The sequence below is a fragment of the Echiichthys vipera genome (assembly GCF_963691815.1).
Source record: "Echiichthys vipera genome assembly, chromosome: 12".
NCBI classification, from domain to species: Eukaryota; Metazoa; Chordata; class Actinopteri; order Perciformes; family Trachinidae; genus Echiichthys; species Echiichthys vipera.
Window position 1 is genome coordinate 22522952 of NC_139837.1, and position 72089 is coordinate 22595040.

The 72089-nt window shown below is 40.1% G+C and overlaps 3 protein-coding genes across 3 annotated transcripts; 1 reads left to right on the forward strand and 2 right to left on the reverse strand.

Annotated features, from left to right (window-relative positions):
• Positions 1 to 5985: 5985 nt before the first annotated feature.
• Positions 5986 to 11316, forward strand: ky (kyphoscoliosis peptidase). Its single transcript, XM_083923886.1, has 7 exons — positions 5986 to 6045; positions 6961 to 7562; positions 8064 to 8178; positions 8328 to 8445; positions 8792 to 8983; positions 9248 to 9438; positions 9563 to 11316. Exons 2-7 carry the CDS (start codon positions 6981 to 6983, stop codon positions 10888 to 10890), a joined length of 2526 nt encoding a protein of 841 aa, XP_083780012.1. The 5' UTR covers positions 5986 to 6045; positions 6961 to 6980; the 3' UTR covers positions 10891 to 11316.
• A 1650-nt stretch (positions 11317 to 12966) lies between these two features.
• On the reverse strand, positions 12967 to 39874 carry dnaaf9 (dynein axonemal assembly factor 9). The gene is made up of 37 exons (XM_083924380.1): positions 39761 to 39874; positions 38199 to 38278; positions 37900 to 38025; positions 37684 to 37808; positions 37192 to 37288; positions 36863 to 36969; positions 36696 to 36773; positions 36230 to 36331; positions 35978 to 36033; positions 35737 to 35872; positions 34573 to 34654; positions 34233 to 34269; positions 34055 to 34139; positions 33893 to 33969; positions 33752 to 33796; positions 33552 to 33597; positions 33326 to 33437; positions 32868 to 32938; positions 32586 to 32633; positions 32395 to 32485; positions 32109 to 32212; positions 31755 to 31898; positions 31302 to 31387; positions 30770 to 30871; positions 30003 to 30120; positions 29469 to 29557; positions 29188 to 29322; positions 28884 to 29009; positions 24150 to 24187; positions 22205 to 22340; positions 21776 to 21862; positions 20994 to 21100; positions 20617 to 20691; positions 19646 to 19833; positions 19450 to 19515; positions 18752 to 18845; positions 12967 to 18030 (listed from the first exon to the last, which is right to left on the reverse strand). Exons 1-37 carry the CDS (start codon positions 39814 to 39816, stop codon positions 17924 to 17926), a joined length of 3459 nt encoding a protein of 1152 aa, XP_083780506.1. The 5' UTR covers positions 39817 to 39874; the 3' UTR covers positions 12967 to 17923.
• A 5313-nt stretch (positions 39875 to 45187) lies between these two features.
• On the reverse strand, positions 45188 to 47123 carry cfd (complement factor D (adipsin)). The gene is made up of 5 exons (XM_083924505.1): positions 46992 to 47123; positions 46564 to 46720; positions 46092 to 46233; positions 45648 to 45938; positions 45188 to 45563 (listed from the first exon to the last, which is right to left on the reverse strand). The coding sequence occupies exons 1-5, from the start codon at positions 47053 to 47055 to the stop codon at positions 45384 to 45386; spliced, it is 834 nt and encodes a 277-aa protein (XP_083780631.1). The 5' UTR covers positions 47056 to 47123; the 3' UTR covers positions 45188 to 45383.
• Between the last annotated feature and the right edge of the window lie 24966 nt (positions 47124 to 72089).

Genomic DNA, 72089 nt, shown 5'->3' on the forward strand with positions numbered 1-72089 from the left:
GAGCAAGTCAAACTACAGAATGGAGACTTTTTCTCCAAGTCTTGTTTCCACTCTACCTCATTTTCCTCTTTAGTAAACTGGCCCTCCTCTGGTGCAATGTGTGTGTCCCCCTTAATTAAGGAGACTCTCTCTCCATCTGTCTTCATCTCTCCATCCCTCACACACACACACACACACACGCACGCACACACACAATACAGTTTAACTGTAACTATGTACAGTCAGTTTGTATATTATAGTAGTTTACATTATTACGTCATTTTGGACAGAGTTATGGTAAAAATGTCTAATAAACCATATACGTCACGACAGTTTGCCCGTTAGCATGAAACCCCGTTAGCAAGAACTTTAAAAATCGTCAAATGCATCTTACCTCCAGTAAACCGATTTACCGACACTCCCGTCCCCTCTCCATCGTCCTTAACAGTTTTCATGACGTCCCTTGTCACCGGATAACGTCGGAATAACTATTTGCTTTACTTGTTCGCAGGAAACGAGTAAAAACGCCGGTGTCTGTCTTGTCCCGTAGCTACATTAAAAAAAAAAAAAAAGTCAACGGTTAAGTCATCAACGGTCATCAGGTGTTGCTGACAGCACGCGCCCGCCGAGTGCCTGAACTAGCGACCCCGCCCACCGCTCGTTACAGGCACGAGACCGTGTTACAATGTTACAACAAGCCGGGTGGCTACAGCGTTTCATGCTCTAGGACATACATGACACCTGTCTCTATACAGCAGCAGTGACATGTGAGGGAAGCTTTGAAGGTCCGATCCGGGATTCAAATGTAACAAATGTAATGTTATTATAAATCCCTCTGTCTGACGTCTAATACGTGGAAACATGAGACCACAACAATCCCATCTTCCATGAATTAAAATTGTCTATATCATTTAAACATGGAATTCAATTTCAATGCAATTGTATTTATAGTGCCAGATCATAACAAAAGTTATCTCAAGACACTTTACAGAGTGAGTTTAGACACACCGACTTATTTATGGTTTACATAGACCCAACAGCTCCTCCATGAGCAGCACACTATCTATAAGAATAATAATAATAATAATAATAATAATAATATTCATGATAACATGAATTAAATGAGAATAAATGTTTTCTGATGATGTTTGTAAACACCTGGCTAAGACATACCATGGTTGATTGAGAAACACACAGAATATTTTCTTTTTTGTATTTAATCAGATAAGTTGTGAAGTTCAGTCGGTAATAATGATAATGATAAACGTATTAATATAACACTGGGCATTGCTGCTCTCAGCGTAACTCTCTCTGGACAAATAAAGGTAAACCTGTTCAAACTGTTTCCCCATGATTTTATGGGAATTGTTTTCAAAAGCAAAATGCATCAGTGTTTCATAAGACAAGAGGTTGTGTTTTTACTGTCCTGTTTATGATCTTGTAACCTGATCGACCTGACTGATTTGACTTGGAAGCTCTTGTGAGGGTCATGACCAAAGCTTTGAGCAACACTCAAAAACGATACAACCTGTGATACAGACTTTCATCTAAGTATGTGCCTGTAATTTATCTGGTTAAACTTGTTCATTTTAAAGCAAACTTTTTGACTTGGCTATTGTTGAAGTAGAGAAATTATTCCATATAGCATTCCCCTTTTTACCTGTTATCCAAATTGAGACAACTGATAGTGTACCCATCAGCTATAATGCTGGAAAACTGTGGCTACAGGCAACTACTACAGTTGAATAAAGAATTTGAACATATATGTAACATTTCTGCATTCAAATGTCCAAAAACAACTATACCTATGTTATATATATTTTTGTGTGCATTATCCAAAAGGTTTCCAACAATCCAGACCTAGACATATCTGTAATTTTTTTTCAAGGACATTGAGCGTGTCCTTTTCATCACCTCTCTTTTCCTTTAACTCCTCTAGTTGCTATATATTCTGGCATAACACACACATGGGAGAAGTGAGCTTTTGCATTAACTTTATGTCATTTTGCAACACGCTCAGGTTAATCCACAAGAGATCTAATATATTGATATGATCTTTCATCCGGTTAAGATGATAAGAAAAATGCTAAGACAAGTGGCTCATGCTAATGCTTGGCGGCTAAATCATACAGTTTTAAACGCTCAGGTTAGTTTTAGTATGTTTTGACCACAGACAACAGCGCAAGGCTGCCCCGCGATTAAATAGCTACAATTGTCGGCTACAGTAGCTGCAGTCGTCTCATCTCATGCTAATTAGCTAGCTAGCACACCCTGTTCCTTCTGCCTCATTTCCCGCGGATAGGAGATTTAACCAGGGTCTACAATCTGTCTCATAAGCTGCTGTCCACTCTTCTCACAGCAAAGAAGTCTCTCAGCAGCAGCGTAGCGTGTGTGTCAAAAGCCTTTCCCCCGGTGCTGAAAAATGACACTGACATGTGAAATATATTGTGATGTTGGGGTTTTAGACGGCTAATGTTAACTTGTTTACTAACATGACAACCAATGGCAGATTCATGCAGCGTAGTTGCAGCTATCTAGCTAAACTTAGCTCGCTTGCTCGCTAAACGGTCAGCTACAACCACAAACAGAATATGGTTCTATGGGACACACTATGGTTGTATCATTAGAATGACATGATATGAGTTAACGCTACTAACAAAAATGAACAAAACATCAATAGATTGTCTGTGAATAATATTTCTGCCTCAGAAATCCGATACATGTTCATCGTCAATGGTGTCTGACATTTATATATCATATATATACATATTGTACATTTAAGGCAAGTTATTTTTTTTTTTATCTTCTATGGGAAATATACCACAACTATTTCCAAAGAAGCCAAGATCAGTGTAGTACCACGGGCATTTGTATGAGCCCCTGCACTGTAGCTGCTGAAGTATAATCACTAGTGGTTATGTTTACCAATGGTGATTAAAACAATGCATTCAAATAACAATATATAACCCATCCATTATTACAGAGGCCAGCTGTCCACATCATGCTGCTTTTAAGCTGCATTCACCAGCTGTTGAGAGGGGGAGAACTGCTATCAGCTGAATGCTGGGAGTTCTTGGCTGTGGTAGGGAAGTTTGGAAACTCAGTGGTTTTAATTATTTTATGCCAAGAACCCCCAGGTACAGGGGATGCACTTCATACAGCACATCCCTATAAGAACACTTTTACAAAGAGACTCTCTCTGATCAAACTTTTATTTGTATCTGTAGGTGGGAGTCAGCCTTTTGATCATAGCAGTCACTCTGCACTCTATGATTTTTTTTCTTACAATTTGCTATAAAAACTAAAGTCCGAGACGGAACTCTTTCTGTTTTTAATGCACTCAGATTGTAGCTCCTGCTGCTGCACCTACACGCCACTGCCACAGTAATGATTTAATCAGCTTTTTTATCATCTAAAAATAGCACGAATCAGAGGTCTCTCAGTCCACGTGAGATTTTGAAAATCTCAATCATGCCTTCATCTCCAGCAGGGTGCAATGCACTCTTGTTCTTGCTCTTTCTCAAAAAGACAACTGCACCACATTTTGACTGCCGCTGCTACAATACGAGAACCAACACAGCTGAGGACATTACACAAGCTTCACGTTAGTTATAGATAGATCTTAAAGTGCCTCTGCTAGTTTATATATCACATAACAGCCCAAGGGCAAAATATCTTTTTGATATGTTTAGAGAATCTAAACAAAGTTGGCCCCTTAGATCTCAAGGAAACCGTTTTTTTTGCCTCAGGTCAGAAGCAAATATGATAACGATTGATTTGACTACTACACTGCTCACACCAAGATCAGCGCAACATACACCCCAACTTAAGCCCCTTTCAACTTTTCAATATTCAAATCCTCTTATTTTCCTATGGCTTTGATTTTACTGCATTTCTAATATACTTTGTACTTTTTTTTTTATTTGCCCATACAGTCCAGATTGTAGTTTAGATTAGCTCAAAACCAAATGCATTAGTCAGTGTGAAAGTTAATTCCTGATAAAAAAAACAAATCCTAATTCAAAGTCCACTTACTTGCTTTTTCTGGACTTTCAACAGCATCTTCTTCCTCTGCCCAGATGGAGTTTAAGCAGTTCACTGTTTTCATCAACCTTTGGTCTTTGGTGGGGTGGGGGAAAATTCTGTTCAAGTACATAGATAAGTAAGCTTTTAATTGTTCTAGGAGTGACACTATCATTGCTTTCAAAATAAGGATGTGTATTTAGTGACCACTGTACTGAGACCCCATAGTCTATTAACTTCAATGATATAAATGCATGTAAATTAAGGAACCACCTCGACAGGTTTGTCTGATGGTTAAATAGTGTGGATGGTTGCTTAAACCAGACATCTAAAGACATCCCCCAAAAGCGACTGTTAAACATATTTTCTCACCATAAGAAATTCACTAATGCCTGGAAGCAGATTAGCATTCCTCTCTTTTTCAGTTTCTTTTTCATTGCCCTAACCCATCAATGCTTCACATCTCCCCTCCATGTGTTTCACCTCTTTTCTGAGTTGGAGAGATCCCCCCCCCCCTTTGCTCCTCTGCTCTCCCTAATAAGCCAGTGCGAGGTTCCTTGGCTGACAGCTGTTCCAGATGGTATTATTACTCCGCGGTTTCACAGTCAGCTGGCTCGGGATCCACCACCAGCGGAGGTGACTGTCCCTCCACCGCACCCACGCATCAACATCGACACCAACACAAACACAAACACAAACATATGGTGGAGTTATGTAATACTGTATCTGTGGGATGATGTGATACGCTGATCACCCAACAAGTTGTACTTCTTCCTCTTCATTTTTTGGTGGTTCGATTTGACAAAAGCCATGTTCCAGGAGTGGTCTCCTTTCTGCAGTATTTATGTATGAACACATTCAGAGCACAGTGAGGAACATAGAAAATGATACTTAATTGTGCATTGATTAAAGTACATTTAGGACTGTGTCAGTGTTTCCCTGCATGTCTCTGTTTCTCATTTCACTTCCATTCCTACCTATATCTACATTGTATTCCTATATTATTCCTATATTTCTTGTTGGGTTTCTTGTTGGGTTGTGAAACACCTTTCTATGTGTTAAATATTTTTGGAAATTCTGTTCCATATTGGCATATCCTATTGCTGGGGTGAGGATCAACGTGAATCTTTAAAAAAAATATGATTTATGATCAATATTTTTACAACAAGCGTGCAAATGACTGTGTAATGTAAAAGCAACACATAATTATCACCCAACTCAGCAGTTCCGTCAGCTCTGCAGGGTTTTTTTCTGACTCATTGGTTTACTGGCCCGCAAATGTTTCTCAATGGTCTCACAGTGTAATTTTTTTGGACTGGAGGCAGCTGTTTTGAGATGTGAAAGTGCTGATAAACCAACTGTACTCCACCTGCTGCGGTTGGAACTGAAACAGTTTTAAGCGTGAACATGTTTTAAGGCATTGCATGTGATACTGATCTTTTCGATTAAATGGAACAGGGGTGACTGAGTGTGTGCTTGATGTTGATGTGGGCGTTATCGTATACCAGGACCCTTCATAAACCCTTTTGTCCCTTTCTTTCTTTTAACTTCTCGTCGAATCCGACCCCTCTGTTGCAACCCACACGTGCTCACGTGCCAACCTTCCCACCCGCCCATCAACGCCATACGTTCTGTACACATTGGCAATCCATATGGACACATGCCAACATGCCTACACACACACACATCCACAAATTCATACTGCGCTCTGATATGCTGCAGTGTATGTGCTGATCAGCCAATTCATGTAGAGAGCACAAGCACATCGGAAAACATACATCTGTAAGCCCCACGCACACATTGCGCACACTTACAAATACACACACGCAGACGTCACACTCCTCAGTTGGGGCTTACTCTATTGGCTGGTCTTAACTGCTTTGTAGTATTTTTAGGTCTGTTATTCTGGGGCCTGTCCTGGCAGGCCAGGACTGGGAGGGTATATAAGCCTCCCCCTGCAACTGGGGACCACTGAGAACACAGTGGAAACATCTCTGCCCGACACTCCAACAAACATCCAGCAGGCATTTAAATCCTCTCAGGGTGAGTAAACTTTTACGGGATGTAACGACATAAACCTACCTAGACTGGGATTTTACTTTTATGTGTTAATCTGACATAAATCTGCATTTTAAAGAGTTATCATGAAGTATTAGTGACATTAAAATGCCGTACGATTCTAGATAAGCACTTGTTTGGAAAAAAGATCAGGATTTGGTTTTATCATGGGGACTGGATTTGCTCCAAAAACACAAATGGTGATACCTTATGATATCCTTGGGGACCTTCACTGTAGACGTACACCAGGAAGGTCAGAGGTCAGGGTCAGCAGCAGCGCAGTGCTCACAGAGCTTATAGGAATTAGTGGCCTGCTGAAGGACACTTGAGCTGGGCAGACACTTGCCAACATCGTGCTTCAGCTTGGGTCATCCGGTTGAAGGGCGGTCAGTGCGTGCGCTGTGCCAACCTGCTGGCCCTTCGAAAGAATAAACCGATACATATTAACCAGATCACCAAGTTTCAGTCAAAGTATGCTCATCAATGTGTTCACACATGTTGCTCATTTTTAAGACATGTTGAATACAGCCATCAATCTGCAGGTTCATCACACACAGGAAGTTATAAGGTCATACTAATCTGGTGAAGGCTTTGACTTTTTTTGCACGGTTAGCTGTGACAATGACTAATGATTCCAACCTTTGCATTCATTTCTGGTCATGAATAGACATGATATAATTGCCAATTCATCACTGTCTAACACAGAATGTACTGTATGGAAAATACTTTCTGCTTCACTCAGTGCAGAATGTTCTATGGAACTTTCCAACAGCAACATGTGTTTGATTGTAAGTTACTGATTGAGGAACTGAAGCCATACCTGCTCACAGGATTAAGAATAATAGCATGAAAGAAAATGACTACTGTCTTTTAAATAGCATCTACCTTCTCTTTGGTTAGGACGCCATGCTTCCGGCATAATGTCAGCTAAAGTTGCAATTCAGAAGTTCTCCTTCCCCTTCTCCTGTGCTGCTCGCCTTTCTCAGCAAGATGAGGTGACCCAGAAAGGATGCGTACAGGTGAAGGCCCTGGAGCTTCATGACCTCCCGGAGAATCAAATCTTAAGCAAAGCGAGCCCTGTTGCTGTTATAGGGGCTCTGGTACATAATAATGAGAAACAGGCCCGGGAGAGCTCAAAGCCTCCTCCTCAGGGAGACAAGGCAGCTGCCCATGTCCTGGTCTGTGCTGAAGCTTCCCAAAGTGCTGTGGTCTCCAGGCAGAGCGTGTTTGAGAAACTAACAGTTGACAGTGAAGATCAGCGTCCTGCAGCAAAGAGACAGCTGTCGTCAGAGAGCGCAGCCAGGACCATCACCGTGGTGAAGAAGAGCGCGGTGAGGAAGGAGGCGGAGGAACACAGGCAGCTGAAACCAAAAGCACACCTGGGACAGAGGCTGTCACCGAGCCCTGTGGCCGTAGGGAAGAGGAGACGTCGAAAGGACCTCTTCACCAACACCGAGGTCTTCCACAGGGTCGATTCACATGTCATCAGGGCAGGAGCAGAGGTGACAACACATAAACAGGACATATATATATAGGTAGCACTAACATTTTTACTGTTGCCAGCCAAAGTGAAAATCTACCCGGCACTAGCAAAAACATAGTTTGTGAGCAAAGCTTATTCATACTTTAAAACCATTTGCAGCAAAAAACAAGACCTCAGCTGCCTAGCACGGAGAAGGGTCTTTGTGTTCGTGAGCTCTGCAGGAAAAGCATTAAGCAATGCCAGCAATAAATACATAACACATACCCTAGCTCTCAGGCAGCACTTGCATCCTTGAGCATGGATGAATAACCTGGTTTGTTCAATAATCTGAACACTGGGCGACATTGAAAGATGCTGGTAAATAGGATGATGCTGTGAGACGATGATGAGGAAAAAAACAACTGTGATAGTTGTTGACAGGTCTATGTTAAAGTATTAATTACTTTAAGGACTAAGTGCCTATGAAAGCAAATCGAATAGTGAAAATTTCATTGTGTGTGTGCGTGTGTGTTTGTTGCAGCTGAAGGAAAAGTGTGTGTATGATGTAAAGGCGATAGTACAGAGCATCACACAAGGAGCCAGAAATGAGCTGGAGAGGCTTCGTGCCATCTGGGTCTGGCTGTGCCACAACATCGGTGGGTATTTACTGATCTATATATACTTGCATAGAAATCCTAGTGTACAACCTACATTATGAATTCTGGGATAGGAGATGAATCTATTTTCAGGGCAGGTGTTTATATTTACTCCTTGTTTTGCAATAAAAGGAATGTTGTCTTAACAGAGTATGATGTGAGTGGCTACCTTGGCCGCTCAGAGAAGCTCAGTTCCCCAGAGGAAGTGATAGCAGCTGGTCGGGGGGTGTGCTGCGGCTACTCCGTCCTCTGTACAGAGATGTGCAGGTAAACACAACTAAAATCTTTCAATAAGTAAGACACTGAGGATGTCTTCAATGTCGATACTTTCATATGGCTCACTAAAATAAACTGAAACTAATGGCTGGCTGGAAGAAAACCCATTCAGAGTGCTTCTGAAAAGGTGTTATAATGCAACCACATTACAAAACATATCGCACAATATGATTCTGACGCCATCCGTATGTGAGTATAGACTCAAAAACATTCCTTCTCTATTCTTCCCTCCAGTCATTTAGTATTGATTGTGTTTCAAACCTAAAGCACATTCAATAACTTTAAGGTCACAGGATATAAAATAAGTGAATGTGCTCCATTTGTTTTTTGTTTACAGAGAGGTGGGCATTGAGTGCCAAGAAGTGCCGGGTCACAGTAAGGGCATCGGGTACCTTCAGGGCCAGAGCCTGGAGAATGTGAAATCTGATCACTTGTGGAACTCTGTACTTCTGGGAGGACAGTGGTTCCTATTGGACGCCTGTTGGGGAGCAGGACGAGTAGATATAGAACATGAAAGCTTCATCAAAAGGTTTGAGAAGGGAAGAGCGGATAATGATTCCACAACATTCACTATTCAGTGGTGATGTAGTTTTCTGTAAAATACAGCCAAACTGGTAATATAAAGCCTAATCTGTGTGATTAATATCTTTTAATTCCTACTGCAAACATTCAATAAAATCACTATAGCACTGCAATCATGACAAGTTTGCTCTTTGGTTTGTCATCATACATGAGAAACCAGCTGCGAGTCGAGTCTCAAACCAGTGTGCCGTCTCCATCTGTTGCCTCCCAGGTTCGACGATTTCTATTTCCTAACAGACCCAGAGGAGTTCATAGATTCACACTTCCCCGATGAGACGAAATGGCAGCTCCTGGACAAGCCCATCCCCCGGGAGGAGTTTGAGAGGAGGGTGTTCAAGACCTCAGCCTTCTTCACCATGGGACTCAGGCTGATTCAGCCTCATTACTGTCACATCGTCACAGGTCTGTCCTCACTTCTGTTGATTAGATTATATACATATCATTTAGTATCGTATTTTCCTGTATATAAAGAGAAATGGTCTTAAAACTTCTTTAACAATTCACTTCTAATGTTCTTCTTTCTAAGATGATGGCGAGGCAAACGTGTCCCTCAGCTTCTCCAGGCCAACAACTTTTACCTACGAGATCACACAGCATCGGGACCTTCTCCACTGTGGAGCTCCAGAGCACAAAGAGTCCAGCAACTCCTCCTTTGGCCTCCTAACAGTTTCCCATCGGAGCATGAAGCTGCAGCTCCTGCCACCTGCAAGTGGCGTGTATGACGTGAAGGTGTTTGCCAGACCTGAAACAGCCACCACACCTCTGATATGGGTCTGCTCCTTCACAGTCGAGTGTCCGATCCCCAGGGCCAGGGAGGAGATCCCAGAGAACCCCTTCTTGTCTTGGGGCCTGCAGCCTGTTGCAGGATCTCTGGGCGTCACAGGCAGCAGCCAGGGCAGCAAGGCTGCAGAGGTGGAAGAAGGCGTCTTTGAGTTGACGTTGAAGACATCCAGGCCTCTGATGGTGCTGTGTGAACTGGTCCACCCACAACTGGAAGCTGCTGTAGCCAAGCGCTGCCTAGCTACTCAGATTCAACCGGATGTTCTCACCTGCCATGTCCTATGCCCCTTGCGAGGCTTCTACCGGCTGTCAGTGTTTGTGCGAGACTATGAGAAAACAGAAGTCAAGTTCCAGAATGCTGCAAACTTCCTGTTGCACTGTAAAGGGAAGGTGGTTAGTCCGGTTGAGCTCTACCCTCCTAACCTGGGCTCGGTGTGCGGGCCCGGGACCCGCACATTAGAGGCGGGGCTGTCCAAATTCAGCCACACAACAGCGCTGGTGAGTACCCAGCAAGGCAAGTGTAACATCACCTTCCACAACCAGCAGGACCTTGAGCTTCACACTGTGCTCAGCAGAGAAGAGAACAAAACAGCAGCAATCCCGCTTTCACGGCACCTCTTCTGCACATACACAGACAGCAAGGTGACGGTGAGCATCAGCCTACCTGAGGCTGGGTTGTATCGGCTTGGCCTGTATGCTAAGATCACTCATGGCGGAGAATTCAACCCCATGTGTGACTTTGTTCTGAGGAACAGCTGTGATCATCCGGGGCCTCCTTTCCCCTGCGTCTACTCAGCCTGGAGGAAAGGCTGCGTGCTCTTTGAGCCTCGCGTGGGCCTGCTGGAGCCCCTCTCATGGGTGCGCTTCAGGGTGAGGGTCCCCGGGGCCCAGAGGGTGAGCGTGATGGGAGAGACACGAACTGATCTGAAACTGAATAAGAGCAGAGTCTGGGAGGGAGAGGTTTTCAGTGGAAACAGTCTCCAACAAATGAAACTGGCTGCCACAACAGGGGAGTCCAGTGACATGTCTGTTTTGATGACCTTTGACATCAAGCAGTTGGAGGGAGAAGTGTGAAAAAGGCTGGTGAAGAGCAGATGGATAGTTCTCTGAACAAAGACTGGGGTAGAAATGATTTGCCCATTATTCAAACTGTGAGCCATAATCTTTCAGGTTTAACTGCATCAACACAACACAGATAGTCATAAAAAGGTGTATGAATTTTTTATTTGAAATATGCTCCTGTGAATGTGTAAACTTTGTTGTAATGAAGTGATGCAAATGCAATACCAAACTTACCTGGCAACTCTTTGTGATTTTTTTTTGAAAGCTATTATTTGATCCAGGTAGTGTTCTGTACAAAAGCTGTGGTCAGCTGGGGTGCTCAGTGATATGCTGATCAAGAGTGCATTTGTGCTTTAATATTATATTTTGAGAAGTTAACCTGCATTATGAAATGATGGTTGTGAAAAAGTTTGCAATTAAAATATCACGTAAAAACAATATCTTCGACTTTTAGTTTCCACATTTACAGGCCTATCATTGATCTTTAAACCTCTTTAGCCCAAACAGTGGAACTGCTGTGTAGTACATTATTGGGACCCATCTTACAAATCTAATTAATAAATTATCACTATCTTGAAAACAAACAAACACTTATTTAACCAATGCAGTCTAATACAGTCATGCAATAAGCCCTCCTCATGAGAGTTTCAGTTTGAAGGACATAGATGGCAGAGCTGTAGAAGCAAAATGACATCATACAGAAAAGTTGTTTTTTTCTTCCCTCACTGATGTCAAAGTAAAGCAACACAATTCTACTGCACCAAGGACTGCAGCCTTTACTGCAGGACTGTTGTATTAAACTGCACTACTTTTAGCTGGGCGTACATGGTGAACTGGCAACTGTGTGGATGGTAGTTTAACAACATGAACTAATGCTGTTGCTGGCCCATGCAGCTAGAAACAGTGAAACCCAGGTGAGAGTGTATGCTGGGGTCAAGGCTGGTGACATCTTCCTTTGTAACCCATCAAAACATGCAACACACTGGCTCATTGGCTTCAGATGGAAAAAAAGATCCCACTTAATAAAAGGTTAACAAATCCAGCACTGTACAGTGCACTATTTTTTGCAGTGACCTGGCTCCACTCTGCAGGATTTGGCAGACGCCAGTGAGAGTGATGAGTGTTTACATGTGGCTGTCATAATAGCCCACAAATAGCCTCAGCTCACTGCCTTTGTAAAAATACAATAGAGGTGTGGGGAGGAGAAAAAGGGCGGTATGGTAAGAGTGTTCTTAAAGTGTGTTAAGTGTATCTGGGCAGGGGGTCTTGCCTTGGTCGCTGGGGAGAAACAGGCGGCAGAGGAGGTGGTAGGAGAGAGGCGAGGAAACGCTGATGTCAGAGGTGAGCCATGTGGAGGACTGTATCTGCCTGGCAACAAGGACACACACACACACGCGCGCACACACAATGAAGAAATTGAAGGCTAAAACTTTGTGTGCAAGATTCCTCACATTCTCTCAGCACTTCTTCAGCTGCCATTTCTCGCTCACACACACACACACACACACACACACACACACACACACACACACACACACACACACACACACACACACACACACACACACACACACACACACACACACACACACACACACACACACACACACACACACACACACACACACACACACACACACACACACACACACACACACACACACACACACACACACACACACACACACACACACACACACACACACACACACACACACACACACACACACACACACACACACACACACACACACACACACACACACACACACACTTCTGTTTAGTCTACCTCTCCCAGTCCCTAATAATAGAGAGCTCAGTTGGTGCTGATGCAGGGTTCGGACACACAGAGTGAATCCATGTTGTCTCACCGAGTGACAAATCCACTACTATGCTGAACTGGCTGCATGTGCAGCTGCTGACATCGGAGAGCGAAACAGTTATCCCACAATCAAAGTACAGTAACAGAACATATACCTTAGATGACTAAATATTATATTGAAGTGATAAAAGAACAACAATTGATCAACCATATAAATATTTAATGGATTACGTGGTGCAATAAAAACAACAATTAGATTATAAAAGCATCAGTCACAGGAAAAAAACAGAAGTTACAGTAGTTTTGTGCAAATGCAATTCAGTTCTGCTCACTTTCTGTAAACACCCTCTAAACAAAATGTGGAAGTCAGTTTGGCACTTTTCTTTTCTTTTGCTTCTCATTACTATACAGATCATAAGAAGTGATTTTTTTCCCCTTTTACTTTGGACGGCCTGTAATAGGGGAGAAGAAATGAGCCCTTTGCCTGCCTGCCCCCCCCCCCCCCCCCCCAGATCTCATTCTGCAGTTAGGACATCAAACACCCCACAACTTGAATCGTTACTGTTGCTTGACACGAATAACAACATCCTTCCTTTATACACGGCTGTGCAGCCAGCCGGTGTGCAGCTACAGACGGAAGATATTAACCACAATTTCACCCCATCTTCTTCTATCAAATTTGGGTTTTATAGGGCAAATATGTAATCTCAGGTATGGAAATAATAAGTACACCTGAGCAAATTCCTCTCGCTGTCTGTGAGAACTGTGGGGTGAAGAGCCTGTGATTCCCTTTTAACCTTGATAGGACAGAACAGCCTAAACAATTAGTATCAACAGCCCCCCGAGGCCTGAGAAATATTTGGACAGTTAAAAACCCATTTCCAAGCTGCCTTCTTCAATAAGCACAAAAAATACCTGAAAAATATCCACTTCTTCAAGAAGTGCATACATCCCACACTGTTGGCCCTTTTCAACACTGGAGGAAAAAAAGGAACAAAATCCTCTCACTGCGTTATCACATTGCAGTACAAGAAGAACCACAACCCCCCATTAATATAAAACCAATTAACACCAAACTTTGTTTTTGTCCTATAACTTCAGCTACAAATGTCTAGCCTCCACATACAGGATGAAGACACCAGGGTGCTCAGTTTGCCAGAGAGCTGCATAGCAGTCACACTGAGAGGCTTGGGGAGGGCTCTTTGGGCCCCCAATGTGCAATAAGTAGGGGTCACCCAACAAACTCAATCCTCTTTTATCCGTACTATCATACAAAACTTCTAGGTTTAGTATACCAACTAGGGCTGGGCGTAAAACATTTTATTTCCCCTTAATTTTGATTTATGGAACATTGACAGAAATGCAAATCTACATTTTCATCCAAGTAATGAATTTGATCTCATTCTGTTGAACTATGTTACACATATAATAAACCAAAATAATACGCCAAGAAATGTACCACTGTGAGCGTTAATACATTTGAAGTATCCAAACTGTACTGGTTCCAGCACTCGCTGTGGAACCCAGCCCCTATTCCTACAGATTTTTGGTTAATTTGCAAGAACACCTGAATCAGCCTGAGCCCTCCAGCGACCTCCCCTTGTGTGACTTCACCTACTTTACCCCCTGACTTAGTAAAAACACATTGCTTTAAAGAACAACTCTATGGATTCCTTTCACCAACACTGTTGAAGGACGGATCCTTGCCTGACAACACCCCCTCCCCCCGTGATAGGGAGAGTGAGCTCCGAATGCAGCTCTAATATCTGCTTTTCTTAGCCGTAGCCAAGGCACTGCTGGATCAGAGAAACCTGACAGCTCACAACCAATCAGATTCTCTTGAGAGTTTTTTTTCTACAAAAAATTGCATCTGCTTTTCCTTTTTGTAGCTTGTGTGAGAGGAGACGTTTAGCTTGCATCTAGAATGTTCAATTCTGTCTTACAAAAATACTATTTGTCATTTCGAGGTAATTCAAATTCTCAGCAGATATGTAAAATAAATGTGATTATTTTCTCTTTGTTGTACCAGCTTGGTGAAAGGCAATATTGTCAGAAAATATGTGGTATCATATTCACGTGACACCTCATCACATGCAAAATAGTGTAGACGTACTCGTAGTAATAATCGTGTACAAGTGTTAGTGGTAATTTGATTTAAATATCACGAACATCTTACATAACCCTCAACTCTTTAAGGACTACTTTTTGATCTCATGGCCAATTCTAGTTTGAGTGCCTCTGCTCTTTGACATGTGTAGCAGGTTTCAAAGTTGTGGATCCTACAGTCTCCCATACATCAGCCTCACAACTATTCCACTGTCAATCAAGATAACTCTGCAGTATTACGCAACTACAGAACGACAACAACTGCCGCTCAAATCAGACTGCTTTGGGAGCGCATCCCTGAACACTGAACAGGGGATCCAGCTTAAACAACAGTTATGTTGTCAACAAAGGATCTATGATACATATTATCATGCTCCACTTTTGTATTACCTCATAGTCACTTGTAAGAGGAGATAAAGCTTTTTTTTTTCAAGTAGCAACTCATTTTGCAACTCCTTCACTTGTTGTTTAGGCCCTTTTAGGTGTTGTGTGAGCTACAAGGACTCAAAGCCAGAATCAACAGACCGCAGAATACAAGCTATGAGAGACTGAGAATTTAGCAGCTCACTTGTTTGCCGGCTTTGTCCTTAAAGAGCTTTTGAGGGTACTGTAAGTACAATATATAAAAACACAAGGTACAATTGCACTTCTTTTATAGAGTAAAAGACAACGAGTGTCAGAGGAGTTAATGGAGTGAGTAACTTGGGGTGAGCGCCTCCTCTCCATGTGAACCCCTCTTTTGCTGGCTAGAACATTACCAGGGTAATACATGTTAGAGGCATACTTCATTGCTATGTTATGTGCTATTCTATGCATTGTATAATTCTTCTAGAAGACAGTGGCATATCTAGCATAAGATGGTATGGCTTTAGATCAAAGTGGACTCTACTGAGAGGACGGATGGGGCCAGCAGTGTCAGGTTCAGGTCAAATTCAGGAATATTTGAATCTGCACCGATACTCACAGGTCACCTGGGGGGAAATCACTTCAACAATGTTATCACTCTTTCTTTGTCTGCCAGCTGAAAACACAATTATTGAATTTTACTGGCTGCTGACAGACGGACATGTAAACCATGCCAGTTGGGAATGGCAATCCAGAAATACACTAAGGTCACCACTGAGCTATAAATATCTTAGATAAGAACCTAACTACAGTGAATAAGTGTTCACCTCCCTTGCAAGCACCCCCCTAAGGAATTACATTATGGAATTATTTAAATATGCTCTAAGAGAAAACACCCTTCCTCTCTTATCTGACATTGTAAAAAATCTCAGTGTAATCAAAGCTGAATACAGGCGATTAATTTGGGACAGCAGCCAAAGCCATATATCACACTGTGGTAGCAGTATGTGCACACTATGTGCATTTAAAAGTCCCTGTCAGTATCAATTCACAAGACAAAACCTAGCATCACTTGACTCAAAGATCATCAAATAGTCTACACTGCTGACCCCATAATGAATGAAAGCCATCAAATCTCCAGAGATTGTAGAAGAGTTCCTACACATTTTCAACCTCTAAATTTCACTCATTTACTACGCTTTTACTCTGAAACGCAAGTTTGGCAAGATATCCCAATTTATAATTCAAGTGGGTCATATACGAAGCAAATATGCAGCTGTAGAAATGACAGCACAGTTTTTACCCCCACATAAATTACTGACAGCTTTTCAAACACATTTTTTGTACAGCTGTAAAATTTAAAATCTGTGTAGGAACCCTGATGAGTGGAAGACATGCATAGAACATTAGTGTGACACACGAATGCAGAGCAAATAGGAGCATAACTACTTATTTAAACAGGACAGTGTGATTCTCTGCCACGTCACACAGCTGATAAAAAGCCTTTCACTTTTCACTAAAGGCTCTACTCATGTTTACCCCACCATAACCAAACAGTAAACTCAATCTAGGTTTTCCCAAAAAAATAATTTAATTTTCCCCTTGCCTTACCCAAAAGCAGTGACCCAAAAGATAAAAACAAAACATGGGAATGTATAACAAATGCAACAATAAATGACATTTTGACCAAAATGATGAAATGAGTGATCCACACGTGGCTGCAGCAAAGCTTATCTTATCTTTCTGTGTCTACCTGGTTTCTCACTGTTAACTAGCAGCATTGTAAAAATCAGAATACAGTGCTTTCTGTTGGACATGTAACGTTAGTGATTCAATTTGTTCCTTGACAGCCTCAGCTGTTTTATAATTACAACACTCTGCTGCAGGGACTGAAGTCTGCTTTATTGCACTTTCATTAAATTCACTTTAGGAGTCTTAAAATAAAGCACTGGGATGGCGTTTAGCTATGTGATTAATGGCATCATTCATCAGTTGTCAGCAGCCAACAGGCTGTCCAATGTTTACAGCTCTATGGCCAAGCGCTCCCTCTGCTGCAGCGTGGCACGCAGACAAGATAACAGGTGGGCTACGGATTGGGTAACAACAGAGGAGGAGCGATTCTTGAGAAACCCCACCAGGGAGCCCACAAGAATCACACGGCTATCCATGCCTGTCCAGAAATAGAGGCATTAATTTGCCAACTGTGATAAACAGAAACGCACAAGCCGTAGGAGTATGCGGTTGGAAATTCCCTTCAATTGTGAAAGTCTCATAGCTTGCAGGCTTAGTGGCGTAATCACATTGGTTTAAAGATGGAGTCTTGTGTTGCCTTATGTTTCAGATTTGACTGCAGTTGTGAGCAACTCTCATGTCATGTCTTAATTTGAATGAACATAGATGACCACATCAGTTTGTCTCTTTCATTTGATAAATATGAGACCTAACACACCAAAGTGCTAACTGTACAGCAAGGGGTGTTGCAGCAGGAAGTAAGGCCATGCCATGCCATCACTGGTTTTGATGGGTGATGTCATTGTTTAAAAACTCATCTGCACTCAACCTTTTTGTGCCACCAAGTTAGGAAACAAAGTGACATAGCACATAGATAATGAATGGAGTTCTAGCTGCAGCTTCTGCAGATGCATGTGGTGTTCACACATTGACCATTCTGGTTTCAGTACATATCCCCTGTGCCCTCCCTGTCCCTCCCACTGTGGTTCCCTTAGACTTAAATAAGACAGATGGAGTCAGTGGACATACAAACACATTGTATCAAGGATCAAACAGGTCAGGCTGTCCTTGCAGCTCCAGCTGACAGTTGAACAGCTCGACTTCTTTGTTGGCCTCGGCGAGGTACTCTTTAATGAACTCTTCCATGTCTACAGTAACAGCAATGAAAGGGAAACAGCAGCACAATCACCACAAACAACAGTAAATATAAATGCATGCAGCCATTCACAATGATTCATGATCGCTGTTCTCCTCTATATGTGTCAATTGTACACATTTTATGTTTCAATATAAACAGTTTGACTTTAATTACCTTAAAACTATTCCTACCTTTCTGGCATGTCGCACAGCACAAAATTTGAACATGAACAACTCCGCCTCCCTACAAAGTCCCACCCTCTTCCCGCTGCCTGACCTCTGACGCTCTCTCCTCCACCAACTCGCAAACAATGACAGCAGTAGGCAACTGGAAGGGACGCTATGACGATGACAGGCAGGAACCTCTGCAAATAATTTTATTCAGACTGAATAAAATGATTGGTCCGACGTTTATCACAAAATATATGAGAATTGAATATTGATGAGTTTCAACACCTGGTGGATTTCTTTTACATTTTAGTGCGGCATACGCTTATTAGGAGCATTTTAAGATTACAAAAGAAAGTGTAAAAATTCCAGAAAGGTAAGAATAGCTTTAACTGACTCATATGACTTTACACACAACAGGTGTGTTTTGTTAAACAGCTTATTTAAGTGTCTCTTTCTTTTTTTAAGCCTTTGAAATGTGATAAATCTCCAGTATTCTAAGCCTGAGTGACAAACATGTAGTTGAAGTTCTACAGTAGACAGTGACTGCTATGAAAAGGATACAGGGGTGGAAGTTCATTTTTTCTCCAAAGATGTCAACATATTGATAACCGTTGTAGAAGAAGCCTTGTGGTAGTGGGTCCAGGCGCCTGGTCACCTAAAAGAGAACATATAATATTAAGTCATGTCAGAACTATATACTGAAAAGATCCACATCTGTAACAGTTTGACCCAGTCCAAACTCTCTTAGAAGATAAGGAAAATCTAAAAAAAAAAAGACCAAAAAAAGCACCAGACCACCAAGACAACACTGGCAGATTAAATGTCATAGCTTGTATACTTCTTTTGCTCTTGCTGTGACATTTGTGACAGCCTGTGAGGGTTTCTCATAAAGAAATAGTTATGGTAACATTCATTGTTTATCACAAAGCATATATCCATGTATCCCTGGGGCCTAACAAATGTTCTGAATGCATTTCATTCCACATATTTACAAAGATACATTTTTTAGAATAATTTGAAACCTGCATTATTTCAATCCATGTTTAAATCCATTAGAATTGTTCCTCTTAAATACATTGTCCTCAAAAATAAATTTCTTATAGCAGTCAAAGATGAAACCAGCATTGCATGCATGTTAGTGATTCAATATAGGTACAAACAAAGTAGGTGCAAGCTCATAAAAACATTGCTCCTATTTAACAGCTCCACAGGTTTGCTTTAACGTTGTTCTGTCCACACGACATTCCACTGCCACTCACATGTATGCTCTTGATTTCTTGTGGTGAAAGGGTATATTTAGTCTTCTCCGGCTTCTTTGTCTGCCTCTGTAAACACCAAACAGAAACAACAGTTTATGTTCTTATTCTTATAGTGATGTTACCAATGATAATAAATCTATACATTAGTCTCAGTGTGTATTGCCATCAAAAACAGCAAAACTATTTCCATGTCTACCTGCTTGGCACACAGTCTGAGCCAGTCCTTTAGTCCATCATCAGTGAGGCCAACACCATCAAAGACCAGGAAGTATGGCGTGTTGGTTTCTTTTGGGCCCGGGGTCAGAGGGTCAATGTTGTGGTCTGGAACAATGCTCAGACACCCACTCACTGTGTTGTAGCTCACTTCCATCAGCTGGTCTGAGTCTGGAGGTGCCACAGATGAAAGAGCACACATATAAGTCACACATACTGTTCACACCTTGTGTAACACCTGCTACAGCAGCTTCATATGGTACCAGCATGCTGTTGGTGGGGTGTTAATGTTTTACCATCTAAACAACTTCTCTGTTGCCAAAATGGCTCAAAGAACTCACGTGTGTGGTATAAAAAACCTAGAAGAAAACATGTCAAATATGTCCCAACTTAATGTAAAATACTTATTGAATGTGCAACAGCTGAATACAAAAAGTAAAATAACTAAATATAAAGTGATGCAAATGATATACTACCCTTAAGACAATGACTGAGTTACACACAACACCAAGGGAATGTGAGTATTAGGATAAGGATGGTACAGTACAGTCTCCACATTCGTTCCATACTACTGCATCTTCCCAGCTTTCTACAAATATCTGCACTCTCTCCTCATGCAACAACTCTACACAGGTCTTCAGATGAGCTGAATTCTAAACACCAGACACCAGAGGAACAACCGAGCAACAACCGAGCAATATTCCTACCGTCAGGGGCTTCTTGTCTGCCTTGAGGGCAACCTTTTCTCTATTAATTCCCAAAACTGGGAAATGCAAATGCAGGTCAAATATTTACCAAGAAAAGAAGTCACATTTGTTTAATTATGCTTAACAAAAGCAAGTTCTCTGGAATATAAATACTGATCTGAAAAGTACAAAATCTAGCAAAAAGTGGCAATGTATTTTTACCATATTTTATATAAAGACAAAATTAAAATGTTGATGTTATTCCTACCAGAAAATCTGACTTTTCCCCAAACATTGTACACATTTCCTCGGAAGGGGCTTGGCCTTAATGATGACTTGAAAGCTAGAGAAAAAAGATGAGAATTTTAGCAGTCATTACTGTGATTACTGTGTTTTGCATTTAACAGTATTAATATAAACGATCAATTTCGTCAAAAGCAAAATTGGCAGCAAGAAGTCATAAGTGAATCCTTTGAGAATACAGACTGTGTCAACAGTGAAAAATTACTTTGAGACCTCGGTTATCTCCATATTTGGAGGGAAAGGCGGCTTATGTAATCATCATCAAACCCCGCCAGCTCATATCTGGAACTTCAGTCACATGTAAGACTCAATAAAGGGGGGGAGAGTTCTTTTCCATCTCACCTTTGCAGCGGGTGACAAATAGAGGCCTCTCTAGGGGCCGGTTGAAAGCTACGTGTTGCTGGGTAAGGATCAGAGACCCAGAACCGGAGAAGAAGCGCCCTTTGCTCCTGAAACACAGAACGCATGCACACATTACACAAATGGTGAGAAAGTTAAGTCTAGAGCTAGCCAAATGTGTGTGCTAAATTTTGTCTTGGCGTGGAAAGTTGTTTACTCTACCAGCTGCCCGCAGGAAAGCAGCCAGTGTTTGTGATTTGCTGTTAGAAATGTAGAAACTCTCATCAGCAGGTGAAAAAGATTATTATCTTGATGAAAGGGTGAGGACTTGTAAGGAGCATCTCAAACACACTCACATACAGGCAAATTAAAGCTTAACGATGAGTAAATGAAAAGGACAAGACTCTGGTCAGATATCCAGTGTATGATCATAGGGGAGGATTTAGCAGAGGTTCATATTAGTAAGCTGAACACTGAGGCATGAAGGCTGAATGGATCCGGGCCAAAAGGAAGGAGACCCCCTTTTTGTACATGGCAACTGCATGGCCAACAGCTTGTTACTGTGCTGCCAGGAGCTGGTGATAGAATACAAGATGCCCTGAGGGGCTTTGCAGCAATCAGCAGCCGATACCCCCACCACTGCAGCACAGTGATAATTAAAGGGAGGGAGGCGAGGCAGGACTGAGGAACGCTGAGGCAGGAATCAACAGTGAAAGGTTGAGAGTAGAGACAGGAGGACAAACAAGGGTCACAATCATTAGAGTTACATAGGGTGAGGGTCTTACCATCCAGGATAGAGGACATAACGTGCTCTTAGCATCTGTGGCTCATTGAAGCTGCAATCAGAAAGTATCTGATTCACATCTTCATTCCTAATTAATAGAACAAAAACAATACAGAATTATTACATAACACTTTATTTGAACAAAAACATTTAGAAATATGTGCAGATATGACACAAACAAAACACACCACTTGAAAATGTAGTTTTTCCATTATGGGCCTTAAATTTAAAAAAATAAAATATTGTTTAAGTACAAAAAGCACTGTTACATGTTCTTGACATGTAACTTTTCTAACTGAACACTGCTGAACAGATTCAGACATGGACTCAAAAAGTGGAGTAGAACGTAGCCAAGTGTGATATTTTAGGTAAAGATAAAAGCAGTTAAATGACTGTTTGCGGCATTGATCATGATTCTATGGGCGCCTACCTGGTGACAGCTCCTCTCTCTGCCAGTATGAAGGCTGCAGTGGGGTTGGCAGAGCGTACCAACTGCTGAACATGCTGCATGAGAGGCTGCTTCTGCTCTGCTGTCATCCCAGTGAACACCACTGTACTCACAATACCTGACATACAACGGGGCGCAAAAAAGGGAATATGAAATGCAGAAAAAAATGGCTCACTTTTCTTTATATTTGCGTTACAGTACATGCAAGCAGGATTTTTAAAGGGAAACTGACATTCTGATTCCTTCAAAACGATTGGTAAGTCATAAACGGCATAATAATTCTCTAAAAGCCAGAATTCCTCCCAACTGGACAAATTGGTTTTTTTGTGGTACTAGCCAAAAAAATGGGAAGGAGGATGATAGTTAACCCAAATACAATCTTAAGGTAGGCTATGGAATCCTGAACCTACCCATGGTTTTTGTAACATATCGTGTCAATGTTAAATTTGATCTAAAACCTTTAAGAACAATAGTGGTAATAAATAACTGTTTGAACCCCATCGCTGTGGGTTCATTATGGCAAATTCAGCCTCCAAATGCTAATTTACTTGGAACATACGATATTTTAATTTTTTTTATCTCCGCACAACACAATGACCTCCATTTTTTAATACCTTGACAAAAAGTTACAGTTTTGAATTTCTAAACAGTGGAATATGAAGGTCTGAGGGTGAATGGCATTACAACACATTTCACAAGTGAAAAAAAATAACAACAAAGCATTGTTGCACATACAAATATATTATTGATGCACTGGGTGTTTGTGTTGGATTTGCTACTTTACTCTATTGCGAGAATATTACTATTATGTCACACATGTACAACTTCTCTTGACTTCGACAAAAATCAAACATTTCCTGGCCTTTAAAGTGCATTTCCAGCGCAAAATCATCCCATGGCCTTTTTCGGCACTTACATACATCAAATAAATCATTGAGACAGTTTTTTTCATGTAACAACTATTAACGGAGAAATCCAGTAGAGTCGCTAACAGCCGGACATGGCTAACAGTGATTAGCTTGAGGCAGTACGGTGAAGGCATTAAACGTCTTTTTTAACCACTAATACTGTTCAAAATAACTCAAAACTGGTCGCCTCTTCCAATTTATTCTGGGGACATGGAAAAAAGTGTCCAGTACGGTGCGGTTGATGAGGGATGGGGAATCCTCCAGAGCAGTTAAACAGCGTGTATTCAATGATTCCAGGACATGATAAAAAATGTCACTCTGTTGGCAGCATAAACATTTTTCTTCGGTGCCCATGGGCTCACAGTACCCACAGGCACACTAAAGATGCCCACACACCGAGACTGCTAATGCTACTTCTACCTCTACCTGTAAACCCTTCCGGCAAAACACGCCCCCACCCCCTTGCGTGAAATTTCGGTGCCGCGGGAAATTTGCTGTCTGGGACTTTTCCAAACCTTTTACATCTTTAGTTAACTCATATTTCACCAAACTGTCTCAAACTACAAAGTGTACGTGTTTTGCTAGAATAAACCACCAATGGGCTCCTTCCTTTTGGATTGACTTTGGTAATCCACTTACACTTTACTATGAGAGGAGCTGGTACAGGGGCCAGTTGGTAAGTCTTTAAAACCCTCTTTTGATAAACACTGGGTTCACTAACTACGTTGTTGGTGCTTTGTTTTATGTGAAGGGATACTTTTCATGCTACTTCAGTGGTTTGCTGTTATTTTGAGCAGTATGAGTTGTTGAAAAAGCCGTTTTAATGTCAGTGTTAGCCACGTCCGGCTGTTAGCGACTCTCCCAGATTTCTTCATTAATAGTTGTTACACGAAAAAAACTACCTCGATGGCATATTTGATGTATGTAAGTGCTGAAAAAGACCATGACAGAAGTTTATCCTTAATATATTTTGTTGTTGGGTAACTGGAGGGCAGAAAAAAACGATAGACAGGACTTACCTTGGCTACATTGCTCCAACAGCTTAGGAAATGCAAATCTGCAGTGACAGAGAGGAGACCAAATTACTTAAAAGGGACTGTACTTGATATTCAGAGCATTAACATAGCAGCACACAACTATTTGCCATGTAAAGATATAGTGGACTAATGCCGTCCTTAGCAGAGATTAAAGTAACTGTCCCTCTGCATGTAATAAGAGTTTCTCTGTTGTTTGTTGTAATAGATGGACCACCTGCATGTGCATGTCAGTGCATGTGGCCGTGGAAAAACATTGTCATTTCACATATTGGAGTGAGAGCCGTGCAGAGGCAATCCCTGCCCACTTTTTTCAGTATTTCGAGTAGAGCACCTTTAAGTTAAATATACAGTTTGCTTGAGTCCAGGGTGAGGACTGACCACCAGGTATAAGTCATATGCAAATTTAGTTTGACTAAGATGTGGATAGATTATGATTAAAATAAGTTTTTTGTTCCTGAGTGACATACATGTAAGAGATGTGTTTTCATTGATTTAATAACCAGTCCTCTTTGTTTTAACCCATGTCTTGTTCAACAGTACCATCATTAACAATAACTCTATTTATGACAGATGGGTGCTTGCCAAAGTCGTGCGGTAATAAACAGGCTAATTCCATGTTATGGCTCTTGGCTAGCAATCCAGTTATCAATTGTGAGGCATTTTTCATAGGATGACATCATGACTATGACTGGCAACTGACCAATGTAAAAGCTTTCTGTAATCACATTTTAACTTAACATAATTTATCCTGAGTTTTCAAATCAATCTTATTTATACACCACTTTCCAAATAACTATTGTGAGTTCCCCTTCAGCCATCGCAGACCCTCCCCCTGCAGATCTTAGGGAGCCTGCGGGCTGAGGGATCAGCACTTTGAAAGGCATTTATCTTTCCTGTCCTGATGTAATGAACTGTCTACATTCATCACAAAGAATGGATCATGACTGACTGATGAGCTTCACTGAGGAGGGGGTGTTGCTCACACATGTGGACCTGGGGGATTAAGGGGCTATGCTGAAGGGGTTGACAGGCAGGTCAGGCCTAAGCTGGGCTAACCACTCCCAATTAGCGCCATAGTGGGGGGGTCCACAGATCTCCACACAATCTATGGCAACAGACAGTGATAGGGGGCTTGTTGAAGATGCCTCACATGGAAAAGTCGCTGCTAACCACATTGCTAACTAAACCTCTTATTACACATTTTTCCACTGCTGAGCCAAGTGGGGCTTGTCAGAGTTTGACTGGAGGTCAATCACAATGTTTATTGCAGAGGATACAAAACAAAATGCATTAATAAATTATTATTATTATTATTATCATTATTATTATTATTATCATCATCATCATTATTATTATTATTAAAGCTCAGCTTGCTAGACAATCACTTCATCTAAAGGACTATTGGAGTTTTCCAGGTCGATTTCTGAATGTTACTGTGCAAAATCAAATGATTCTACTTCAGATAGTTACCAGGGCATTTGATATAACACTTGTTGGATTCATTCATTTCAAATTATATTTCTGGTGAAAAAAAAATTCCAAGCATGTTGTAAAAACTAGACACTTGGCTAGTATCACTGGCCAGCGCAGCTTGGCTGTGCAGTGGAAAAACAGCCTATTACCCAGAGTGGTATGTCATATTGTGTGGAGCAGCTCAGTCAATCTTCAGCACTGAGAAGCTCTGTAAGCTACATCTAAAGCCTGTAACAAAAGGAGACTGAGATTAAATGTAGGACTGATCCTCTCTGTAAAAGGGACACAGCTTGAGTTTTAATAGCTAAAAGCCTCATATAACCGTGTCCTGGAAACCTCCAGTGCTTCAACAATTTATCAGCATTCGGCCCTGTCTGTCTTCATCTGGTCTGAGTGAAACCATCAACTTGAATCTCAGGTTCTGTCACATGTGTGTTTTAGTTTATTTCACCTCTTTAACTTTATAGGCCAAAATGCAAAAGCCATGCAACTACATTTGTGTACAGCGGGAGCAAACTAACTCTGCTAGGTTCAATTATAAGTTATAGTTGTTGAAATGTATGTTTTTGGAAAATGCTAAGTAAACAGACAGATAGCATAATAGCAGGTTGTGCTACAGGAGAGATTTGAGTAGGTTTTTTTGTTGTGAAACTAGGTCCCCAAATCAGTTGTCACTACTGTTAAGCTTGTGTCATTGCAACTGGCGTACACTTCGAAGGAGCAAGTTATAAACTTTTACAAGTCACGTTCCAAGTCTACAGGTAGTGAGTGTTTGCTTCTCATTGATGACATATTCTCAAGGATAGGTAAATACAAATGTTAGGTAAATACAAATGTAATACATACAGCTGTTTCAAAGTAAAAGCCTTCCAGTCATTGGTTATCTGATAAAAACATTGGCATAAAACAGTAGGCGCTGCATGAGGGCATTTACTGTGAAGCAGCTGCAAGATTGTGACATTTATGGAGTAAGACAGCTGTCAAAAAGATGTGTCCATGATTAAAAGATTCGTCCATGATTCTAACCATTCGTTTTCGTAAATAAAAAAGTTGTACACAAAATTCTGCTGTCATACACAAGTCTGAGAAATTGTTTGGGTTTGGATTATTTTTATGTGAGTAGGAATCTAAAAGCTGTGGGTACAACTCTAATTTCTACGACTACGAAGTCTCACCTGTAAACAAGAATTCAGTTTGTGGGTACGAGTAGAAAAGGTGTTGAAATGACGTCACATAAGTCACAGGCAGGTCATAGGATAATCGAACCCCGAATGATGCGCCGAAGGAGGATGGCTGACAACAGTGCACCCACTGACACCGCCGGTAACTCAGGGGAAGCATCATCACAGCTAAAGTCAATAACACATACAATATTTATTTATTTTTATTTAGTTATTTATTTCTTGAAATTGTACTGTTTTAAATAATATACAGTTTATGGAGGTAAAGACATACTGCTTTAGCTTACAGGCTAGCACCATGCCGGCCAGTGACGCTCAGTTAGTGCTTGCATTAGCTACTAGCAGTAGAAGTCGGCTTAAGTTAGCTAATTAGCACTGATGAAAATAAAAACAAAAACTAATTTGAGATATAATGTTGACCAAAATACGGCTTAACGATTTATAAATTGTGTCAATTGGCGTATAAATCTGTCCTTTGTATAAGTCGGTTTCAATTCCGCTTTGCTGACTCTGTTCTCGGTCACGTGCAGTTGTTTACAATGAAGCATAAACATTACCACATGTATATTTGTGTATTGTCATCTCTCATAAACAAGAGATTAGGTGTTACGGTGCGCGTTTGTGTCACGGTGCTGCAGACACGAGAGCCGGGACACCGGGTCTGAGGCTCCATTCTCCATGTAATTAGTCAATTATTTAACCAGCACTATTACTCTGAAGCGGTTGAATCAAGGTAAAAAAAAAAACATAAAGAAAATATCCTGCATAGTTCCGCCGTAGCCTCTTTGATTAGAGCTGCGTCCCCAGCAGTGGTCTAATAAACAGAAATAACAGACCAACATGGATAACACTCAATAAAGCCCTATAAGAGTTATTAGTATTCGCCTGCAGTCATTTGCTTGAGATCAGGCACTCCAGTGTGGTTTGCATGGGTCCAGACTGTAGTAATAGTAATAATAATAATGATTAATAATCCTATAATAATTGATATTTGTTGTATTAACTTGCATGTTAATGATTGGCATATACAGCTCTGGAAAACATAAGAGATCACTCCCAAAATGATCAGTTCTCTGGTTTTACTATTTATAGGTATGTGTTTGAGTAAAATTAAATACCGGCACATTTTTCAACATTTCTCCCAAAATTGAAAAAGATTGGCATTTGCTAAAGACTAAACTAAATAAGAAAAATATTAAGTCTTTTCAGACCTTTAATAATAATATCCCCAAAGCAGTTTCAGTCAAAAGCAACTGGACTTGGTTATTTGTCTAGGAAGACGTTTCACCTCTCATCCAAGAGGCTTCATCAGTTCACGCCTCTCAGGTATTTGCGTTCTTCCCCTTGGGCCTACGAGCTGGTGGGTACCTTATCAGCTCTGTGTTGCAGGGTTCTGATAACTATTATTTAAAACAGTACAATTTAATGAAATAAATAACTAAATAAAAATAAATAAATGTTGGATGTGTTCATCTTCGTAGTCGTAGAAATTAGAGTTGTACCCACAGCTTTTAGATTCATACTCACATAAAAACAATCCTAACCCGAACACTTTCTCAGACTTGTGTATGACAGCAGAACTTTGTGTGCAACTGTTTTATTTACGAATACGAATGTTAGAACCACGGACACATCTTTTTGACAGCTGTCTTACTCCATAGACATTTGAGTGTGGAGTTTGCAAATCACTCAACTAACAGAACATAATTAAATTATACATTTTTTCTTTCATAAATATAAATATACTGTGCTGAAGTTTAAAATGTGTACATTAAGAGTAATTTGATTTTAACTTAGACAGCAAACAAAACAATTTCAGAACCTTTTCTTCTGTATATATAATTTGAGATACCTTGAATTGTTCACTGACGTCTTTGTTTTGTCTCATAATCAACTATCACATTACATTAAACACCAGTTTATGAAAATGGTATTTTCCATTCTATTTGATAATCCAATCAGATTTTATTTATTTTGTAAAATTGCAACGCAAACAGGAGTACCTTGAAGTCAGTGGACATTAATTCATCCAGACATAATCTACTGGAGAAAGACAAGTCACCTGTGCTCCACACAGGAGGCGAGAGGGTCTACACAAGCAGTGACAGCGCCGATGGTGAAACACGCTTGGACAACTGGGTCAGGGTGGAAAAGCACAGCCTGGACCACCTCCAGAACATCTGTGTATCTGTCCAAGCAGAAACATTTGCAAATAAATGAAGTTATGTACTGGGATGAAGATAGCATTACTCTCAAATTGTAGTATTTTTTTATATGAAATGCTTCCAAATCTGCTCTCTGTGACCTATCAGAGTCTTGACTTTTCAGTTCCAAGCTGTATCATTCTGATCAACGGGCCTTCTTACCCAGGTGAGAGCACCAACAGACGGGGTTTGCCTCCTGGGCCTCTCTGGCTCTCCAGGAAGCTGGACAAATACTCCTGCAGGTGAGCGGCTGAGAAGCTGTCACAACTGTCAGGACCAGGCGTGTACACCACCCACCTATGGATGAAAGGAAAATCAAATGTTGCTGTTTTCATTTGTGTTGTTATTCTCACTAGCATAGCTACAACAAGCAAAATGAAAAAATAATAAAATAGCACAACAAACAAAACAGAGGAAAGCTTTTTGGATGCAATCTCTCTCACCTTCCACGTTCCTTGTTCAACTGGACCAGGAAGTTGCAGAGTCTCTTCTTATGGCTTCCCGGTAATCCAGTGATGATGGTAATGACGACCTTTTCACACATAAAAAGACCGCATATGGTTTGAATTGTATTACCCACATTTAGTTTGACAGGAGAAATTAAGGAGAAAGCATTGTTTGAAGGAACCAGAAATGTTTTTGTTGTTTTTTCAAATGTGGAAAATCTATCTATCAATCTCTAAGCTATTCGCTATTCTTCCAGGGGTCCGATACAAAAATAAAATAAAAAATTAATTAAAATATATTAAAAAAAAACTGTGAATCAAAACACACTGCACAGACAGTACAATTATTTTCACCATGCAAATGATATAAATGGCCCTTCAGTATTATATTATACTATAAGCCATGTTACAATTCACTTTACATATTGTGATAAAAACCTACCATATCAAAACCAACACTCATATTTATATCAATATCACACAATTATACCATATTACCTAGCCTACATATCCCTTAGTCAATATGCTCACCTTGTCTCCCTGACTGTTGACTGGATTCCTCAGCTCTGCAGAGGGGAAGAGCACCCCTAGGTGGTCATATAGAATGGGCTCTTGACCGATACTACTCAAGGCAAAGTGCTGAAGGAACCTGGTTGCAGAGTATAAGAATCAGTAAGCAGAAATGAGGTCACAACTGATTTGCACGACCAGATAAAAAAGTATTTTGGGAGTTTGTCAGGCAATGGAGAGAATTCTACAGCTAGGCTTCACCTTTCCTTGCAGTCTTCTTTAATACTCATAACTTGTATTTGCTTCAGTTTTTGCAGTATACATTAATATAAAAGCACGGAATCTGCTAGAATAAAGTGCTTAGAAAAAAGACTGATAATGCACAATTGTGCAAAAGAGATAAACATTTTTATTAGCACTGGAAACTATGTTTATTTTGGCCACAATTGCCTAAAACAGCTGGGTGTCTAATTATACAAGATGACTTAGATGATTTAGAAGAGATTTGGGAAGACCAAGAAGCTGAGTTTTCCTTGTTCATGTGCTTGTCTTTGTTTCAGCAAAAGTGTCAGAAAAGAAAAAAATTGTGCACTGTTTATTTTGGGCCAGATAATGAACTTTCATTATCTTAAATATTCTCTCAGCAAAAAATACTTTTCTGTTTCCCCAATGATGAATACACTGTATCAAGAAGACACAGGCTTAAATGCTATTTTGGGAAGACATACTCGTGATTAAACAATACCTACAGTGGAGCACTCTACTGAGTGATTTGAGTGTGTACTAACATGTCCTGTTCTGGCAGCTGGGAGTATGAAGTCTTCAGGCTGCCTCTGCGTTTGGCCACTGGAGGCTCGTGACTGTCATGCAGCTTCTGCAGTCTGGTGTGCCTGAGAGAAAAAAGCCATTATGATTTTTTGTTGCAATTTCATGGACAGAGTTAACCTTAAACACCTGGACTTATATAGCATCTAAAAGACCGCTTCCTTATTTAACAGAATCACATACCATGTCAACGATGGTAATAATATAAATCACACAGATTGTAGGACTATCACAATTGTGTGATATGAAAGTAAAACATTCAAATATCTAAAAAATGGGCAAACTGAAATGTTATCATTGTGTCTAAATCTGCCATAACCTTCTGCATAGTTGTTTTGAATTCATCGTATAGGATCACAAACATTTTCTAAAAGTGCGATATTACAAAAAAATAAACTATTATCCACTACTCAAAGGAATGCACAATGTGAATCTAGAAAACAGACATCTGATCTCAAACTGGAAAGAGGATAAAGTCATTTTAAGTTATCTTACATGGTTTTCTGGTTCCAGGTCAGGTGCTTTTGTTCCACCAGTTGCAGAGAGAGTCCTGATTCAGGCTTTTGCCACACTGACAAAACCTGAAATCAACAGAAATAGGGTTCATACAACAAGCTGTAATGAGCATAATAGGAAGAAGTAGGTTTTTGTTTTAAATAATGGCTCATCCATGAACCAGTACAAAACAAAATCCTAACCTATATTTCATTCACAATTTACGACCCCCCCAAATAAAAACATCAGTACTAGTGGGAGTTAAACACTTGACAACATTTTTTGAAAATGACTGTATAGCATTTTTCATAGTATAACCTGAAATACTAATAATTAAAGAAATCCTTAGATTAATGTTAAACAAGCAGGATCAGAGACTGAGACCTCTTTCAGATAGCCCGTGTGTATCTTCAGTCTCAAAGCCTGTCAGAGATGGCTGGCTAAAAATCTTACCTTGGAATAGAAGGCCCTGTGGCTCTTAGACCTGGGCTGAAGAGCAAAGACCAGACAATGATCAGGGCTGTGGAGAGGGAACGGGAGGTATGGGAGTAGGCTGCTCTCATAGTCCACAAGGAGAGACGCCACAGCACTGGAGTCCTTGTGATAAGAGGACACAGAAATCATACACAAACCAGAACCAGAAATCCATCTTCACATGGATTCACATTATATGTGTCAGCACGGTTTTGGAAGGAAGCAAGAGCTGTCTTTTAAATCATTAATGTACCATGTCACAACAACATAGATCTTATGGAGACGAGTATATACAGTATGTGATCACACACGTGTCATAACTGTAAATATTACCGGATCATAGAACCTGATGGCTCTGATGTGGTCCTTGGACAGGGTAATGCTTCCATATTGAGAATGAATAAACAGGAGTCCCTCAGAGAAGAAGATGATTTTTCCTATGATTATTTAAAAAAAAAAAGTTTTTTAAATGATGCAGAACATGGGCCACAATATATGAAAAAATATCTTGTAAATGTACGGTCACATTTCAAACAGAAATAGTATATTGTGAATCAGTAAAAATTATGTAATAATGAATATCAACGACGTGACAGAGATGTTAATATTAACGTGTCACCTTCTTCAGGTGTGGAGAGCTGGCTGCTGGAAAACGCATACGCAGCATCTGCTACAGTCAAAGCAGTTCCCAAACAAGTGCCTTCCTCTTTCTGTTTAAGAAACATACGGTCTGTGATGAGGTCACATGGTCATACGCACATAAACATATATTAATACACTGTGGTGGATACATGACACTTCTTAACTTACCTTAGCAAGATGTTGGGCTTGCTCAGAATTCTTGACATCAGATTCCATCTAATAACAACATGACCACAAGAATATTTATAACAATATTGGAAAAAAAACACAATTGTGTATGTATTTAACTAAGGATAAAACAACATGTTTTCTGGATAGATACGACTGAAAATGTGTGTTTTGGAAAACTTTAACTGTAAAAATAGAAATCTAGACTAAGTCACTCAGTGCTGTATTCAAACATTCTGTTTATCGTATTAATATGAAATAGATTTTAAGCCCCACACATACCAGCCAGCAGGCATATCGAGGCACAGTCGTAGTCAGGATGGTGTAGCAGCTGTCTGAGGACACAGTGCCATCTGGAGGAGAGCAAACACACTTGTTTGAAAAGAAGCACAAACAACAAAGCCAAAGAATGTCAAACAAGGAAGATGGATATGGTCCTCCGAGCAGTAGGCTATTTTTAAACAAGAGCGTTGTTATTTTAAATAGACTTCTGCCTTTTTCTGTTAACAGTGACCTGGGGATGTCTCCTGCTTATTATGTAAATCAAAATTAATTTGTGGAATCAGCAATCCATTCTACTTAGACTTGAGCCGTTTCTCAATACTAAGTATTCCACGTTCGGACCGTTTTTGTGCAATCCAACTTGGGTTGCGACCGATGATGTTTCACAAGTCCATCAGAACACAAGTACAGACAAGAATGCAGATTGAGAAACTGCTTTAATCTTATCAATATTGTACCCTTCTGTTGAATGTTGATGCTGGACTCCAAGAAGGATTCAGAGAAGACCACAGTGCCCAGGTCGCCCCTGTCCGACTGCAGGTCTGGAATGTCATGGACAGTCATGGAGGCCTTAAAAAAAGAATTAGACAAGATGAAGAAAAAAAAAAAGGCTTTTGAAAGGGAAATTGTATATACACGCCATCCTTTGCTCAAGGGAAAAATAATCTGGTTTCCTTAACTTACTGTTTTTACTACATAACGGCTTTTTTCATTAGTCAGTGGAATGATCCTGAAAACAAAAATAAAACAGCTTTTACAAAAAGATTTTGAAGAAAGCATAAATTAAGTAGAATTTTCAAATAACACAAATTACATTTCCAGTGAGCCGTGTCAGAAAATACAAATGCTTGCAAAATGACCAATAAGGACTAGTTAACACTCACCTTCCTTGCATATTCACTGCTTGGATGCTGAATTCACATTTGGACCTGAGGAGAGGAGATAGAGAATCAAACCAATTCAAACAATAAATGGCTGAAAGACAACAGAGGACGACAGTGAAAAAAATCAAAATCAATCTGTACCTGAGAGAACTGCGGTACTGACTTAAATTCATTGAGTCCAAAGTCACTAGAAAGGTGTTCTCTGCTACATCCTTAGCCTGAAAACAAACAACACCTCTTAATGAGAAATGTTACATGTTACAGATATGAAAGCTAAATGTTAAAAAGCTGTCTTTTTCTGACCTTGGTAGAGCTGGAGGTACAGGAGTAGCATTTGATCCCTGAAAGGACTGCTTGAACAGCAGCTGAATATATTTGTGACAAAAGTCTGGAAGGGAAAAAATCTTAAATTTAACAGTGTTTAACTAATAAATTACAGGGGAAAAATATGAATTATGAGATCGAAAATAAAATCACTTACAAGACTTCTGTTTTTTTTTGCTCTGTATTTTGATTTCCTGTGGGTGAAATCCAGCCAGGGTAAATAAATTATATACCAACGATACAAATTAAGGCTTCTCATATTACACTCTCTTGTGGACCCTACAATTAACTCCAGGCAAAGCAACATTTCACACTAACAATTGTGAAAGAGACTCAGTTAGTACTACTCTAACTCCTGGGTTAATAATTTGTGCTCTGCGGCAGGGTTACCTCTAAAATTTGATGCAGAAGAGAGTCATGTAAAATATACTGTTTATTTCTAAACCAACAGAGTTTACACATGTGCAGTTGATCAGAGTCATAAAGTAAAAGCTCACCAAGGTATGGAGTGTGGGGGGTCCCAAAGAAATAAGTTCGAGAGCAGGCTAGAGGTCCTTTGGGAGCCACACACTGCAGAATCTAGTGGACAAAAAAAAACGTTTTTTTTGGAAAGATACAATCATGTCATGTTCCAACTTCATAAAGCCCAGTTCAGAACAAGATTTGCAAAGCAGGAAGTTGAAACCTGCAACTACTTGCAACGTGCAGGTCTGCAATGTTCCGAAACCTGCCTGTTTAGACCAATGCGACGAGAAGAGACGGTGTATCATCTCCATAGCAACGCCTCTCTGTACTTCCGTTCTGACCGCCGACTTTTCTGGCTTTTTCTCGTAGTTGGACATAATTTGTAGCATTATAAAATATCAGGAAAGAGATAGTGAGATACTCTCTACATCTGCATTTCTATAGAGATGAAACAGAGAAAATACCATTTTATTTCCCTGATTCACTGTTCTGTTCTGGATTAATGCGCTCGCTCTCCCTATTCATTGAATTGCACGCTAGACCCTCTCTCTCTCTCTAGTTGAGCCTCCGTCCAAAACAGCCTTTTCAACCAGCTGAAAGTTTGTCAGTGACTTGACCAGCGGACTTTGCTAAGACTTGATTGGTTGTTGAAACAGTTGACGTGTGTTACGTTCTAAAACCAGCCTCTAGCGATTTGACAAGTTGAATCGCTGGCGACAACATCAGCCGGCTAGATTCGCAATGAGCTGAGTCAGTTCACACCGCTGCAACTCTCACTTGTGACGTTCGAAAACCGGTGCGTTGCTAATCTTTGGTCTGAACTGGGCTTAATATGACACGGACAAAGGTGGTGAAAAACGACCTAAATCTCCTATTTACAGGAGACACAGGATCAGAAATCCCAATTTCTGGCAAGAGATGTTCAAGATTATTTGTCATCACTGCTCTGGTTGTACCAAATACCTTCAGCAGGTGGTGCTGCAGGCCAGTTTTCCTCTTTAACTTGAGCAATGTGATTTATAAAACATTAATTACACAAACTAGAATAATTACATAAATCCTATTTGAAATGTTGGAGGTCTCCTACTATACTAACTACTTTGGCAGAAGCCAAGCCATTAATAGGGATCCTATCATAATGCAAGTAGTTTACAATGTTATCTACATCCTGCGGTTTTCCATTTCAGAGTTCTCACCATGTGTCTGGCTGCAGCACCCTGGAGCCCTGTGCTGCGGACCTGATGACTCTCTGAGGGGAAGTTGAATGAATAACTCTCCAAATCCTCTAAGGAGGAATGCTTCCCAAACAAGACAAAGGGCTGCTGACTTTTACTGAAATAAAGACATTTTTGATTAAGCAACAGTATTTTATTTATTCTACGAACCACAAGATAAACATCATTTCAGTATTAACACATTGTTGAATGTGAAGAATACCTTCTATCTGTGATGTTGCTTGAGATCAGGCCATGAGAGTAATAAGTACGGAATGCCTGTGGATTGATGAAAATAAAATTAATGCAGGCAAAAGTTCACTTTGCTGACTGCTAATACCTGACACTGAACAATGCTGTTTAAAAATAATTTGTGCACAAACAAATGCACAAGTAGTCATTTAAGCAGACATTGAATTCATGTCATTCCAGTCACTACACCTATTGTTTCTGGGAATATTGAAAATAAGCATACCTCTCCTGCCTGTGCTTCAGATAGCTCCAAGATGGACAGATGGCTCTCCAATTCCATGCTGGAGAAGAAACCACTCCACTGCTTCTCAAAAGTGACCAAGTCCTAAAATACAATAAACAACACTAAGGTTAGAGTACATATCATACTGAATTGTCATTTCCACACACTCGCATACCAAATATAAATAATGATCAGCCAGAAAATATAAATGCCACTTATGACCTACCAAAACAGTTAATTATCAAAATCAATTAATTCATCTTAAACCGACTCATTAATCAGCTAGCATTTAAAAATGTGGATATTTTTAGATACTGTAACTTTTAACTCTGGTAATTTCCTATAAAATGATTATTTTTCTTCTGGACATGAATATTTTAGTAGGAGGTCCAGATGTCCCAGGTAGGCCGTGTGGTTAAATGCAACAAATCAGTTCAAACAGCTGATTAAAAAAAGAAGCTGTTACCTCTGTGAGGAGTTTGTCCAGGGACACTGGGTCGAGTCTGTTGTAAACCTGCCACAGCTTCTCACTCAAGTCCATTAGCTGGAAAATCAGGAATATACAAAACAAGCTGAGACGAGAAGTGAAGGACCACAAGTACAATCTCAATCACAAGTCTTTCTTTTGGTCACCTTGTATTTCATGGTAAAAAAGCTTCCTCCACCAATGCCTTCCAGGGCAAATGCTTGAATCAGGGGCCACTTTTCCACCATAAACATATCAAACCTCTGGATGTGTCCTTAAAGTAACAGAAAGGCAAGTACAATTACTTGTGATGTGGGTGTAATTACATTTTTGTAAATAAGTATGCAATGTCAAATTGGTGAAACTACATTGTATTCTAGCATACTGAGATGTCATGTAATGTAATGTAGTGAGATGTTTGTAAATACTTTTCATTATCTCTTTAACATATGTGTAGTGAGTGAATGTGGAGATTAAAATATGATATGTACAGTACCCTGGGAACTGTAAGGTACTCCGATACGATAGCAGTCCTGAACCATTGTGACAAAACTGGAGATTTTGAATTCCTCCGCTGCTTCCTCGTCTTCATACTGTGTGTGGAGGGGGGACAATTACAGGGGTAGACAACTTAAAAAGGACTTACAAACACTGCTACAAAGGGCATATTTACAATTTTCATCATTAGTTAAAGAGGCATAGTGTGCACAAATTGCAGGTGCAGGGGTAAAAACTAGAACACACCATTAATGAAAGTGAATGTGCTGCTTTCACTGTACAGCCCATGTAGATAAGGTGTAACATTTAAACTGACTTGGCTAGTGCCAAAAAAATCTTAATAGTAACCTGCAAGAGTTAAAATACAGCCAGGTGCATACTTTAAGATACCTAAATACTCTTGATTAAGTTCCTACTCCTAACTTAAACATGCAGGAAGTGTAATTAAGAGGAATTTTAAGCATGTAGGGGAGGATGAGGGCTTTTTCACCTCTGCCTCTGTCATGCAGTAGAGATGCAGGTTCCTCCAGTGGGACACGTAGGGCAACAGGTAACTGTAGTTCATTGGGTTGCAGTACAGATGGACACACTCTGCCTTGATCAGCAGGATGACATCTGGAAAGCAGACAAGCAATGTGTCAAAAAAAAAAAAATCAGGCATAAAAATATGATTACAAATGTTGTGAGTAACACTTGAAAAACTCACCATCCAACATTTCTTCTGGGAATTCGTCAAGAATATGTTCCAGATTAATTTGATTTCGTCCGTATAATCCATAGAATAGGTATTTTGCCAGCTCAGTGCACCCCTCATTATATCTGCTGTCAATTCCTAAAATATACAAAACATATTTGAATATGTGTTGGCTGTTTTGGAATGACCATATAAACACTTTTATTCACCATCTGTTGTGAAAAATAATGTCCTCTGGCATTAGCTGTTGGCAGTGCAGTTAACCAGGTCAGACAAAGCTATAAAGATAGATCGTTTGCAGCTCAGCATACCAAGAGAGCACAGGATGCCATCAGGAGTGGTGGTGCCACCATCGAAGAGCAGAGACTGAACCTGACTCAGACGACAGCAACTGAAAAATATCAATAAGAAGAAATATATACTATCATGCCTTTGTTAGTTCTTAACATTAACTTCAGGTAAATATTGAGCCCAAAAGTTCATTTTTAACCTAATTTTGATAAAATAAAAAAAACAATAAAAAAAAACCCAACCAGGTCCAACTTACTTGCTGTTTCCAAAGAGTTCAACCAAATCTCATAGTTTGATAATGTCATACCACCTCAGAAATGGCCAGTAAGTTAGATGTTGCATATCTTTTTTTTAATCTATCAAAACTTAAAGATCTTGCATTTATTAAAAGTATAAAAGCTTAAAGATAATTATCCCAAAAGTTCACTAACCAGGGCACAAAATGAACACTATTCACTAGCCAAATGCTGGTAAAACACGTCCATGGATGGTAGATTTCCTTCACTCATCTGCCCAAAAACAATGTCAATCTATAAGAGACTGGTAAAATTTGAACATTCAATAGCAATTTGGCCAGTGGACAAATAATGGCAAAAATAGATTTTGCACCCTGCTCATTACAGATAGCCTAACGTCTCTCATGATCAGTGGTGAAAAAAAGTATTGGAAGCTTTTCCTTACAGAACAGTAGTAATACTACACTGTAGATATACTCTGTTACAAGTAAAAGTCTTGCATTTAAAATGTTACTTAGTAAAACATACAAGCATTATCATCGAACTAAACCTAAAGTACGAAAATAAAAGTACTCATTATGCAGAATGACCCATTTCAGAATATTATATTATCAGATCATTATTCTGATAATAATGTAAATATAAATATGTAAATATATAATGTTGCAGCAGATAAAGGTGGGGCACGTTTTATTTACTTTATATAACGTATGCTAAATCTATAATAGAATATGTTATTTACTTTGTTGATAATATTTTGTAATAATAATCTGAAGTCACCAGATAAATGTATTTATATATCTCAGTTTTGAAATGTAGTGAGGTAGAAGTATAAAGTAGCATAAAACGAAATTACTCAAGTAAAGTACAAGTAACGATACATCAAAATTATACTTAAATTAAGAACAGTACTTGAGTAAATGTACTTATTTACCTCCCACCACTGCTCATGAGTGCCACAGATATCGCCAACACCGTTTTTCTCATAATGAAATGATACAAATATGTTTCAGCAGAGTAAAAATATGATTTAAATGTGTGTTATTTTCGGGATAGCTACCTCCCACAGAGCTCACACAGTTCGTCGGTTAGCTTAACGTTACAGTAGGTTTAAGGTTAGACAGTAAAAACAAATACTTGACTGATGTACGGAGAAGGGAATTTCTAGGAATGCATGGCACCGCTAACGTTAACATTACCGTTGACAATGACGTTACCGTTAAGAATAACTGATGGTAAAACAAACGGCAAATAACGGACAGCGGCTCGCGCTAACGTAGCCCCGGTTAGCTTGACGGCGTAACTGAACCGTTTTTCTGCTAACACAGTTCGATATTAAACATTACCTCACAGCTGGATTGACTCCCGAGAACTTCCCGTTAACTGTCCTCAAACCGGCCATGGTTATTTTTTGTCACGGTTCACACTATTTACGTTTTTAAACCGGACACCGTTGTGTATTTTCACGCATCTTCTTCTTCATCACCCTGGAGAACGTCTACAAAAGATAGCATAGCAACGGGGCGAACCATTTTGATATTAAGGGGGGATCGTGAATATTATTATGATATTTTGGTCAGATAGTGATAATATATCCTGCTAATTATTATAATTTAAGGTGTAATTCTCTAAATATAATACCACATTTTGTACTGAACGAATTAAGCTATTTTAAAAAAGGCGTATAACTACATTTTCCAGGCGGCTCCCCCCATTTCACGCTGTAGTACTGTCTTGTTTTGGGCCGTTTTGACAGCGACGGACAGCAGCGCGCAGCAGCACAGGGGGATGGTGCAATCCCTCAGTAATTTCAGCTGTTGTGGATGCGGGGGGATTCCTGCATGTACTGTAGCTCGGTCTCATCCATGTTAGCTCTACCATTGCAAACATGCATGTGCTATAAGTGATCATTTGTCACAGCAATGCCAAAACTTGAAAGGATTCATAAAGACATAAGCAAATTATTCTCACAGGATACAGGGGTGAAAGGGTTTGATTATCATTGTTTGTTTATTGTTTATTTATTTATGTTATTTATTTTTTCTGGATTCCCCTTTTCATTCTATTGTATTTGCTTATTTTTTTTTATTTTTTTTATTTTTTTTTTAATTTTAATGAATTTATATTTTGGATACCAAAATATATACATTTTATAATTGTAGAATTCTAGTTAAAAAGGTTTATATTTTATGATTAAATTAAATAAATATGCAAGAAATAATAATATATATTTGATAGGAATTTATTAAAATAAGTTGTATTTTGGACATTTCTTGTGAAGTAAAGTTTAAAAACTTTTGGTTTGGAAAAAGCAACAAGTTAACTAACAATGAATTATGGAGAAGGGGTGGGATTAATAAGTGTATACTTCTTCCCACTCCGGACATGTCAAAAAGAAAAGGAAAAAAAAGGTGTGTAATAATATTATTCTCTGTATGACCTTTTCTGTTTTCTTCAAATCAAATCCAAATCATTTCTTTGAAAAAATATGTTTAATTTCCTGTGGGAAATTGATAGATTTAATAAGATCTTTTCCTTTTGGTAATCAGTGTTATTGAACATTACATTTTATCTTGCATGTCATAGCACTAAGATACTACTTCTGTTCTGCAGTGAGGCTGATTCAGTACTAAGGCAGACAAGAAACAACCCCAGGATGCCTGTCAGACTGCTCTACTGTGCAGAGGGCCTCAATCTGCAGTCATAGAGTCAGGTAGGAGAATGAAACTCAATCAGGCCAACTGATTAGGAGTTGCAAATTCCCATTATGGTTTAGTTCAAAAGGTTCACCTCAATTATGACTTTTGAGACACTGGCATATTTAAAATGTATTCACATTCACAAATCAGTCACAGTATGGGGGAGGGGCTTATCTGCTGTTTGAGCACGAAAGGCTGGTCCCTAAAAGGTAAATCATTGAATATAGTTTTTTGGTTGGGCCTGTTTATGATTTATGTTGATGAAACGTATGATAAATCTTCAGGGAATTAAGTAAAGAAAATTGTCCTTCTAAGTGACTTAAACAACTGTGTGTGTGTGTGTGTGTGTGTGTGTGTGTGTGTGTGTGTGTGTGTGTGTGTGTGTGTGTGTGTGTGTGTGTGTGTGGGTGTGTGTGTGTGTGTGAGTGTGTGTGTGTGTGTGTGTGTGTGTGTGTGTGTGTGTGTGTGTGTGAGTGTGTGTGTGTGTGTGTGTGTGTGTGTGTGTGTGTGTGTGTGTGTGTGTGTGTGTGTGTGTGTGTGTGTGTGTGGGTGTGTGTGTGTGTGTGTGTGTGTGTGTGTGTGTGTGTGTGTGTCTGGGTGTCGGTATGTGTGTGTGTGTGTGTGTGTGTGTGTGTGTGTGTGTGTGTGTGTGTGTGTGAGTCCTACAGTTGGGCATGGACACTAAAGAAAGAATCACGGTTCAAGTGAACAAAGGTGCATTAGTAAGAAGTACTGCTGCTCATCGTGAGTAAAGCAATGCTTGTGAGGGAAGGAACTAAGCTCAACGTAGAAGTCAGGCATGAGGAAGATGCACCGGACAGGTAGTCTGTTCACTACAGGTTGTGCTGTGGAATGCACTTCCTTGTCAACAAAACTGTGGGATATGCTTGACATGTTGCAATCAGGAAGGATCTTATTTGTTCGCCCTCATGCTCGTTTCAGAGCCAGAGCATCCAGTTTCAGGTATTATCTGGAGCTGACAAAGATCTTAAAGCAGACCTGTGAGTGCACCAGCAAGAGACGTGTCACGCAGTAAGTAATTCTTGTGTTTTCCCACACGTTCAATGCTTATTTTGTTTGCAATACAAGGACAATGTTATGTTTATTTGCAAGGCCCAAAAGTACCACAAGTGTTACAAGTAATAGACACTGTTACCTCGCTTGTGTGGACCAAGAATGATTACAATTAATTGACAAGTGAGTGTTGTTTGGCAGGCACAATGAACCCGAGGCAGATGATGGTGGTCATATCTACAGTAGAGGAATGGTCCTCTTTGAAGGCTCTGCAGCAGGAAAGATCGGGGGAGGAACGTCTCAAGTTAACCTTTAGTTCTCTGGGATCAAATCAAGTCTGTGACATGACGGTGGATGGTCACTTGGTCAGCTTGCTGTATGCAGATTTGAAACAAGACATGACAGAGGAGGGTATCAGCCAGGCAATAGATGGCTGCTTTACATCTTGCACAGATGGAATATGTACATTTGTGCTGCTGATCCAAGGTGGACATTATACAAAGAAGGAAAGAAGAATGGTAGAGATACTGCAGGCACACTTTGGAACTGAGGCTCTAAAATATCTGGTAGTAATCTCTCTGGAAGATGGAAACGTTGCTGACACACTGGACAACGCCCTCCTGGAGTTGATAAAATTGTGCGATGGAAGATACTGCCGAATCACATCATCTGCAGCAAAAGATGAACTGAGCGCTCTACTCAAGATGGTCGACTACATGCTGGCTGAAAACGGTGGGACTGGCTACACGGAAACCATGCTGACTGCAGCTAAGAAAATGAGCACAGAAGACTCAGCCATGAAGATGCTGAGACAGAAGGTGCAAGAGGTCGAGGAGAAGGAGGAGGCCTTCAGGCACATGATTCAACAACGAGAGGGGAGAAGAGCCAAAGAGATGGAGGAGCTGAGCGCCAAACATGCTGAGGAAAGAAAGAAGGAGGCAGCGGAAAAAAAGCAATATGAGACAAAGAGAGAGAGCCTGGAGGAGGCCGTGACGAGCCACATAGCCATGCTGCAGCTGCAGACCAGCGCCACTGATGGTAAGACCAGAGAAATAGTCTTTACCTCTTCTCTGCCTCCTGCTCACCAAACCTTTACAACTGTACACACACACACACACACACACACACACACACACAAACACACACACACACACACACACACACACACACACACACACACACACACACACACACACACACTGGTGAATTGTCTGTTAACATGATCTTTTTGCTGAACTGCATTTTCATTAATTCTTATACAACTTCTCCCACTAGGGGGTGATACAGTCACACATTGATATGGGCATTCATTATCTATTCTACAGTATGATGTATGTAATGTATTTAGCCTCACGCATGCAAAAACATTCAGAAAATATTCATGCTTAAACCCAAACAATACAAATGTTTAAGAGCTTGGTTTAAAAGTCAGTTTGCATTCTTATATTCTATTTTTTGTTAAAAAATATTTCTAGTGAAGCTCTAATCTTTCTGAAAAATGTTTTTTAACAGCCACCTTTGTTTTCTTCTTTCCTTTAAGATGATGACACGAAGAAGACGTCAGTCATCCTGTTGGGTCTCTCTGGCAGTGGGAAGTCCTCTGCCTTAAATCTAATTCTAGAGAGAGCAGGTAATCAATACTCTTTGAATGAGTCTGGTCATGAACCCCCTCAGCCCACATTGTTCTGTGAGCGAAAGGAGGTGTTTGCAGCAGGGAGACGAGTCGTCCTGGTGGACACACCCGAACTGTGGGACGAGGACGGGGCAGAAAATCTGGAGGTGGTCAAGGACTGCTTGGCTTTGTTTTTACCTGGACCCCACATCTTCCTGCTGGTGCTCCAAGTGGGACGTTTCACCCAGGGCGAGTGCGAGATGCTGTGGCACCTGCAGAAGATCTTTGGACGAGACTTTGCAGAGCACGCCATGATCCTATTCGTGCGCTTTGATTGCCACCAGCACAGGCCTCAGAAGATCGACGACTACGTGGCCGGAGCCCATGCGACCCTCCAGGATCTCATCCGGAAGTGTGGGAGCCGTTATTTTGAGCTGAATGTTACAAAGTTCCAGAATGCTCTGAGCTATCCTCAGGTGAAAGACCTGCTCTCAGGGATCAACAAACTGGTAGCTTCACACGGACAACGCCCCTACTCAATAAAGAGATTTTCTGTGCAGGAGCTGCAGAGGAGGAAGAAAAGGATTAGGGAGAGGAAGGAGGGGGCTTTGGAGGGGAACTACTTATTAAGAGATAATTAATTTCTGTACTCACAGACAGGGAGTTAACACAATAAATGTAACACCTATACAATGTGATTCAAAGCAATGACAGGCCTGAAGTGAATATAATTTGTTTTTTCTCGTTAATGTGTCCGAGAAAAGTTTATTCTACTATGTGGAATCAGTCCTGCAGGGATTTTGCACTGGATTGAACAACACTGCCAGTGTAAGCTTTTATAGATGCTGTCATCATGGTTTACCACCGCTCTATATGAGGGAATTTCACAAAATATCAAACCATTACAATTTAAGAGAAGTAGATATGTTTCCAATTATGTAAATAGTATATTCATCATAGAAGGATCATAGAAAATTGACCCATTGGTTGTTGAACAAATAAGAAATTATTAAATTTTACATTGTGCATAAAAATCTGGTGGTGGTGGTGGTGGTGTGGGTATTTTCCAAACTAAAAAGAACAGCATCAGGAGTTATTCATGTCTGTTTATCTGCACAGAACAGGGGGTGGGGGGTGGAGGAGCAGAAGAAGTGCAGCTGCTGATGTTATTTTCGTTTGGACTTCCCCATTGGCTCAGAGACTTATCTGACACATTTATTGAGATTTGCTTGTTGATATCTTGATTGCCTAACATTAACATTCTTTAACACCATCCTTCAGATGGACTCCTAAGTCAACTGCATAAAAACAAGATTGATGCAGATCGCATAGCAGTGCGTTGCCCAATCTATGACTTATGTCTGTTTATCCCTGCATAGCTCTCTTTGTTATTTTACTGCATTTGACACTTATTAAGAAACAACACAAGACAGACATGGAGTGGATAAACTGTATTTTATTGAGTCCTTTATAAAGTGGTGGCTAATGTGTTCGTACAGGTATTATGTTTGCCTTACATCTTTAGAGCCATGTATTTGTTGCAAAGGAGAAAGCAACACTTCATTTCCAGGTAGAATAATCAGTGGATGCAGGACTGTGGTGGAAACATGGTTAACACTAAAAGCTTCTTCTCTTCACCTCTATTTAACTGCTCTGGTCTGGTGTCACACTGGGCTGCTGGGCCATGGTGGTGTCAATCCACTCAGTGTAGTGGGAAATGATAGTGTATATTCCAGGCTTTCTTAGTTGGCCACACTTCTTTCCTCCGTTGGAAGTGATGCCCACTGCGATGCCATTGTAGAGCAGAGGACCTCCAGAGTCACCCTGAGAGACAACAACAAGACAAATGTTAGTCACAGAAATACATTTATGTACTTTTAACACAGAGAAACTCAAATAAAAACGTACATCACAGCTGTCTTCTTTCTTATGTGGTTGATCACAGGGGTCTGGGCAGACTTTATGTGCACATATCATGTTGTTGGTGAACTTTGTGCCAAAGTAGTCTCTGCGTCTGCACCGAGTCGAACTGGTCACCTCAATGACCACCTCCTTGAGCTTGTCTGGTCTGGCCCCGAGGTTATCGAGGGATCCCCAACCAGCTGTTTCGACCTCTGCATCTGTGCCGGGGTTTGTGCCGCCGGCTCGCAGGAATTCCACCGCTTTAACAGCATCAGAGACGTTGAACGGACGATCCAACTGCAAAAATCACACCGAAAATCCCTTTAAAAAATTGATTCTTTGAGTTCTGTTGTAGTCCCCCCCCCCCCCCCCCCCCCAAAAAAAAAAAAAACAGCAAAGTAACAATTTACATTTTGGTGCCACTACAATTGACAAAAACTATACACTTACCTTAATTAAAGCAATGTCATTATCATAGTTTGACTCGCTGAAGTCTGGGTGATTGTAAAGTTCCAAAATATCGAATGTCTGCTTTGTCTCTTCAGGTTCACTCAGAGAATGGACACCCAGCACTACTTTCCTTCCATTTGGCCTGTGAAAAGAGTAGCACTGAATAATCTTCAGGACACATTATTATGATACATAAACATAATCACAAAAAGGGAGCATCATTTGAAAACAAATGTGATAAAATTGCATGTTTTTGTTCCACAATATAAGATATTTATATTAACAAAAACAAGACATAATGAAATGATTTACAAAAAAAACATGATCATACTGCTAAATAGAGTTACCTCTGAAGTAAATGTGTGAAGTAAAAAAACAAACCAATATCCTATATATTTGTTTTTAATCTTGTACGTTCTGCCTCCTGCATAACAAACCACATTCATTCTAGTCGTGCGGAAGGTTGCCTCACCCTGTTGGCAGACAGTGGACCGCAGTCATCACCCACTGATCTGCAATCACAAACCCTCCACACTCGTGTTTCATATTCTCTCCTTCTTGCACCTGGATGGAGGCCATGTAGGGGCGAGAGTGTGGCACTGCCTCTCTGCCACCAATGATACCCTCACCTGAAATGATCAGAACACACAACCACTAAGAAAATGTTCAAAATGATTTTAACATTTCCGGTTGCATATAGCTAAGTGCTAAATGAGTGAATAATAAATCATGAGCAAATAACAAATTAGAAGGTAACATTTTCCATATTTGCAGAAAATGCATTAGTAATTGAACACTACAGTGAAAGTAATAGTCTAAACATTCAAACCATTGCGCATAAAAGACTTAGAAGCCAAGTCTAAATAGTTGAGGCGGACATAAAATAAATAATAAACTCACAGTTTGAAATGAGGGCAAAAACCAAAACAGCAGCAACCACAAGAACGTCTCTCCCTGACACCATGATGTCGGTTTAACTGAACTAAAAACCAGCAACTGTGGTGTTTTTAAAGGCTTCCACTTGAAAGACAGGAAACATAAATCAAGTAGATATGGTGCAAGACAACAAGTGGGGTTCTGACAATCCTCCAGTTCCCTGTTTCCTGGAATGAAAAACAGGAAAGCAAACAACATGTTCACTGACATCTTTTACTTTGATGGATAATTTCTATTTTATACTATTAAAACCAATATATTACAGTTGTTTTTGTCATTTAGCGGACCTTTAACTTAAGACAGTTATTCTGTTCCTTGTCACATCTGTGCCTCACTTCTGGATGGAGTTTAGATTAGAACCACATTGTACACTTGTCTGTGCTTGCATTGACACCAACAGAAAGTTTCACTTTTTCTGTTATTTAATGACATTGCAACTTACATCATGCTTACCCCCTCCTCTGACCTTGTGCACTCGAACATTCCCAGCCGGAGGAACATCTTCTTCTTTTCTTCCCGTAAATCCAGCAGGAAAACATGAAACACAGCCAATCCGGAACATGTTCTTTAAACATACAGTACTTTGCTATAACAACAGGTCACAAGTGATTATCCAATTATAACGCTGTGTTGTGATTTTAACTTTAACTTGGGTGATCCCTAAATATATAGGCTGCCACACATGGACACTTTGCAAAAAATCTAAATCCAATGCAAATTAAATTTCTAACAAATAATAAACATGTTGCATGTAAATGGTTGATAAAATCGGTAAACATCTTGCTGTGGAGCAAAACCATTTTGGAGTTTTGGAGTTGTAAAAAGGACAAAAATCTTTGTTCTTTAGTTGTGAAAATACCAGTCCAGTCAGTCTTTTTGGTTCACCATAAAGACAATTGAACTTATCTGACCAGTGCAGAGAAAACGGCACCTGAGGAGAGACCCTGTAGGTGATGTAAAGGACCGCTTGACCCTCCACCACACTTCTTTAGAATTAAACTTATTCCACCAGGACCCCAGAACATCCAGAGAGGGAACCTCATCTTCCGATCTGAAGCCATCAAGTAACACACAGATTCAAATGAAATATGTATTCAAACATTACATATTAAAAATAACGTAAATTCGCCTGTGTGAGAGATAATGCAGCTCATGCATCTCTCAACCCAGCTGAAGAACAACTCTTTCTCAATACACAGTTCAAGCCAGGATGTAATTAGCCAAAGGGTTTTATATGTTGTGTCTAAACACTCACTGTGACTGTAATTGCAGTGTTGTGAACCCTACGTCTTTAGATGAAATATTACGCCCTTATTTGCTCCTGTCTTCACCTTTTGTCTTTTAACTTGGCATCAGTTTGATGTCACTTGTCCAGACAAACTGCTTCTTGCACAGATACAGAGGAGGAGAGGACTTGCATGAGATTTACAACTATTTCATCCAGGGAGATGTACCGGTGTTGTGCGGTTTCAGCAAACGTCTGTTGCACCTGGTAATTACTTTAGATTGGATGTCCTGTCAACCTTGATATATGTGTTTCAGTGCCCAAACATTGTGCAGCTTGCACCTGTGGTTTTACAACAACTCTAAACTCTGTTCCATGTCAAAGATGTCCAAGGACAAAAATTAAAATTGAACTGAACTGAAAAGTTTTGATGTGCTAGTCTGCATTAGGCAAAAACAGTGTGCAACATACAGTAATATTATCTGAGGCAAGACATCATTCTAAATGCTTTATCCACTTCTCATATCATTTCCTATGAGATTTTGAAAAAAACCAAAAAAAACAATAGGACTTTAAAGGGAAAATAGAGATGATTTGTTATTTCAATTATTTTAGTTGGAGTTTAGTTTGTTGACTAAGGTCTCTTGCAAATCTATTGATTGAATAAAGGTCATATAATGTTAATATTCAAATATTATTGATTTATATTAGAAACCTTAACATTCATAAGTCTTCCTGTTGACAAATGTGACATTTTTGTGTGATGACTCTAGAATGCCACTCAATATTACACGTTAACTGTAATTAAATAATAAGAAAAATAACAATTGTGCACTCATGAAACATCCTTGGAAAAAGGAAATATCAAACCTTTTAAATTAAATGTGGCTGAAATTTTATTGGAGGCCAGATCTCAGACAGCACTGTGTTACTGAGGGAGTTTTATGTCACTATATTGTGTCACATTTTGCCAATGAAGAGTGTGTTCTGAAGTGTGTGATGGTTTACAGCTGGCACACACAGAACACAGCCCAGCTCTGACACTTTCTAATCTAGACCTGCATCGCCCTCTGCAGGTACAAACCAGTACGACTGGAAAAAAACAACAAGCTCATCAATGATAACAAAAAACTTGCATGCTGCCTTAACACTTTCACCTGTCCCAGAGATGGGGAAAACAGTTGACACTTCTGTCTAATGTTAGGCAATTAATATTTCATTTAAACATGAAATGTTTTGCTGAAAGCTCATATTAACTTAGGAAGCCATTAAAGTAAAGTGAATGTTAAAATACATGATCAAATGTCTTGTCATGTCAGAAAGTGTTATAATTGAACTGAATGCCAGTTTTATATCATGGTGGCTACATTTTATCAGACCTATTATGAAAATTAAAGTAACACAAATGCTCACTAAGAGCTTCCTTTCCTAATGTCTCAGGGGTTTGACTGCACAATGATCGTGTGGTCACATTACTGTAAAGTGGGGAAATAATATCTCTTTAACATTTTCCTACTCCTCAACAATTAAGTCATGACTCATGTAATCACAATTGCAAGTCAGGAGGAACACAACATTTGGAAATTATAAATTCAAACTGACATCTGTATCCACGGAGTTGATGATGAGTTCATTTGTATCATTTGCAGCATCTGTGACTAATTCACTGAAAAACATGTAAAGTATATTTTTTCCCTAGATTTTAGGCTAATGTATTAATGCATGTTGTATTTAATATCCCAAATGCACAACAATATTTACTGCATGTTTATGATGTAGAAATGACACCACGGTACAGCAGTATTGACTTCATGTGCTGTTAATCAGCTCTTATAATTGCTCTGCTGCACAGACTTCTGAGTGTCACCTTAACGTGCTTGTTGTTGCCATGGAGACAAGTGTAGCCTCGGGCAACCAAGCCCACCCAGCCAGGTATGCAGTGTGTGTGTGTGTGTGTGTGTGTGTGTGTGTGTGTGTGTGTGTGTCTGTAACATGTGTTTGTGTGTGTGTGTGTGTGTGTATCCATATCTGCTCATCCATGTGTGTGGTCTGGCACTGAACCAGTTATCAGAGGTGAGTTATCAGAGTCATTTTCCACGTTTCCATGTTTGCTAAACGTTTCATGATTCTCTCCCTCATTTCTTCACATCTGTCCTCCCTCGCTCGCTCATTCCAATCTCTGACTTTCATTCTCAGACATTGAGTCAGCGAGCCTGTCAGTCTGCCTGGCAGGCTTTCTATCCGTCAATCAATCACGCATTGTCTTTCTTTTTTTTCTGTTTATGTCTTTAGGCTCTCCCTACTCTTGGCCTGTTAGAGAATTTTCTTTTTGTTGCCTCTTTTAACTAAGTGTGTTTTAAACCAAAACCTAAAATGTAATCGTGTAGCTATTCAACTTACCGTGACTCACTCATGTAGCTTCATGTGTTACTGTGATTTACAGACGTCACTGAGTCAGTGGTGCATCAGTTACACATAGGCTACTTAAGTGATGTGTAACAGTGGCGCAAAGAGAAACTCAACGGGTGACAGCAGACTGCATGTGTTATCAGTGTTATAGTGAGGGGGTATTTCACACTTCGATCACATTACAGTTGTGAGTGATAATCGTGAGGTTAATTAAACTGGATGGACTTATAGTGGCCCAAACGAAATCCACTGTATGATCATGTTTGGTTTATTTATACTGCCCCAAATCACAAATTCCTCCTTTAGGGCAGTTGCACATGGACAAATTATAAGAAAATGGGCTTCTGGGCACAGACATGTAAAAAACTGAGAAAAGACACAAAACTATATCTGAAGTAGCTTTGTGTGTCTTTCTGCAGGACAACCAGAACACTTTGGAGCTACTGTTTGTCCTAAAAATCCACCCGTGGGTCAGTATTCCTGTTGTGCAGACAATAAATATATTCGACATTAAAGCAAAAAACAAAAAAAACAAAAACAAAACACAAAAATGATTAGGACATGTTACCATCATTTGAAACAGTGGCTCTGACCCACCTGGACTTGTGCCCTTTAGGCCTATTCAATAATCCATCATGAATCTGTTCAACAGACATTATCCTTATCCTAGACCCTTGATTCAGATAAACCCACAAGACAAACTTGTATCTGCAAAAAATAACACGCAATTTACCAAATTTTTCTGGCATCAGTGAATTCTTCTTCCAGTTTGGAGCTGCCAATCAAGATGCCTATAGTGCAGCTTTGCTTTTAAATGATGTAATGCTAAATAATAAAAGTCATATTTTCTTAAAAATAAGTTAAAAGTAAAAGTGAATCTTGTTAAAATGTCTCTCTTGGTCTCTCCGGTCGAGTGGTGGTCTTCTGCTCCGTGCTGGCGTTGCTCCAGAGGAGGGGGGATTACTGTTAAACGGGTATAATCTCTGCTGTTTCCTCCATCAGTCCAGGCCCTTCTGATGGGAGCTGGTGTTTAGCAGGGGCTCCACAGGACGAGATACTCTTTAACTGTAATCTCTCTAATCTCTCTTCTTTCTACAGGACGGGGTCCCACAAACCTGCCATCCTCACACTCCTGTTCCTCCCAAAAGCCGTGTGAAAAACATGACAGCTACTATTTTCAGTTTGGCAATTACAGGCACATTTTAAAGGTGTGTGTGTGTGTGTGTGTGTGTGTGTGTGTGTGTGTGTGTGTGTTTTCCACTAATGAGGAATTATGCTGCTTTCAATCATAATCTAGGGCAGCACCTTAACATTTATACTGTATATATTGCAAATGTGCTTTTTAGACACTTTGATTTTCTTTGTTTTCTGTATATTGCTTTTTATTTCGATATAAAATTGCAATGTACAGTATAAGTAATGCACCACTTAAGTTTCCATATGTGCACATTAGTGAGAATGTCACATTCATGTCAGTTGAAATATATTCACATGTTAAGTAAAATCCAGCTGCACGTGAAGCCAGAATACAAAAAAAAAGGGAATGTTCACATGAGAAAACCAGCATTTGTTTTGTTTGCAATCCATATTTGGGTTTGCAAAAGCAGCAGTTGGTTTAAGGCTTTCGTAGATTTGCATTTTAGGTCCACATGAGTGACCATGTCTTATCTTCCCATCAAAGAGTGATCATCTGACATTAAATATGAATTTGCATAATGACAGGCAGTTTGTCAGCTACTTCTGGCAGATGTTTGAGGAAATGTGTGACTGTACATGTTTAAATATGTGAGAAGAGTGTGAGAAGTCCATCAGTTAGTTTTCTCAGGAATAGTAAAAAGTGACCTACTATTAGTTATTCCATTTTCCCAGTAAACGTTTGTGAAAGCATGTACTGCATGTGAGTGCGTCAAAGCCTCCTCGTTTCCCAGGAGAATTCTGAATCCTGTAAATCTGACGTTTCTCTTGCTGGTGGTGGTCTCAGGAGGATCGCCGGGAGATTCCACTTTTCCCACATTGCTCCTTGATCCACCTGACTCCTCCTGGCCTCGCCCATAAGCCTGCCTTTTGTCCCCATCTGCACACAGCGCTCAGTTTGTTTGTACATCCAGAGAGCAGGGTGAGAACGTGTGACAGTCCTGCAAACCTGAAAACTGGCTCCCACAATGTTCAGAACACAGTCGTAAAGAGAGTAAGAAAAAGAGATGCATCTGTAATTAACTTGAAGGAATAAATATTAATCCCCAAATAATCAACAGAATTTAAACTTTCTGTGGAAAGAAGTTGCATCTCAAGGTCCAAAAATGGAGACGTGAGAACAGAAAAAGGTTGAGAAGGCTTGAATATTTCTGTTCACACAGATTTTTTTCCTTTTCTACAACATTTAATGTCTCCATACAATGGTGCTTTTCAAAATTGTTGCCATATAAACTTAAACATACAGACAGACAAGCTTTTACAAGTCAAACTGAATATTCTTTAATTCTGCTCCGTTATGTATGCACAAAGTTGATTTTGGTGATGTTATATTTGTAATTATAAGCTTAATCAGTTCAGTTTCTTGTCTGAAATTACAATTAAGCCACTGATTTCCACTCAGTACAGATAATAATATAAGCTAACATGAAATAAAAATGTTTTCATAATGAACTTGTTAGTGCACGCTAAACTTTGTGTCTCATTGGAAATACTGCAATAAATAATATCTGTGTGCTATAACATTCTTAGACTGAACGATGCTTGATTGTTTTAATCTTTTCAATAGTTGAATCTTATCATTTCTATAAATGTGAGTAAGTCAAATGTGAGTTAAATATCGTCAACTTCCAGTGACATTTTTAGAAGAATAATCTGATCATGATGTTTACAAATATGACTCATAATGTTTGAATATCCTCTACACTATTTTAAACTGTACCGATACAGTACCAGCATCAATACTGCAGTAAAACATATTATAGCTGGTCTTTGGATTTGAAATGAACATTTTCATCTGATCATATTTTATTTTTAACCTAAGGGGGCACAAATGAGCCTGACCTTTTCCTGTTACAATAGATCAGTGGTTTGTATGAATTAGGCAACAAGTCCTCTAGTCTGGCTGAGTCGAGCGGTTGTGTCACGTCATTAAAGTGACATCCATACACACGCCTGAACTATAACGAGTGTATCACAGCTTTTGATCACAGCTGTCAATCACCCCATGAAAGAACTCATTAAAACCGAACGCAAACAAACATCAGCGTGATAAAAACTCTCTACTTTGACAGAAACCATCTTTGGGAAAAATTTGAGATGTGCTTTGACTTTTTAATTTGGCCCATATCCCATCTACTATCATGGAGGGGGGCGGGACCTGTGACCTGTGACTTTTACCATAGCCAGCCACCAGGGGGGCGAAAGAGTGAAGCCGTCGATCGTCATATACAGTCTATGATATGACCACATAGCACCTTCTACCGATGGCAGGATGTTAGTGTAATGTATTTCGCAGTTTTAAACATACCGTTTATGTTATAAAAAGATCATGGTTTGGGTTAAACTAAGTTTAATTATGTTACTTAATTTACGTATATAGCATAGAGGACCATAGCTATGTACATAACTTAATATAGAGGTTAACTTCCGTGTGTAACATTAAATAAGTCAACGCTGACATTTTTGTATGACACACAGTGATTTCCTTGGTTAAAGTCCTCTGTGTGGTTGACTCATCCATCCACCCCCAGCTCCTCGTGCAGACTTTGGTGGCCACCACTATAAATGCAAATATGGGTTGTAATAATCTGCCTGTACAACAACCTAATATAAGAGGTCATTTATTGGGGGACGACAGGTTAAATTTGGACTATTTCTCTGAAAGAGCTATAAAAATGACAATACTAACAAAATAGAAACACAAATCATACCAAAGCAAACAATAATCTGGTGTTGAAAAGAATGAGTGAAACAGCAAAAGTCAAAGGAAAAGAGAAAAAAGGAGAGAAACAAATAACATGAGCAGACACAGAGAGAGAGAGAGAGAGAGAGAGAGAGAGAGAGAGAGAGAGAGAGAGAGAGAGAGAGAGAGAGAGAGAGAGAGAGAGAGAGAGGGAGAGAGAGAGAGAGAGAGAGCGTCGTCTGAACATGTTGTGAAAGTGAGGTTTTCAGACGCTGTAATTTACGCAGATTCAGATTCGGATCACTTTGGCAGAATGTCGGACCACCTGCACTTCAACTTGCAAACCCCTGAGAGCAAAGATAGAAAACCGGTGTTTTACTAAAGCGTGAGATCTGAGGCCGAAACCAGCTCACAGTGCTCCTCTGACAGTCTGACACTTGTGCCCAGTGTGTTTGGGTGTATGTCTCAGCCTGGAGGGATTCAGAGGGCTTAAAGCAGCTGTCAGGGTGAAGGAAGATGAATCTATTGGAAGCTATCAATGCTTTAATTGAGCAGGCTGTAGATGGGGCCACTGTTTCTTCTATCTGACTCCCTCCCTCCCTTGTATCTTTGTCTTCCCTTTCCTTATCTCTTCCTTTTTAAAACAGATTTTCGGGTGTTTGGACATCAAGGGACAGATTAAAGAGAAAGCTGAGGGACTTCAGGTAGATTTGAAAGTAGAATGATATATTGCACGAATTTCTGCCAAGTTCGTAATTGATATGAATACACACAATGTAATGTTGGCGTTACCTTACAATAAAACATACTTTTTAATGGCTGGATTACGGTGGCCCTGAGGGGCCATAATGTCTCACTTTGAGAATGCACTCCTAGCAAGCTGCAGACCAGTGATAGCTGCAATGCAATCCTTCGAAAATGAAAACACACACACACAACATATGCAAATATCTTCTGTCTCTTAATTTTCATGGAATACCTTTACTCATTTCTAACCAGTTCAAAGCCACACAGCCATCCCTTAACTAAAGTTCCAGTGCTCTCTTTTATTGAGAACAAATATAATATATAAAGCACGGTGTGTGTGAGCTGTGCAACACATTTTAATTTTGATGGCACAAAAAAAACTTTATGACACAGAAAAAAAGGTTCAGAAAACACATTTAGAGGGGGCAATAATTAGTAAGTCATGTTTATTTATTTAAAAACCCTGTAATAATCAGTCATAATAACCTGTAGAAATATTAAATTATGGTGGGGAATGTACTGCAATTGAACTGTAAAATGGACCGAGCAGGAAAAATCCAAATTTGGCATAAGGACATGAGGAGTAACGACTGAGCCTTTAAGGTTGTATAATATCCATTATTGCTCTGAAGATAGCTTTCTAAAATCCTACAAAATATCCATAAGGAATCCAAACAAATCCAGTATTTTTGATACAAGAGACTAATAATGAGGATATCTTAGTGTTGAAACATAATAAAGAATGCAGTTCAGCTTTATGGGAAAAACATTAGAGAGAGGCTGAACTTACAGTATTAGTAACTAATATAAATTCAATTGTATAAAAAAACGTACATTAATAAAACTAACGCAAACTGCTCATGTTTTAGCACGTGTGTGGAAAAAGTACAATTTACACAGTAACCACTTGCACATGTGACAACTGATGAGTGTTTACTTGCGCCGTCACATGCGAACTGATCCATCCATCCATCCAAATCATTCATATATATATATATATACACACACGGTATATATACGCATATATATATATAAATATATATATATATATATATATATATATATATATATTTATATATATATATATATATATATAGAGAGAGAGAGAGAGAGAGAGAGAGAGAGAGAGAGAGAGAGAGAGAAAAGATCCTGCCAGGTGACTTTGCTGCTGTAGGTTTACTTATTGTTGCAGGTTTTTCTTTTGGCATGGTGGTAAATGTTCTGTTCACTAAAATTTGACTTGAGTGATTGATTTTTCTGTTTACAGTAACACAATGCTACACTAATTATTGTACCCATAAAATCAAGTAATAATAAATTGAATATCGATGAATCTGGTACCTGAAAAAGTTCAGTGTGATACTAAAAAAAATCATTCAGCTATAGACAAACTGACAATCTCAGAGGAGTAAGCAGCCAGTGTCAACAAAAAAAGGTTCATTGTACACCCTGTTTAATGACAGTAAAGATGAATTCATTCAAAAAACAAATAAACATTTTGACCAGTACGGCTGATACAAAAACAAAACAACTTTTCATTTTTTACCCTTTGGCCAATTTATGGAAACAATTAATACTTAGTTGTAATCTAATTATTTCCAATCATCTTTACAATCAATAGTTATTAATAGCTTTTATTTTGAGTTCTTAGAGATCAACTTTTAAAATAGTATTTGCAGGGAAACACTCAAGTTGAACTCCTCACTGGCCTCACACTCCTGATTCTTCTCTTTACTCTCCATCACCTGAGGCTCACCATAAAATGACCTGAAATAGCTGGTTTGAAGCTGGACGGACATGACAAATCTCTTAGGACCGATGCAACATTGTCAGTGTCACATCTAGTCCATGTCATTAACAGGACGTGACATCTTTAAAGTCCCTTTACAAGTACGAATTTCCTCCCTTGCACAGTTTGACGTGGCATGGAGGCTGACAGTGTGCCTTTGATGTGCGGGGTGTGACGGGTCGGCTCCTTTGAAGCTGGTGTGTCTAAGTGTTGGATGCAGACGTGGGACAATCAGAGGAGTGAGGAAAGAGCTGAGGGTCACTCACAGGCGCTGACCCTTCCAACCATTTTCACACAAGATTGAAAAACACTCAACGGGGAAAGAAACCAACTAATCTTTGGTGTAAATAGACCTGTGCCGCAAGATCTTTGATCCATGGCTTCAGAAACACTCACGCACACATAAAACAGACAAGGAGTAGTTGAGGATGAGTGACGGAAGATTAAAATGTTCATGGAAAAATTGTTAAAGAAAATAAACTTTTTTTTGTATTTGACAGCCAAACTGTTCAGATTTGTTCTGCAGTAAATCTGAAGTGCGATACAGGATAGAACAAATGCCAAGAGCTGTTTGCAAATACGATTTGACCCTCTGGCAATCACACACACACACACACACACACACACACACACGTACACACACACACACACACACACACACACACACACACACACACACACACACACACACACACACACACACACACACACACACACACACACACACACACACACACACACACACACACACACACACACACACACACACACACACAGATCTGAAGAATCAGACTGGCATCTTGGAGTGAATGTCATCCGCTGTGCCCATTCAAAACCGCTGCAATGAAAACAAAACGCCAAATCTGAAGAACCCCTCCTGTCAGTCAGAGGAAAGGTAATCTCTTTCATTTCAAGGAGTGTAAACACCCATGGATTCTAGGACTAATTGTTGAACATAGTTACAGTTGTCAAGGTAAAATCTGCCCCATTTGAAGCTCCTCTCCCTCCAGTGTTTACATTGGAAGTGTTTGATTGACTGCCTCTGGCGTATTATGGCTAGACAGGGCCAATTGTCAATAACTGTCACCCACAGAGGAAAAGAAGAAACAGGGCCGATCTGTCTTTGCCTGCTGTATAATTAGCACTAAAACAAACTGCTTTGTGTTGAAATGCAGAGACTGGCACCCCTGCCAAGCACACATAGCATCGCATGCCCAAAGAAAACAGCGATGGGTGGCATGATGGAACATTATCGCCCTTTACCCACTCACGAGGTATGCAAATGACGCAGACTAGAAAGGTACTATTACTGGCTAATTAAAAATATTTGAACTATGCCGTCCTTTCTGTGATGTCGTCTCCTGGTGTGTGTCGATTGGGGCAGACGCAGCGAGATAATGCAGCTAACATCCACCTGTTCCCCCCAGGGCCCGCCGCTAAACAAGCCCTCCTGGAAAGGAAAGATAAGCCTGAACTCCAAACTGGCAACAGATATGTGTGAATATTAAAAGCACTTAATATCTTCCTCCCCTACCCCAGAAACACAATTGCGCCATTGTGCTCGTACCCGCCTGTGTTTTCCTCCGTGGTTTTAACTAATGGGAGTGATAAATGTTGCTCTCTAAGTGGCTTCCCTCTGGATTTCTCTCAAACATAACACCTCTGTCAGATCATTTTCACAGCTGGATTAGATTCATATGTAAATAAACAACCAATGAAATACACTGCCAAAGCTAACCATAATTGATACATATGTAGTGCTTTGATTTTAGTTATTGTAGGTATTGTTTTGGTTATTGATGAAATAGCACAACACTTTTGAGACGACCTCTAAACTTAAGCTCTGTGCATCTGCAGTTGAAAGGTACAAACTGTATTTCAACCACAAATAAAGCATCAAGTAGCATTAGCTGTGTTTCCATAATCTTATTTCTTTTCACATTTTGAAGTATTGCATTTAAAAGGCTTTACGGAAACCACAACATTTGATCAAGCTTCCTCATTTGTGCAAAAACGTTTTTATGCTCGCTCGAGGCGGTTTTTGTGCCCAGGAGATTCAGCTCAACAGCAAGCAAGACCTTTGGATCACAAATGTATTAACTATCAACCCTATTCTGTTCGATTGCATTATAAAGAAATAAAAGTATAGTATAACCCCATATCATATTATAGTTATCATAGTTATTTTGGAAGGCAAACAATATAATTTCTTGTTTGTTTAGATATGAAGACTTTCAAACTGTATCCTTTTGAATTGAATACACTCATAAAACACTGCACTTTCTAAAACACCACTGTCAGAAGATGCTGCAGATTTTTTTCCATGCAGGTTTCAAAACATTTGACTTTGGATCTCTGGCTTTGTTGCAAAGCAATGAAACATTACAGTACAATAGCTAATCAACATAAATCATAGAGATCATAGAGATTCCACCTCCGTTCGTTTGCAAGATCATAATTAGACACCCAATCAGCCACAACTCAGGAGGAGAAACAGTGGCGGGATTGTTCGGTGACTACACCACAAGGAATTTCACCCCTTTCCAGAGTCAAATCACCAAAATCCGGACCAAGTAAAACAAATCTGAGACTGGCTTTTCATTATTATGATGGCACTCTTTGACAAATTGTTTCAAAGCAAACCGCCTCGGAGTACATGTGTATGCTAATTATGAGCAACCAAATAATTTGCATCAGCAGTCAAGGGGAAAGCTCTGAGGTTAGTGAGCTGGGGTGAAGAACTGCAGCTCGTACAGACAAGACTGGGATACTTGCTCTTTTGCTTTCATGGAGACATGTTTGACTTTTTAGCCACCGTAGCGATGTGGCTGTAGGGATGGGGTCACTTTGGTTCAGATTGAACGAACAACTATTGGATGTCAGGCATCTGATGTTTTCATGTTTTAATAACAAATATATGAAGCATTATGTAAAGCGGTACTATTGTAGTGCAAAGAGTATTGTGGCATCTATGCACTTATGTCTCAGGTTACTCAGCCCCTCAGAACAAGCACGGATTTGTCAAACACTGGATAAATACAGAAATAATTCACTGAGAAGAATCGGAAACTTTAACTTTAAAGATGTGACTACATCGATACATGCCAGTGGCTCAGCTATAAGTTAGGAATCGACTGACTGAAGCTTTGCTGTTAATGCTGCACAGCGTCTGAACTCATTGATGAGAGTATAACGTTGCTGAACATTGAGTGTTGCTATGGTTGCTTGTGAGAAGAATACCTTAGCCGACAGTGAACGGTGCACCATGAAATTTAAAATCTATGGTTTGGAGGAAATTTGTATTCTTTAAGAAGGACGGGAAACATTTGTAAGGTCTGTAGAACAGCTATAAATGACAGCAGCAGCACGTCACGTCTCAAAACTCTCCCAGTGAGACGACATGGGGAAAAGCTACGTGGCTAACATGAATTATGTGGGTGCTAGTAAAGCTAGACAAAGACATGGATCTTTAAAACTTTTTCCAGCCACAACTCAGCGAGGTCTGAGGTAAAGTTTTTATTGCTAAGGACTTACGACTTTACACTCAAAATGCTTGTTCACACAGTAGGCTAAGTGTTTTTGTCTATTGGAAAAGTAATAAACACCATGACGTGTCATTTTCAAATGATACATTAGTCTTATTTTTTTTCCCATGCCGTAATGTAAAGTAACAAAAGTACTTGTGATTCCTGGTCATTTACGAAATGTATCTTTCTGAAAGTAAGGACCAGTGCCACTTTTATAGAACTGGCTTATTTTAATTTATCATGGAAAATGAATGAAGAACCTTATCAGATTGTATTGTATTGTATTGTATTGTAGTGCATCAATACACACTATTTACAATGTGTGTGTGTGTGTGTGTGAAGGCGGTGACAGAACGTCACCGATAACACATGCTCCATGCAAAACTTATTTCCACAAACTAGCAATGAACACCAATCCTCCCCTCCCACCCCTGAACCACACTGTTGAAGTGAACCCCACCCAGCCAGTGCCCCAGAAAAAGTAAAGAGAGAGAGAAAGAAAGAGATCTCATTGCTGTTATGCTGCTGTTGCATGAGTATTTTTTTTTTACATTTTCATAAGCTGCAAATGAACTACTTTAAAGTTTCTCAGCGAGTCTCCCTGATTCTAACCTGTCTACCTACTTACCTACTTGTCTGAGCTCCTCACACCTTCAAGAGCCTGTTTGCTCAAGCCTCGTTTGAGCCTGTCAACAAGCACAGGAAACTCCTCCCTCCCTCCCTCCCTCTCTTTATCCGACTTTTTCTCTTCTCCCTACTCTTCCCTGTGATGCCACCCCCTCCCTTGGCTCCCCAACACTGGGTTTGATTTATAGTCCTGTCAAGCTACCTGGCCCATGACGACAGGTTATTTCCATTACTGCTGAGATTCTCTGTAATAAGGGGATCCGATGTATAAGGACATGGCAAGGGGGGCCAGCTGTTTGTCCCAGCTGAGAAACAACAACAACAACAGGCCTCCAGCCAGAATATTCCTATACTTTTTGCACTAAATGTTGTTAGGTTTGTCTGTGGTAACACGTGTTTTCAGCTCCGTTTTACTCATCAAACCTTGAGTGATGTGATGTTTTGTAATCTCTTTCTATAATTTATGTTTGAGTCACGAAAAGGAAATCCACCACACACAGACACTTACGCAGGCAAGCAGCTGGGAGCGTGTTCACATTCGCCCAGAAGAACTGGCTCCTGCACACAAAGACATCAACACTGAAGTTTGAAACGTAAATGTATGTGTGAGTGACACCAGAGAAGTGACACCAATCTCAGAGACTTTTAAGACGTTTTTCATGGCTCCTCCACCGGAGTACCTTGTCTGTCAGCAAGGCAGGGCGGCCTCTTTGATTCGGGCTCCGTGTTGTTTTTGAACCTCATGGTTAGACGTTGCATCACTTCCCCTGTGATGCAGACTCAGACAAAAAGTGTCACTCACTTGTCGTTATCTGATGAAGGCCAGTTCGCACGTTGTTTGAAAACTCAGTGCCTAAACAGCAACTTGATCGAGGGTTACGTAACATGACTTAAGCTAAAACCGTTAAAGGCCTGGAATTTCTTATCCATCCATCCATCTGCTTGTCCTTATTGGGGTCGCAGGGGGGCTGGAGCAGTGAAGAAGTCAGGCAGACTAGACTAACAAATTCAGTCTAACATCTCTGCCATGGCACTCTTTCTGCTACTAGGGGATGGAAAGGGGGGTGGTTGCAGGTTAACAAGAGCGATGCATTTTGATCATTTTGCTAACAAGGGGGAGAGCATCCCCACTCCTCCATTATCTAGATCACTGGTCCTCAAACTGTGGTACTAGTACCATAGTGTTGGCCTACACTGCTGTATTTTAACATCAGTCTTACTGGTTCTTGAGAGAGAGCCTGATATTTTCTGAAGTGGTACGTCATGTACAAAGTTTGAGAACCACTGATCTAGATTATATAGACTGTAACATATACTATAGAAAATCATGTAGATCATATTGACTTTTTCTAGCCAACATTCAGAAAACATTTGTAATACTTCTGATCTATACACTATAAAAACTGTGGTATAAATAGCTTCACCCACTCTAGTGTGTCGAGCAGTTCAGTAGCAATTTGCTCTGGACTCGGTCTTGACTTGGTCTCGATTAAGTTGGTCTTGACTACAGCCCTGTTCTCCAGTATCCAGCAACCGTTACATATAGCCTTCTTCAAGCCATTGTGTGTAGCAATGACTGCCTTTGCCACCCACGTATTTATTATAAGCCGACCTAAAATATTCTACAACCACATATACATTTTATATAGATTGGCATCAAAGCACAGCTGCACTGACTTGAGTTTGAAGCGAAGTAGCTGTCTGATCTTATCTTAAAAATTCTAACCATGTTTCTCTGTGTGGCTTAAATGCATCAAAGAAGAAACCTAACCCACGCATCTCCCGGGAATGACTGTCTGTAACAGAACTTTCATGTGAAGCATAGTTAGGGCTTTATGGACAGATCCATGCCCAGTATTGAGCCAGCCAGTGTCCAAGGTGTGGCACAACCGCCTGATGATGAAAGAGGCGAGGCCTAAAAGTTCATTAGGAAGTGTAAGATAAATTGACAGTTGTTTGGCCCAAGCTGCTGGAAACTGCCACACACAACATTTCAGCACTCCTCATGCATAAAACACTTGGCTGTGATGAGCTGTAGACCGCAGCCCACAATGAATCATGGCAGTCTTTAATAAAGGGAAGTTGATTAAGAACCTGAAAAGGTAGATGAGTTGTTATTGTGATCTGGCAGATGACAGATGTACTGTCTGCTATGTCTGCCTCTCTGTATATTGATGCTCCAACGTTCATTAGGACCAAAGCAGTAAATTTAACAACTGAAACATTTATAAACATCCTATCTAATAATAATGACTGATAGCAGAAGTAGGTAAACCAAGCTGCAGGTAGAGCAGTTTCATGCACAATTCAGTCTTAATACCTGGGTTTGAATCCTCAACAGTGCAATATACTTCCTCCCTCTTTGGCAGAGCCATTGAGCAAGACCCTGAACCTACTGACGGCCTATATGTGCTGTAGCCGGTTGCACCAGCTCTTCATCGGTTCAAACTTAGCTGAGTTATAAGTGTATAAGTCATAAGTGTTTACCAAGAGGAGTGACTAAATAAACCACTTGGTATAATGCTGTTTTCTACTGATGTTAAGTGGGAAGATTTAAAATGCATATAAATAACATACCTCAAATTGCTTAATGTTGCTAAATGACCTACTAACATTAGCTAGGTTAGCATGCTCAGATATTGCACTCATTCTAAATTGCACAAATACTACTAACCGTGATAACCACGTAGCTCTCATAGCTCTGTATGTAGCCTATATTTGAATGAGTCATGCAGTGTGTTCAAATACTCACTCGACCATACTATTTGCATAATTTGTCAAATGCAGTTTGTCAAAATTGCCAGGATTGCATGAAAGTCAGGGGAGCAGCGTATATGTTCCCCGGGTCCTATGATCCCTGCTCTTTATGTGACTGTTATTTCTTACACAATCAGTGCTGAATTCCACGGCAAATAGGCTTATGCAGACCCTAACACTACCCTCTAACCCCGACCCTAACCGTAACCCCTAACCCTAACAAAATGCTGAATTAAATCAGCGGAGGCAGAGGCTTATGCGACCGAGGAACATAAGACCCGGGGAACAAAAGGATGACCCCAAAGTTAGCATTCATTTTTTGGCTATTTTCAACCGCAACCCTCCTCAAAGCATATATGAGCCAGATGGTCAAGACTATTTGTTATGACAATTTCATGACAAAGTAGCAGTATTAGTATGTCCCAACTGTATACTACTGACTCTGAGATGTCTCCTTGTATTTAGAATTTCTTGAATCTTGAATAATATGCATATAATCAAAACAAAGTCATACTACAATAAAAAAAAGGGTTGGTGAGCCCCTAAAATAGTTACTTTTGGAAGAAATGTTACAGCTGCAGCCTGTTTCCTTGCAACGGACACATTATGAAAAACTTTACTAGCTAAGACATTTCTTATGTTTTTATGTTGCAACCTGATTTAGTAAAGTTTAAAACTAGCAGTTACTTTGGAAATACTTAAAGTTACAATCTGAAAGATCTCCATTTCAGTTGAAGAGCTAGTCTGTTGCGTATGCTTGGCCTTCCCTCAGAGAATGTCACCACAGACACCCTGTTTCTTTTTATTTTATTGAATCCTCATTTAATCAGACAGTAAAACAGTAACAACACAATTATACAATACCAAGGAATTAGAAGCAGTTACAAGGATCATAAAAAACATCAGATAATAATAAAGCCTTAAAATTTCCAAGGGGGAATGCAAGTTCATTCCATTTAAGTGGTGCAGCTGAAACCAGTTCTGCCAACATTAGCAGGTAAATGGGCTATCTAAGGCTTAGTAAATACAGGACTGTGTACTGTGTCATTTTAAGGATGCTCAAAACAACTTACCCACCATTTTACAGCTGCAACAGTAGTGACCATGGACTCTCTATGGTAACAACGAAGTAGGCTACGGCGGAGCCTATGACAAGCATGTTTAACTAACTTTGTGATTGGCCAGTGATGTCATCACACAGTTTAAAAGCGCTGTTCATCCCGACCATGGCGTTGATTGCCTAATCGTTAGTCCCCCTGTGGGGCTCATTGGCCCGTCTATGTTTTTGACCGAGAAACTGCAGTTTCATGTCACGATGCCAGACAGATCAATCAACTCCGTGGAGTGGGCGGATTCTAACGTCTGGAACCAGGCAACTCAGTCACCACTGAGTTAGTTATTTGGTGATAGATAGTAAACAGACAGATTATTAATGTAACACATAAACTTAGTCATGGTAAAGAGGGTGTATTCCAATCTTCAGTATTTTCAGCATTAGGAGGGGCGTCACCATAATACAGTCTGTGTTTTCCATGGTAACTGTCAAAATGTGTCTACATTTATGACTATGGTTGCAATTTTCAATTAGACTTTAACCTGTTAACAGTGTCAGGATCTCGTCTTTGTGCCAAGGGCAAGTGGTACACCAGGAATTTGACTTCATTAATTGGTGCTGGCACATTTCTATGCAATTACTCAATGAATGAAAAAATAAATAAGAGGACCACACAGAGTGCAGACAAGACGTACTGTTCGATCACAGACTAAACAAACCCCAAGCTCGAAATAGGGAAGTTGTGTTTTTGCATCAACACCTTTTTGTAAACCGTTTTTTTCTCTGACAACATTTAGAATACTCTGTTTGTAATTATGCAGGTTAATGATTACAAAGGTGCATATACTGTACATTACATGCATTACAGTATCACAAAGACATGTATTATTAGTTAGTACGGTATCTGCCAGAGAGACCATCAGGCTCGTTGTCACCTCTCTTATCAAGGCCCTTCTCTTCAGAATGATGGATATTTTTGTATCCCTCCCCAGAAGCACAATGCTGTCTCAGAGCTCTGCAGAAAATTCCTTGGACAGCACTGCCTGGTCCTTTTGCTGATATGCATCAGCTGTGAGAGCTTATATAGATAGGTGTGTACCACAGGTGGACTCCAATCAAGGTGTGGAAACATCAATTTAAGGGTCTGAATACTTGTGTCAATGTGATAGTTCTGTTGTTTTATACATTTTAACTGATTTATATCACATTGGAAAAGAATGGTTTGTTTTCTGTGTGAGTGACATGAATTTGTTCTCTACACACTACAAGGTGATTTGGATAAACACATACAGTAACTTGTATCTAGTTCAGTGTCATCTGCAGTAAATTATCTTCATATTGGCTTACAGTACTTTCTCTGATACATTCTATATTCTGAGATTCAAACATAGACATGTACACTGTAGATAGATTTTTTGTAAATCTTTTTGTCCCATCTTTACCTTCTTCCAGATAGCACAGGCTCCGGTGTTGGCCACCTGGCAGAGGAAGGCAGGCCAGGGGCGGGGAAGCAGTGTGGGTGTTCTGCAGCGTCTGGGCTGAACCAGGCTAGCACTGTCTGTGGCTCAGCGGGCGGGTGAGTGTTGTGTAACCCAAAGCTGTGGTTGGATTTTTTTCCCACATGAGCTGTCAACTGGCTTCATGGCACACAGAGATTTAGAGAGAGAGAGAGAGAGAAAGAGAGAAGAGAGAGAGAGAGAGAGAGAGAGAGAGAGAGAGAGAGAGAGAGAGAGAGAGAGAGAGAGAGAGAGAGAGAGAGAGCAAGAAAGAACAATAATTAATTCAATTAATTCCCACAGTGACAGTTTTCTTTTCTTTTTTTAAAATATATTTTAATGTTTTTTTCAGGAGAAGTTAACAGCACCACAAAGGGACTGTGCATGAAAAAATATTTAAAAATAGACATGGTAACAATAAAACAAAGAAAACGAACAAGGAAAAAAACAAAAAAACAGACAGCCATTAAAAAAGACAAAAATTAATGCATTATGATGGGTTATGTGGCAAATGTACACATGATGTGAAGTGGACCATTCTTTAGGAAATGATAGACGAGCTATAATGTTAAAACTGGAAACAGAGAGAAAAGAAATGTTGTGTTTGAATTGTAAGGCTGACTGCAGCTTTTTTTTTCAGTCAGTGGTTGACAAAACTAGGCTTTCTCAACTCATTTCCTGACTACAAACATAATTATGAACAAAAATGTGTGCCAGAGAAGCGCTATTTCAATGCCTCAAAAGACTGTAAACTTGAATGACTAACATCAGTTTGATGCTACTTAGTGTAATATACCCTATAAAAATGTTTATGTCTCTCGTAAAAATGCGCTCTTGTAAATTAGAAGGCGTTCAGTTGGATTTACCCTTCATTACATGATGACATTAGCCTCAGATGTCAGAGAGAAAGTAGGTGAGCGAGGAACAGAAAAGGAATGCTTTTCCAGCAAAAGCTCTGCGGGAGAAAGTCGGTGTAGGCAAAAACAATTGCGTGGCTGCAGATTTTACCTGCAACCTCCTTCAGTCCTTTCTCCACCTATTTCCAAGACACAACACTCACACACACCCAAACAGGTGGGGGTTGTACAGTTGTGTGAGGAGAGGAGCAGGGGGGTAATTTAAAGCTGAATTAGGACCTTTTATACTTATGCCATATTGTCAACACGGCCCGTAAAACCTCCTCCTCCACTCCTCTTCCCCCCTTCTCTGCCATTCTCCCTTGAGTTCCTCTTTATTTGTTCTAATTCCAGGGACCGGCTGGGTCTTGCCTGGATTTGGAGAGTGCTTGGTTTCAAAGGGTAATTGACACCTTACCTGTAATTTCATGGTTTCACTCCACCTGCCTTTGATGTCTGGGTCTCGGTTGGGGCCAGGATGCGGAGGGAAGAGACGGTGGCGGTGTGCTGCAGCATGCTCTGCCGCGAGTCTCTTCCAGCCCGCCTGAGCGGTTTTCTGAACATGAATGACGTCTCATGCGAACCCAGGTTATTAAAGAAGAGGGGGGTTCCACGGGCTGCTGAGAAGCTTTTCTTGTGGTGACAAATAGGCCTATAGAGTTGTCAAGACTGACTAAGAGACAGAGGGATCAGAGATGAGTCGGGCAGAGACGATGACCTCTCCCATTTTGAATACATCACATGAAAACCACAAAAAAGGTCAAAAATGAACTTTTTTGGAATTCAGAAAAAGGTTACCCACACTGCAGTCTTTCTTTGATCAACAACCCATGACAGTGAAATATCCTGCCTGAGGCTAATTTATTCAGTATTATCTGGCACATCACAGTTCGATTCTCATCGTTTTGTCAGGACCCCTGTCAATGTACCGGGTAGCCCTGCGCGTCAAACGCATGATGCTCCACTACAGTCACTGTTGGTTAGGTTAAGGCAATAAAACCACTTGGTTAGGGTTAGGAAAAGCTTGCAGTTGGAGTTAAAATAAGTGCTTTTGTAAGGTAAGGACACATGGGACTCGTCCCGTGAGACCATCCTGATCTCTGAGCTCCATTGTATTTTGAAAATTTGGAGAAGTTTGCTAAGCGACCGAACCAATCAGCGTTGGTTTTGAGGCTGATTTAAGTGACAAAATGAGGAGCGACGTTCAGTGTAAACAACATGGAGGCTTCCAGGGATGAGATGAGCGCAGCTATCGACCAAGCTGCTCACTAACGCTTTTTTCTCTTGTACCCTTCTGTTGGACTATGGATCACGCACCTGAAATTGTGCCTTTTATCTGTAAATTCACATTACACAAACGTTAAATATCCTTTACCGACCTGTTATTTACTTTCTGAGTTTTGCCTCGATGCTGTTAATACGTCATACGCTTCGTTGATCTGATTGGTTGATTTGGCCTGTATGTTGTTGATAGACAGAGGGTTTATCCAATCAGCAAACCAGTATTTTCGCCCCTTCCCAAAAGATCTCCAAACCCGAGTTCCCAGATAGATATGCTGAGCAAATGAGAATCAATCCATCTGGCGGAGTCAAGTTAACATGGGACATGAATGGGACACAAACTGCAGGCTCCTGGGTGCAGTGACAATCAGCCATGGTGGCAACTTACATATCACAATCACTATCTTTTTCTAAACCTAACCAAGTAGCCTATGGTTTTTCTTTTAATTTCACAATGTTGAACCATCGAAATGTTTAGAACTTCACAACATGAGCCTGTCACTGGTAAGAGACAGTGTGTGTAATCTGGGAAAAATACACTTTCCCTTTTATGTAACTGAGAATGTAGTTTAGTTGTATGGGGCAATATTTCTTTAAGGAGATAGTGTTGCTCAATGATGACCTTTTATACTTTTTTCATTCCAACTTAGTAAAATTATGTTTTGCTTTTTCCAAGTAATCCATGTAATTCCTTGATTTCTTGTTTCTTTTCATGAACTTTTAGTTAAAGTATGTATGCCTACAATAAGAATACAGTTTATTTTTCCATTCCCTTTTCCTCCTGTTGTTTTATTGTTTCACAGGTTATATATTTGTAAAAACTAACAAATATACAAATAACAATTAAAACTGCTAATCCTTAGCTGTTATCACCTAAATCTGCTTGGGCGTTAATGGGAAAAGTTAAGATGTCTGTTGTCTGCATACACACACACGCTGACTGGAAGTAAAGGGGTCAGATCGTACATACAATCATCATGCTCCTTTGTTTGTCGCCAGCAAATGATAATATTCAAGGAAAGAGTTGTTTTGATGCGCAGGATGAAAGAAACAGTTAGCGCTGGAAGCTACAGTGCTACCAGAAATTGCGTAAAGAAGCCATTAGAATGAAATGACTGGAAAGTTTTTTTTCGAGTCGTGTCTGGTTAGCACAGTAGAGATGCACCTCGTAGAGGTGAGAAGAAGGTTACCTGCAGATCCAGGCGAGCAGCAATGAGTGATGAGGGGACTGACAATGAAAATTGCACTTGTGCAACCATGAATCATTACAAACAACCCTTTAAAAGGCACCCCTCACTGTAATTACCTCCTCTGCCATGCTCTATTACGGGGTCCTTTATTACCTTCTATTGCTGTGCTGTGCCTGCCTTGGCATATTTAGACCTCACACTGACTAACAAAGCTTGGCAGGTGAATCTACAAGACAAGACAAAAAAGACGCATAAAATAGCAGCGTTTTAAAGGAGGATTACATAAATGTGACTTGTTGATCCGAACAGACCGCAGGTATACAGCAGACTGGAGCTGATGCAAATATTCAGAGTCACATTTGAATTATGGACACAAATAAATGAGCTCATTTGCGCACAGAGGTGCTCTCTTGAATTTCGTGTTTTTGGTTTTACAGCAGCAAATGTACCGTTGTGATTCATGTAGTGTCCTCTACTTAGCTTACCCGAATCACAAAAGAAACAGAAGTTTCACGGACACTTCACATTGACTTCACGGACTTCACATTGAATACCTGCAGTTAATACTGATCTTGGAAAAATAGCCTTCAGATATTTTGCCTCATTTGTCTGAAATAATTTAAAGAGTAGACTCAAACTTGTCACACTGATATCTATAGAGCAGTTAAAAAAGATGGTTTGAGGTTCTATTGATTTTTGATTTGAAGTGTTATTCTTGACAACTATTAACGGAGCTATCACGGTCAGTCACTAACAGTCGCTAAAAACCGAATGTGGCTAACACTTATTAGCTCGGTGCAGCACAGTGAAGGCATTAAAATTACTTTTTAACCACATACTACACATGATAACACCAAACCTCTGCAGCAGCATGAGAAGAGTCCCTACACATTAAACGTAGCACTGATAGGCTCCTTCCTTTTGGATTGAGTTTGGTAAGCCACTTGAATGGAGTTTACTATGAGAGGAGCTGGTACAGGGGCCAGTAGGTAAGTCTTTAAAACACTCTTTTAATAAACTCTGGGTTCACTAACTACGATGTTGGTGCTTCTGTTAATGTATAAGGACAATGGGATGATTATACACCAGAATTTCACTTTAATAGTTTTTGTTTGAATTCACAGTTTTAATCAGGTTTTTAAAACTGCCACCATGGCACATCAAAATGTTCCAGGTATGTGAGTGGGGAATGAGAAGTGGATGCAGCTGTTCAGAAATGTTGATTTTAACATATCTGTGGATTACAGAAATGTGCAATGCCAACATTTTATTCTAGAGACAGTATTACATTATTTTTGTGCTATAAGAAGAAATAAATGTTTTGTGTATATAGAAACTAGTCAAATTATTTTATTTTTTTTTTTATACAGGGAAAATATTTCAAAGAATTTGTAGAAGAGATTAACTGTATTTTCACTGGTATGCACTGTTAACAATGGAGCTGATGAACCATCTGGAGGAGTCGAGACAGACTAAGCTGATCACAGCACTGATCACAGAAAAGTGGATCCGTCCAGTGAGAAGGGGGAGGAAGGGGGGGGGGGGGGGGAGAAGCAATCTGAGGAAAAGCAGAATGAATGAATGAACGAATGAAAACATATTGGTCATCCTGAGTTCAGCCCTTCTCCCCCGCTGTGAGCCCCGACCACGGGCTGCTTCACTGCCTCGCTGCCCAGGCTCTGCTGGGCACAAATCCAGTTTTCTGTCCAAATTACCAGCTCCGCTTCACAGAAGAAGGCCAGCGGGGTGAGAAGATCTCACCCTCCACCCCCTGTCTGAACCCCTTGCTGGCCTGGTGCAAAGCTGACGGAGCGTCGCGGATGGCCCTAGGTTGCACCTGCACCGGGGGCTTTCTAACTCTTCCCCCCTTTACACACACACACACACACACACACACACACACACACACACACACACACACACACACACACACACACACACACACACACACACACACACACACACACACACACACACACACACACACACACACACACACACACACGCACAACCCTCAGACCATAACCCTGTTTCCATTTCTTTGGGTTTCAATCAGGTGGCCTACAAATTCTCAGAGCCTCCAAAAGTTGCAAATGTAAACGTTGGGACAGAAAGCTGCTTTAGATGTTGCTGAACTAAAGGGAAAAGAGGAGAGGGTGAGGTGGCATTCATTAAAGACTGGAGCGC

Bases quoted from the DNA above. Each gene is read 5' to 3' on its own strand.
- ky (XM_083923886.1), top strand. From the start codon at position 6,981: ATGTCAGCTAAAGTTGCAATTCAGAAGTTCTCCTTCCCCTTCTCCTGT. The intron at 7,563-8,063 runs GTGACAACACAT...TGTTTGTTGCAG, and splicing joins TCATCAGGGCAGGAGCAGAG to CTGAAGGAAAAGTGTGTGTA. The intron at 8,179-8,327 runs GTGGGTATTTAC...TTGTCTTAACAG, and splicing joins CTGGCTGTGCCACAACATCG to AGTATGATGTGAGTGGCTAC.
- dnaaf9 (XM_083924380.1), bottom strand. From the start codon at position 39,816: ATGGCCGGTTTGAGGACAGTTAACGGGAAGTTCTCGGGAGTCAATCCA. The intron at 36,332-36,695 runs GTAACAGCTTCT...ATTGTATTTTAG, and splicing joins TGGACAAACTCCTCACAGAG to GACTTGGTCACTTTTGAGAA. The intron at 34,655-35,736 runs GTGAGAACTCTG...TTTGTCCACTAG, and splicing joins GTGCTGCAGCCAGACACATG to ATTCTGCAGTGTGTGGCTCC.
- cfd (XM_083924505.1), bottom strand. From the start codon at position 47,055: ATGGTGTCAGGGAGAGACGTTCTTGTGGTTGCTGCTGTTTTGGTTTTT. The intron at 46,721-46,991 runs GTGAGTTTATTA...TGATCATTTCAG, and splicing joins TTTTGCCCTCATTTCAAACT to GTGAGGGTATCATTGGTGGC. The intron at 45,564-45,647 runs GTACGTTTTTAT...GTTGTCTCTCAG, and splicing joins AGAAAGAAGACAGCTGTGAT to GGTGACTCTGGAGGTCCTCT.